Raw genomic sequence first — 60,948 nt, 5'->3', positions numbered from 1 at the left:
CAATTTGAATAAGATATTTTTTCAATTACAACAATGTCACCACATTAACACTACAAATTTTCATAAAGCTAAGTTCATTCCAAACATACATAAAAGTAGCTTATTTTTAGCTAACAAGAGCATGACTTTGTAGTCATATACAGTGAACTTCCAAAGAAAACCTACAACCTCAAGAACTATAAATTCCAAGCATGTATAAGTGAACAATATTAAGACTAGACCCTTTAGATATTAGAATAACTTATTTCATCAGAACCATCAAGCATATGAAGGAATAACACAATACCTGTCTAAAATGTTCTATTTATCTGTTCTCTATTGGGATGACTTATGCAAATATTTTATCACTAGTCTTCTTCTTTTTCTTGTCGCAGTTGGTCACTGCAGTCCAACCAGCATCTCTCATTCTTTTTATTGCAGCCAGCTTCAAGTTACTTCCAGGTGATTTAAGAGCAATGGGGCTCTGAATCTGGCAACAAACAAAAAAATTATAAAACAGACAACAAAATTATGAAATGGCTCAATTCTTTTCTCTCGTCACCTCAACCTTGTCAGGTTGTATGGTATCATAATGTGACACATTATTATGGTCATATTTACCTTTTTGAAAATGTTACGTTTGTGCTGCAGAACAGAATCACTTGGTGCCGGTTCATATGTACAGGTCTACCAGAAAAAATAACAAGAAAATTATCTTTGTAATGTTTCAGAAATTGTAGAATAAATTTTGATAAACAAATAAGGCTTATGACAAATTCCAACAAGCAGCACTCACAAACAAATCAATTTGATCAGAGCTGTCAGACTTTGAGTCAAGTTCAAAAGTGTTCTTTCCCCACTGTCCTGCATTTTCATTAGAAGGGGGTGTTCTTATTCTGTATGACTGTAAAAGAATTCACAGAGTAAATGTCAGGAAAAAAGGCATGCTTGTTTTTGTTCCTTATGGAAAATGTCAAAAAGATAGTGTATTACTTTCATCTTTGATATTCCACCAATCCTATTTTTATTACTTCCTGAAGTCTCAGTATCTTCTTTGAAAACAGTCTACAAAGCAAAGTCAGAGGAAATATGATATATTGAACATTTTTCAGAAAACTGTTTACTGTCTTGATCAAATGATTATGAATTTTCATTAAAATCAGACAACTAAGTAAATAAAAAGCACTGAAATGTTGCCTACCTTTGTCTTTGCTGTTGTTCCATTTGGTGTCCTGGGTGTTTTGGAGGCTGATACCTTAACATTGAAAATTCAACACACATCTTTATACAAATATAACAATAATTTCTGAAAGTACACATGATAACATCAGTATCATTGCCGTTATCTGAAGTTGCTAAATTGAGGTAAAACAATTTTAAAAACTTGGGAACTGAAAAATTTCTATTATTATGTCTCCATTAGTCAAGAATCGCAAATAGTTAATAATTGAATTTCCTACCTAACTTAACAACTAAGACCAGCTAAAAACTGAAAATACAATTATACTTAAATAAATTGTGTTGGAAATTAAAACGTACAGCTTTCCTAAGAACTGCAGGACTCTTGTTGGAGGGGGTTTTCTTGATCTTGCTAAGGTCAAAAATGTATCTCTTTATTGAGCCTTCCACTGGAGTTTGAAGATCTATCTCTTTCTCAGAATCAAGTGTAATTGACTAAAAAGATAAAGATAAAGACAAAGTTATTGGGTAAGTACAAATAATAACAAATCTGCTTACCTGTGCCACACTAGGTGCTGAGATTACCTGCTTGTTGTTTGCTTGTGACAATTGCATGGACTTTGCAGTAGAAGTTTCTTTCTTCAAATCAGTTACTTCTTTTTGTAGAAGTGCCTTAAAATGACACATATTACATGTGTATACTTCATTATATACATTTAAAATCTTTCAGTTTTTCAAACTTTAGTTTTCAAGGCCAGAAAGATATTTTATTTAATTAGGGGTCTACCTTTTCTGTGTCTTTTGTCTTCAACTGTTTCTTTAGTTGGATATTTTCTATTTTCTGTTTTGACAAGTCCAACTCCTTATGTAAGATTTAAAAAGAAAATATTTTTCATTAGTAAGAAATTATAATTCCTTAGATTATTTTTAAAAAATCATACCAGTGATTCTGCACGAGCAACTGCCTCTGTCTCTTTCTTCTTGTTCTTATGAAGCTCCATGTCCTTCTCTTCAACCATGCGGTCATACTGGCTCTAGCAATGACAAATCCAACAACAAATACAGCAACAACAAAATAGACTATTTTAAACTACAAAAGCAACTTAATTATACCATACCTTGTGTTTTTCCATCAGTGCTACCATATCTGCAATCTTATGCTGGCACTTGAGCTCTGCATCTTCTTTGTTCTTAATGGCTTCTGCTGTTGTTAATTTGAGCTTATGTACCTGTAACATAAATTTTTATCTTAATTTTGATATTGTCAGAATAATGTCAGAAAAGAACAATACAATAATCCTGTGACTGACCTCATTTTCAAGCTCTGCTGTTAAAACTGATTTTGATTCAAGATCCTTAAGCATTTTCTGATAATCTTCCTCTTTCATTGTCTTGTAGTCCTTGGACTCCCTTTGAAGCTTGTCAATCTAAAACAAAAACAAACCAAAAAAAAACATCCATCCATCCATCCATTTTCTTCCGCTTTATCTGGGGTTGGGCCGCGGGGGTAGCAGCTTCAGAAGGGAGGCCCAGATTTCCCTCTCCCCAGCCACTTGTTCCAGCTCCTCCGGGGGAATCCCAAGGCGTTCCCAGGCCAGCCGAGAGACATAGTCCCTCCAGCATGTCCTGGGTCTTCCCCAGGGCCTCCTCCCGGTGGGACGTGCCCGGAACACCTCACCAGGGAAGCGTCCAGGAGGCATCCTGACCAGATGACAGCCACCTCAACTGGCTCCTCTCGATGTGAAGAAGCAGCGGCTCTACTCTGAGTGACTCCCGGATGACTGAGCTTCTCACCCTATCTCTAAAGGAGAGCCCAGACACCCTACGGAGAAAACCCATTTCGGCCGCTTGTATCCGCGATCTCGTTCTTTCAGTCATGACCCAAAGCTCATGACCATAGATGAGAGTGGGGACGTAGATCGACCGGTAAATCGAGAGTTTCGCTTTTTGACTCAGCTCTCTCTTCACCACGACAGACCAGGTACAGTGACCGCTTCACAGCAGACGCTGCAGCAATCCGCCTGTCAATCTCCCGCTCCTTTCTTCCCTCATTCGTGAACAAGATCCCGAGATACTTGAACTCCTCCATTTGGGGCAGGACAACCCCCCCCAACCCGGAGTAGGCACTCTACCCTTTTCCGGTTCGAGACCATGGCCTCGGATTTGGAGGCACTGATCCTCATCCCGGCCGCTTCACACTCGGCTGCGAACCACTCCAGCAAGAACTGCAGATCACGACCTGATGAAGTCAATAGGACCACATCATCCGCAAAAAGCAGAGATGCAATCCTAAGGCCACCAAAACAAATCCCCTCAACACCTTGGCTGCGCCTAGAAATTCTGTTCATGAAAGTTATGAACAGAATCGGTGACAAAGGGCAGCCCTGGCGGAGTCCAACTCTCACCGGAAACGAGCCCGGCTTACTGCTGGCAATGCGGACCAGACTCTGACACCGGTCATACAGAGACCTGACAGCCCGTATCAAAGGGCCCGGTACCCCATACTCCCCGAGGGACACGGTTGAACACCTTCTCCAAGTCCACAAAACACATGTAGACTAGTTGGGTGAACTCGCATACACCCTCCAGGACCCTGCTGAGGGTGTAGAGCTGGTCCAGTGTTCCACGACCAGGACAAAAACCACACTGTTCTTCCTGAATCCGAGGTTCGACTATTCGGGGGACCCTCCTCTCCAGGACCCCTGAATAGATCTTGCCAAGGAGACTTAAGAGTGTGACCCCCTTTAATTGGAACACATCCTCTGGTCCCCCTTTGTGAACAGGGGGACCACCACCCCAGTCTGCCAATCCAGGGGATCTGCCTTCGATGTCTATGCAATATTGCAGAGTCACATCAGTCAACACAACCCTGCAGCATCCAGAGCTTTGAGGAACTCCGGGCGAATCTCATCCACTCCCAGGGCACTGCCACCGAGGAGCTTTTTAACCACCTCAGCGACCTTGTCCCCAGAGATTGGAGAGCCCAACCCAAAGTCCCCAGGCTCAGCTTCCTCAATGGAAGGCATGTTGGTGGGATTGAGGAGGTATTCGAAGTATTCTGCCCACCGGCCCACAACGTCCCGAGTTGAGGTCAGCAGCACACCATCAAACTATAAATAGTGTTGGTGCTATACTGCTTCCCCTTCCTGAGATGCCGGATGGTGGACCAGAATCGCCTCGAAGCCGTGCAGAAGTCTTTCTCCATGGCCTCTCCAAACTCCTCCCAAGCCCGAGTTTTTGCCTCAGCAACCACCCGAGCTGCATGCCGCTTCGCCCGCCGGTACCCATCAGCTGCTTCTGGAGTCCCACAGGGACCCCCACCTCCCCCAGAACGTGTTCAAAGTTCTGCCGGAGATGGAAGTTAAAGCTCCGTCTCACAGGGGATTAAACCAGACGTTCCCAGAAGACACTAACAACACGTTTGGGCCTGCCAGGTCTGATTGGCTTCCTCCCCCACCACCGGAGCCAACTCACCACCAGGTAGTGGTCAGTGGACAGCTCCGCACCTCTCTTCACCCGAGTGTCCAAGACATACGGCCGCAGATCCGATGACAAAGTTGATCATCAAACTGCGGCCTAGGGTGTCCTGGTGCCAAGTGCACATATGGACACCCTTATACCTGAACATGGTGTTCGTTATGGACAATCTGTGACGAGCACAGAAGTCCAACAACAGAACACCACTCAAGTTCAGATCGGGGGGGGGGCGTTCCTCCCAACCACGCCCCTCAAGGTCTCACTGTCATTGCCCACGTGAGCGTTGAAGTCCCCCAGCAGAACAAGGGAGTAACCAGGAAGGGCGCTCTCCAGTACCCCCTCTAAGGACTCCAAGAAGGGTGGGTAATCTGAACTGTCGTTCGGCCACTAAGCACAAACAACAGTCAGGACCCGTCCCCCCACCTGTAGGCGGAGGGAGTGCTACCCTCTTGTTCACCGAGGTAAACCCCAACATACAGGCGCCAAGATGGGGAGCAACAAGCATGCCCACCCCTGCCCGACGCCTCTCACCATGGGCAACTCCAGAGTGGAAGTATGTCCAGCCCCTCTCAAGGAGACTGGTTCCAGAACCAGAGCCATGCGTCGAGGTGAGACCGACTATTTCTAGCCAGAACCTCTCAACCTCACACACTAGCTCTGGCTCCTTCCCCACCAGAGATGTGACATTCCACGTCCCGAGAGCCAGCTTCTGGAACCGAGGATCGGACCGCCAGGACCCCCTCCCTCGGCCGCCACCCATCACACACTGCACCAGACCCCTTTGGCCCCTCTCATAGGTGGTGGGCCCATGGGAGGGGGGACCCATGTCTCCTCTTCAGGCTGAGCCCGGCCGGGCTCCGTGGGTAAAAGCCCGGCCACCAGGCGCTCGCCATTGTGCCCCCCTTCCAGGCCTAGCTCTAGAGTGGGACCCCGGTGACCCAAATCCGGGCGAGGGAACACCAAATCCAATGAAAAAGCAATCTTTTTTTTTTTTTTTTTTTTTTTACAAATTGAGGGTGCATTAATTAGTTAAATAAACAATAACACAAATGTTTATTGTTGCTGATGACTAAGTTTTATAGAAACAAAAGCTCAAATCTACCTACCGTCTTTTCTAGTTGAGTAGATTTAGCAGTTTCTTTTGCAATTTGTTTCTTAAGAATTTTATTCTGAAAGTTAACAATGAAGACAAACGTTATAAAAGTGCCTCTTGAATTGGGTATTATGCTAAGTGCCTAGAGTATCAAGGTTGTTACATACTTCGTTCTTGAACTTTTCCTGCACTTTAAATTTCTTTTCAAATGTCTTCCTGAGATTCTGAAGCTAAACAGGAAAGGACTTATTAGTATTACAGAATGAAAAAATGTTTTCAGAATTTGTATTTTCTTTATCACATTTGCTTCCACAGCTTTTATCTGTTTCTCCTTTACTGCAATCTCTTCTTGCAGATGTTCCCACTGTTCAAAACACAACAAAACCAAATTCACAATCACCATACTGAGAAGACATTTCTACTCATTAATGCTTTAGACCAAACACTCACAATTTCCTCAGCATTCTTTTGCATAGTATACGTGTCTTGGCATGTCCCACTGACTCTCTTTTTGATCGTGCTTATTTCATCCCTATTTAAACAAAATATAACAGTCACTTCAAGGCTACAAACTTATGGAGTTGTTTAGACTCTCTACTGGAAACTAACCTTAAACACTTGTTTTCTTCTTCCAGTTTTTGAGCTTTTCTTTTGAGGTTTACTATGTTCTCCTCGCTTACCTGGATAAAGAGTTTTCAGACTGTGTAAATCATTCAGTGATGGAAGTGACATATGGAAATCAGAACTACTTTCGGCAACATCACCTGTTTATATATGACAAAATGTCTTGATATGTATTACCTTCATGTTTTCCTTAGACTCTTTTACTCTGGAAAGTCCATCTTCAAACTCTTGTTGAATGGCCATGTTTTCAGACTGCAGCTTATCAAAACTAGACAGCAGCGCCTCATATTTCACTCTTAAAGATGTGATTAAATTAACAAATTACATGACGATATGAGCAAAAGTACAAAAGCAGATATAATAATGTAACTGCAGAGCTGAACCCACTCATGTTGCAAGATGTCTTCCTTTAGCTGCTCCATCTGAAAGGTGCATTCTTTATTTTTCTTGATCTCAAGAGACAACTGCCCTTCAAGTTCCTTCACTTTGATCTGTGTACAAGATAACAATATTATAAAAACATAAAAATATTTTTCATGTTAAAATTTCACAACTTTTCAGGTTCAACCTGAAAGACAAACGTGAAAAGGGAGCAGAGAACAGATGAAGAAAATGAGAAAAGAAGGACATAAAATATGCATAAAGAACACAAAAAAGAGAATATGGACACAAGGAAAGGCTCAAGGAAAACCACAAGAAAGTAAGGTTTGAGTTAACGATGCAAGAAGGAATGTTTGATAGGAAAAGTCAAAAGAAAGAAATTTAAGAAGGAAGTGTTTTTACAAACCTCTTTAAGATGACTATTTTCATTTAATGCCACCTCTTTTTCATTCTGTCAGCAGAAAGAAAAATGGCATGTCACATGTTTTATGAATGCATGTTAGAATAGTTATTACAAATATCCCTTGTAAGGAAAAAATATTTTTATTGTATTACCCTTAGCATCTGAATTTCCTCTGTTTTCCTTGATAGCTCAGAAATAAGTTCATTCACTCTGGCTTCCAAAGTATCAATCTTGAACTTCAAGCTCTCAGTGGATTTTAATTCTATCCCCTACACAAAACAAACTACATTTGAATCCAGCGTCTTAGATTTACCAAATATTATTTTTTTCTTTTTTTACAACTTACAAGTTCCTTTTCAAGGGCTTTGATCAGATATTCTTTCTTTGTTACTTCTTCCATCGTCTCTCCTGTTGAGTAAATCATTTGTCTCAAAAAACATCAAATAAATTAAACCAAATATGTTGCGTAAATATGCATACTCTTAAACTAATGATCCCAACATAAATCACCAATAAAGCTTACCTAAAAGTTTTTCGTTCCTTTCAAGCTCACTGCTCTTTTTCATTAGTTTATCCTCCAGATCTTTGACCCTTGAGAAAGTGTTAAACATTTAATGACACAAGTTATTATTTATATCATATTTTCAACATGCTGTTAATTTTATAGATTTTAGTCAACCTTTGTATCTCCAGAGCCTGGGAATTTTTTAAATCCTTGATTGTTGTTTCAATCTTCTCCAGTTTTTCTGCTTGTTCAGTTTTTACTCTGTTGAGTTCCTGTATGTTCAGGTCTTTGTCTTGGATGATCTCTTTATACTCATTTTTACTTTTTTCCAGGGCTGCAGCAGTGTTTTCCTCCTTTTTCTATTTATTATTTTGCATTATTATTGTTTCAATCACAGCAAACATAATTCAAGAGCAAAGTTTTTCTATCAGTGACAAATACAAACCTTAAATTCTTCACAGGATTGTTCAGCACTTTTCAGGTTTTGAAGAAGAGATTCCTTTTCAGTTTTCAAGCTTTGGAGAAGTTCAAATTGTTGCTCTGTTAAGGTAGAAAACATGCTGTTTGAAATAGTCTATTAGTGTATGTGCATTACAGTCCAGGCCCAGAAAGGCAGACTGCAATAATGCAATTACAACAAAGAGTTTGGCTATTTGATTTCACACTTCAGATATTGGTTAATGCTGCTATCAAATTTAGGAAATAAAGCAAACACATGACCCCCAGTTAAATCCCGTATTTATTTTTATTTTTTGTCTAAATTGTGTATATGTGTATATTACAAAACAAAATGTTACACTTGTTTCTCTATATTAGGATAATAAAACAATACACCCATAGACATAGTCATGATCTTACTTGTTGAGTCTTGGAGTCGTTTGCAGTATTTCTGAGTTTCATTAAGGTTTAGCAGGGCTTTCTGGAGCTCATTTTCCTTGTTCTCAAGTTTTTTCTGAACCATTTCATTCTGAAGAAAACCATTCAAATCTTTAACTCATTTGATTCAAAGACTAATTTCCTATTTTCCAAAATCACATCAAGCAATTGAAATAAACAATTTTTTTTAACAGACCTCTTTATCTTTCATTATATATTGCTGATGATATTTCTCTTTCAGATCTTCAAACTGCAACAAGTCTTTTTTCACTATAAAGGAGGGACAATAATCAATTGTTTTAAACTGGAAATAACGTCATGATGTTCATTTAGTATTACTATATAAAATGTATTTCATGGTACTGTAGATAAACTGCTCTTTTACCTTTCTGCATCTCTTGTTGGTCGGCTTCTACTCGAATACGAAGGGATTCAAATGCTGAAAGTAGTTTCTACGATTAAACAGAATGAAAGAAATGATTTCTGGGTTCAGACAGGAAAAGTCATCTAAATATGTTGCATCACCAGCTCCAATACATAGTAATAATCTACCTTAATGCTCCCACTATTTTCCATGAAGAGGTGATGTGTTTCTTCCCTTTCAGATTCAACTACAAAAAAGCAGTAATGTTTCAGTATTTTGTAAAGTTTTAATATCAAAGCAAACAGAGAATTTCTAAAAGTTGAATTGAATGTGTTTTTTTTTTTGCTTACATAAATGCATTTTCTCAGAAGATCTTTGAAAAGTTTCCTTAAGTATATTGCACAAGTTCCTTGTTGTATTGTTCCTGTATGTGTAGCAAAGTATTTTAGTGTTAAAAACACAGGCTCAGAAATGACCAACTTTGTATTTATTAATCAAACTTTCCTGTTTGATCAATAAATCAAACACAATTGTATTTGACATGAAACAGTTAATAGAAGTAGGCTACAACCAACTATGAGGGTCTTTGCGAATATAAAAAATTACTTCAAGATCTTTTTAGAATTCTTTTTTTTTTACCTTTAATCTGAAAAGATTTTTATTATTCAACTAAAAAACAAATATGGTGCATAAATGTGCACACTCCTAAATTAATATTTTGTTTCATCACCCCTAGATTTAGTCCCAGTGATTGGTATTTTTAGTACCACACATGCCATCACTGATAAAGAATTAATCTTAGATCCCGGATTACTTGTAAAAACTGATTGAGTGACAACATTCTTTTGTATTTTCCATATTATTTAAACTACGGAGTACGGTTAATAAGACAAGATAATTTCATTCCAAAGAAAATATTTTGACCTGATTAAAATGTACTTAAAAGCTTTGAAGGACTATATTCTGACAAAACAAAACTTGAAGTTTTGCCCACACTTCCAAGTTACGTTTGGCACAAAACAGGGGATCATCAACAAATTCCTATCAGGTACAAACAAAGAAAAAAGAAACACAATCCCAAGCCTTCAGAGCTTAATTGTCTTACTAAACTACACTAATGAGAGACACTAGATTTTATACAATATTTTTTATTATCATTTTTATTCAATAAATACCAGGTAATTTCACCAAAGGATGTTAAATCAATGCCTAATCGTGTCACTGTGCTGGACAGGTCAAACAAACATGATTGGTTTCTAAAACAGCTCTTTGCAATAATATTTTGCATTAATTTATTTTTCACTTTTCTTTCACAGGTCCTTGTGAGATTTACCATAAACATCCACTTTCTGATAAAAGTGTAAGTTGTAAATTAAATAATAAAATCTTTTAAAAGTAGAGTATAACTGCTGTGTCTCATTAACACAGTACATGTCTTAGGTTATTTTTTTACACTGGGTAAGAAAATAAACATAATCAACTACAAAATTCTGGAAGAAGAAAAACAAAAACAAAAGAAACATTAGGAGGAAAAGAGAAGGACTAATCAATCAATACTCAAATATTTTACTATGCTCACTATCCATTTCTGCCCCATTTGGCTATCTATAGGAAGAGATTATTGGAATTAAATAAAAAGGTGTGCACACCAAAAGTGTTGGTGTGCACACATATACATCCACATTGTTGCAGCTTGTATAAATTTATATTATAAATATTTTAAAATCACTTAATATAACCTATTTTTACATCACAAAAATCTGCCATCTAAAGAAGTGTGTGTGGAATTCTGGAAGAAAAACAGACATACTTGCTTCTTAGGTCCTCATTTTCAGAAATTTGTTCCTCTAGCTTTATGCTCAAACTTTCATTGCTAAACTGTAAAGATAAAACACTTAATGTTAACCAGCTCTAAGACAAAACAAATACTAATGGAAACCAAAAACAAACAAATGCTCTATTTCAGAAAAGATAGAAGCAATCGACACAAAGGACTTAAGAACAGCTGTCTCTAAGACACACACACCTGCAGATCCTGAATGGCTTTTCGTTGGGTTTCAATCGTTCTTTTGTTATCCTGCAGTCTTCTCTCTTTCTCTGCAGTGTCATTTTCAACTTTGACCTTCCAGGACTGTATTTTCTCTACTTCATCAAAGAGATTGGAATAAAGCTCACCAGAGCTGGAATTATCCTGGGGAATATTCACAACGGCAGGAAGTGAATTGACACTCTTAAAAATAAACAATTCAGAAGTGAAGTCCATGCTGAGTTTATGTATTAATACTGCACATTTATGTACAATAAAAATAAACATGTAAGCAGCACTCATACATTCTATCAATCATATTGCAATCTATTTTGCACTAAGGATTTTACTAGTATTTTCTTTTCACTTGAAACCTACAATACAATGACTTGTGATGGCAGTAATATTATGGACAAAAATACTCTTTCTCTGAAGATTTGTGCATTATAGTCTTATATCGAGTACTTGGTCTTTGCTTCTCAATGTGAACAAAAGCTTTTCTGTGTATTTTATCAGTGTTGAAGTTTTATCTGGTTATTTTGCAATTAATTTCCAACCAAATATTTCCAGAAAATTTACCTGTTTTAATGAAGAGGCTACCTGCTGCTCTGAATTTAGAAGATGGTTCCCTACTGTTCCTTGAGGTCGGACAGCATTTATATGGCCGTGGCTTACTCTGGGAGGCACCAAAAGTTTGAACCTAAAACCTCGATCTTTGTCCATCCTGAACTGAGAGAAACAGCACCAAATAAGACAAAATACGACAACAACGTTTATATATATATATATATGTTCTTATATAAAAAATATATGTATAAAATTTGAAAATATATACACTTTTGGAAGACAGAGACGACCGAAATACTGCATTAGTTCAGATGTTAGCTTGAATTCGGTTTTCAGGATCGTTATGGATTTCACTTGATATTATTAAGTGTTTGCTAATGGAGGTTAGAGTGGATATATTTCTCACTAAGAAATAGCCAAAATAGTCACCAGAGCAGGTCGTTGTTTCTAAACAGATGTCACGAGAGTTTATAACTGCATAACATTTACAGTTTCACTTACCTGCTCCAACGCTAGCCTCTAACGGTTTCTAACCGCCAGTTCTGCAAGCGCGTGACAGACTTTTGCGTCACGGACGTCATTGGCGCTTGGGAAAGCTGGTAGGAGGCATCCATTATCGGACAACGTCGTATGTTTTGATAAATTAATTAAGCATAGGGTAACAAAAGAATCAAATATATCCTGGCATTGGCTGGCAATAACTGTGGCAGGATATATTTGATCTTATTTCATATTCTACAAGTCCAAAGTAACATTTCAACAAGTTACATAAGTCTTACACTAATATTTAACGCTACTTGACGTTTTTAATGTTTTATCATATTCCAAATAAAGACTGTGATATATTTTATTCTATTTTGTGTAATGAATGCATAATTCTGAAGCAATTTTAAGCAAGAATTCTAATTGTCCTTAAGTGCGAGTCCGCATGTACAGGCTTGTATTATATCCTGTGTGACTTTGTGTTGCCCTGTGATGGAGTGGTGAAATTTCCAGGGTGTACCTTGCCTCTTACTAAATGAATACTGGATATTGGCACCAGCTCCCCCACAACCCTAAGGACTACTACATAAAGAATGACTAGATGGGCATAATAATCTTCTCTCATATGCTCTTTGTATTTGAGGAAATGTGACTTAATGCATCTTTAATGAGCAGATGTATTAATGTATGTGGGTTATGAAACACAATGAATGAAGTGAACAGTTTTGATAAATTGCTTTTTATTTGTTTCTAATGTAACTTCCATATATACAGAAAATACAACAAACTGCAGCTGGTGCCACATATTCCAATTCTGTTAGCAAACAAAGCAGTGCTTCAAGATTGTATTAACTTCCAAAAAATCCTAATTGACTGAACAATTATATTACAAACAACATCTTTACAAGATAAATCAAATGCTGAATGAATATCTTATAGGAATGAACAACGTTTGAGGGGTGGAGAAATGACTTGCTAATCTACAAAAATAGATTGTGTGGTACACTCCAAAAAAAAGAAGAAAACACTTCTTTAAAAATATAATGCTTTGCTGTGATCCTGGTACATATTAAAATACAACAAGCATATATAGTTATGCAAAGAGAAAAACATTAATAAAAGCCCCTGACTAAACATAATTGTCATATTATATATCTTGTAGGACAAGCAAACAGTGAATAATGCATACGAGGTATTTTATGTTGACAGTTTAATACAGCTTAAAGGGTTCTAATAAATGGTCTGTGATATCACCGGCAATGTTCGAAAACAGCATATAATGAAACAGAGGCATGTTGATGTGAAGTTATTCACAGAAAAATAACTTCGAACAACATTAGATTGCGTTATAAAATGCAAGCAGGCAAGTAATAGAGCACTAAACAGTGTCCTCACTGCTCCTAACCTCTCCAACCTCTTTGGCAGAGTTATCCCTGCTGGCATTTGGTTGTCTAACTCCCATCCTGGTCTTTCTCTCCTCTTCTTTTTTCTCCTTGTCCAGCAGTCGATAGTTAATTCCCATGCCTACAAACAGGAAGACACTGGAGATGATGAGAACAATCCCACAGCCTTGGTACGTGTACTTGTAATCATGGTAGACGTCTTTGAACTTTCCTGTGAAGACAAAATAAGTCATAATTTATTATTTTGTCTGAGGCTTTCTATTTGAGAAATTGTATAAAAATGAAAAGTATATATATTTTTGTGAAATCTGTACTCACCAAGTAACGGGGGCCCTAACAAAACCGGCGCACACTCCATAATAGTGACCAGCCCAACAGCACTTGAAAAGCGCTGGGCCCCAACCAAATCCATCAAGGTCTCAAACAGCACTGAGCTCAGCCAGCCGAAAGGCAAATCCAAAAAAGATGGCATAAATTACAAAGCCTTTGTAGTCTACTGATAATGGAGCAAGAACATGACACACGCCATTATACAAGACAGAAATCGCAAAGAAGTACTGTATCCTGGGCCGAATCCACTTAGTGTTGGCTATAATGCCCATTGAGGGCCGTGCAACCATGTCAACAAAAGCCAACACGGAGAGAAGAAATGCTGCCTTCTCTTTAGGGATTTCTTTACTCTTTGCATAATTGGAAAGAAACACCAGTGGAGCAAATAAACCAAACAACATGACAACATTGCCCATAATGTAGAGTAAAAATCCCCGGTGTTTAAATAAAGTGAGGTCCAGGAAGCTGTTAATGGTCTGCAATATACTCTTCCTTTCAGTGGTCTTTTCTGCAAGTTTGGGTTTTTGTCCTATTGGTCGCATGAGGGAGCCAGCCACACAGCAATTAAGAAGAAGGCCGCCCAGGATTAGAAAACTTCCTCTCCAACCGAACTGATCATAGAGCCAGGTGTTAAGAGGAGCCAGCGTAGAGAGAAAGACAGGGCTACCAGCCATGGCAATCCCGTTAGCTACAGGCCGTCTCTTGAAGAAGTATTTTCCAATCATAGTGAGGGCTGGGTTGAGGTTAAAGGACAATCCCAAACCTAAAAAAAATTACCAAAAGAAAAAGTCAAGTATGTGAACACTTGATTTCCACTTGACCAAATATAAAAATAGTAAAAGATAAAAACCACAAACCTCCCATTACACCCACGCAAAAATATAGCGCCTCAACGGAGTTGCAGAAAGAAGCAGCAACGAATCCAGTTCCAGACAGGAATCCTCCAACCATCATGACAGGACGACTCCCATATTTGTTCACCAGGATGCTGCTGATAGGGCCTGGGAATATTATTTTAAAAACACAAAACTAGTTACAGAGTCACAGGATTTTGAAACTCAGACCATATGTACATTTTACATTCATCCACAAGGGGGCTCTAGTGCTACATCAGTGGCTTAGCAAATTGTAACCGTTTCCTCAATCATTTGTGTCAGTGCTGCACTGCAGTAAATGTGTTTTCATGTCATTCGTAATGTGATCCGTCAGAAAAACTGCAAACATTGTATTGAAAAAATGTGTTTGATTCTTAATACAAAATGACACTGTATTCTTTTTTTAACTGACTTGGATTTATTTTAAAATATTAAACTCTTCAGACAAGTTGGCGGTATTAAAGTGTGTGTTCTGGAAATGTGTGTATGAGAATATCAGTGATCACTGATCTGCAAAAGGACGATAAAATATATTCTTTTTTTCTTTTTTGCCCTTTTGGCATTTTTGGCACCTGTCACCCTTATTACTGAAAGACTGGCTGAATAGGAAATGTGTGGATCATCTCATCAAAATGCATACTGAATTCAAGGGAAAAATGTATGACTTTTCTATGACTTGCAGACAAATGACTAAAATGCATGCAGAGTTCAGAAAGCAAAACACCATCTCCATCTAGCACATATAACAATGAGCCTAAATGAGTATGAGGATCCACATGGAAGACACTTCTGCCTCCCTGCCAAATCCCTGCAGTCCCCATTGAAGCTAAATGGAAACTGACAGTTTTTGTTTAGAGGTTGTCCAAACTCATTTGCCAACATGGCGCAAGACAAAGGGTTTTTAAATTGTAATGCAGGCCATCTCCACGCAAACAATGAGTTCCTTCCTTCCACTTTACAGAGAGGGTTGCTTAGGGTATAAAGGTCAGATACAAACCATGGTAGAATATTATGAACGTGATGTATCAAAATTAAAGGAGTACAGAGATACGCAACACTACACCATTATTGAACTACTCCTGTTGATGTGCTGAGATTGTCCAGATGAATATACAGAACTGTAAAACATTTCCTTGTCTTATTTTGAGTTATAATACAATGCAGAGCTTAACTGTACATGTGAATATTTGCATGAATTGTTATTCTTACATCTAATCATTCTCTTTTGACAGGCTAGCGACCTGTCTAGGATACCATTAACATCTCACCTATCGACCTCTGGAAATAGGCACCAGCTCCCTCCAGACTTGCAAAGATTAAGGGGATATGGACTAACACTTGATTATGTACACATTTGAGTAAAATCAAATGAGGCTGTTACCACACCCAATCAAGGCTAAGGAGGAAGGATGTGCAGTATGAAAAGAAGGGATATGCAATAAGGCCGATATTCTTGAATTCTAGGGATATGAGAGAAGCTAATAATCTATCAAGAAAAAGTGGGCTACTCTGAGTTCAGGGGTGACACTCTGCCATTAAACAGAGGGGTTCTAGTGTCTTGATCAAGACTGATTGAAGGATGGAGCTTAGGTCTCATCTGCAGCAATGAGGACAATACCCTAGTCTGTTCTACCTTCAGCTTGATCATAAGATATGACATAGAACTGAAACAACAAGATTTGTGTCAAAGCAGCTGACTGAAAAGTCATATTCTGTCAATGGGGAACATTCCTATCCTGTATAATACAGTTTCTATTGAGGCACAGATGCTTCATAAGTGGGAAAAGGTGATCTTTCAGAACAAGTTGGTATTGATTTGCATTGCGAATGTTCCCTCTGGGGATGAGTGGACCCAAAGCATCCTAGTACTGTAGGAGTAAAAGGTTAAGGTTCCTCCTGTTGTCATTTGTCTAGGGATCTATGGCACAGCAGGTTACAGCAGGTCACATGTAAAGACATGTGAAGAGTTCATTTCACCTAACCACGAAAAAGCTTGAGTCTATTTATTTGTAAGGGTAAACGTCTTGAATACACCCCTGTAAAGGATTAAGGTTAATCAAACAATCTCACATTATAACTCAGTAACTTACGAAGATTATGTTGTGTTGTAATGATTCCTTACACTGAAAGAGGCATTTCAGTTGTTTCTAGTATATAATAAACATGTGACATGATTAATTTTGCTTCCTAAATTAGGTACAATATCAATAGAACAGTTGGGAACCATCACAAACCAAGTTCTTCCAACTTTCAGATACTCAAACGCTCCTTTCTTTTCAGGAAGAAGATGGGTTCTTTGAAAGTGTTTGAGTGCAAAAATGTGTGTAAACCAGAGGACACAGACAAAAGATCTTGTGAAGATTGTCACTGAAGTTGGTAAGAGACTTTCATTATCCACAAGCAAACAACTGCAGTAAAAATATGGGCTGAAAAGCCACTCAGAGAGGAAGCAGCCATTATCCTAAACACAATATAAATTAACTAATTTGAAAATGCTCTTAGGAAGAGAGACCTCCATTTTTGGAAGTATGCCAGTCTGGCATGATGAAACAAAATTTGACGTGTTTGGCCAAAATGTCTAATGTTGCATGTGAAGAAGTAGAGAAAAGAGAAAAGCATCTCCATGATGTATGACTGTGGCAGCATCACTTTGTGTGAATGTTTTGCTGCAGAGGGACTGGTGCTCTTCCCAAAATAGATGACATCATGAGGAAAAAACATTATGTTCAAACATTGATGAAACATCTCAAGACATCAGCCAAGAAGCTACAGCTTAGATTTAAACCAATCTTTAAAATCTTACAAGGGCTCTAATAGTAAAGTCAAATAAGTTACAAAGCATCTGAAGGACAACAACATCAGTATTTTGAAATGATAGTATAAATTTGTGGGCAAAGATGGAAAAGTGTGTTGGAGTAAGACGGCCTACAAACCTTGTGTAGCTACACCACTTCTGCAGTCTATAGCGGTCCATTGTGGATAAACAAAATGTTTCCCCCAAGTCTAACAGATCGAAAGGTAATTCTACCAAATACAAATGGAGCAAATACAAACTTTGAGTTTGAAGAAAGAAAGAAATACATTGTGCTGGAATTTATCACATAGTAATAACTCTGATAATCTTAAAAGTCCTGAAATATGAAAGGTTTGGTCAGATTTATAGTCTAATTGTGAGAAAGAAAGTTTATGTGTCTTTATGCAGTATTTTTAAATATGTGGTTTAATTTGTGAATGGAATCCAACATTATGCAGAAACTATTTTTGATGTGACTTTATGTGTCCCGTTTCTCTAAAATATCAGTTTATTGTTGTACATTTTACAGGGTACACAACAATTTTTACATATTTGTTAAAACATGACAGTATAATAAGAGGCAAACAGTCTCTGAAAAACTCAAGCTCCTCTGCCTCTCTGTCAGAAACATTAAATGAGAGCCAGGAGGAGGGGCTTAGCACTTTCAACCAACCTAATGTACACAAATTGTTCCTCTCTGCTGCACTACATACAGGAGTGTGATTGACAGCATGAAGACACTCCTCCTGGCTCTGATTGGTTGTATCTGCACAGGGGCGGTATACTTCTGAACATGGCAATAGGATCACAGGAAGTAGGCAAAGGAGCTTGACTTTTTTCACATATTATCTGTCTCATGTTATACTGACAAAACTTAGTGATAGTTTTAAGAAATATGTAGAAAATATATATTTTATATAAATATATTTACATATTTTATAAAATAAATTAATGATATATATATATATAGTATACATACTGTATATACTCCACTCTGAGCACATGAAAAGAGTCTTATCACCATCCAACTATCCAGAAGTTTGTGACATCATCCACCATCTCATTCATCCCACCATCAGTACAACAACACAGTCAAACTTCCTGGTGGTCTTCCACTCTCAAAGCACAAGGGAAAAGAACCCATGATTACACAAAGGAAAGTCTATTCGTCTGCTTCTGAGACAGATAGTGTTGCAAAAGCACTTCAATAGCAGAGCTACAGTATTGTTCTGTTTCTCTCCCAGAATGACATACTTATTAATCTGGTCTGCTGTATGAGTGTGAGAATTGGGCGCCTCTTTGTCACTGTATGAGAAACTTTTGTTAAAGGCTATATTTCACTAAAAAAGTTAAAAAATAAAAAAGATTGATTTATAACTAAACACAGCAGGAATAAATCTTTCACACTCAAGCTAAGAGCTAGGAATTGATTCAGTCAAGCTTCCTGATGTGCTAAATGTCAAGTGTTATCAACAGCCTGTGATGTGGGGTGCAGCTCACCTCCACCGTATGTGACCGCTAACATGATGGAGGAGATCCAAGACACCTGGCTGCTGCTCACATTGAATATCACTTCGATTTCCTTGAAGAAGACAGTGATGGACTTGGCAGTTGCATAGGAGAAGCCAATAGAGATAAAGGCCCCAATCACCACCATCCAACCCCAGCCACCCTCAGGTGGTGTGTAGCCCTGAGGCCCTCCGATGGCAACTGGCATTTTTCCTTAATTACAGAAAACTGCCCCGGGGGAGAGAAAAGAGATAAACAAACAAAATGATTTCATGAGTTGACTTTAAAAATTAGTTTTTTAGTATACTTTCTTGAAACAGAGGGCTGTTTGGGCTTGTTAAAAATAACAAATCAGAAAACTTGAATTTACATTAGTTCATCTATGAATTAATCAAAATGAGAAACTGAGTGCATTTTCATGCAATAGTTTCATTGTTTCAGTAATTCTGAGTGAAACCAAACTGTAAGATGTTACATTGGCATCTTTACTGTATTTGAAGCAAAATAAAATTGTGGTCTAGTTCTAACACTATCAGATATTAAAATCCTATATAATATTGAAAGCCTAGTGACATTAATTAATGCAACTTGCAACATAAAAAACACAATTTTAGAGTAATATGAAGTTATTTAGATCAGAAAATAGCAACAGATTTCTCTAATGAAAGTGACAGTGTCTAATAAATGCTATACTACTTAGAATTGATATAAACATTTTCAGTTTAAGATTTAAACTGCAAAAATCAGCTAAAGGTTGGGTCTCCTGACTACCCTTTCACTTCTTTGAGGATTTATTCACTTTTGTGCAAACTCATGGCAACGTGACATCTGTCTACTGCAGGAAAGGAGCAGGAACTTACAATAACTTCACATTTAAGAAATCTTGACAATTTCCTCAACCCAGAAAAAGCTTTTCTCATTGTAGAACTACAGTGAGCTCCTGCCATGTCAACTTCCTTTTTGTATTGCAAAGGTGCTTTCTTGTTGGACTGAAGGAAATCACTACACAGCTAATAATGTTATATTTGATCCTGACCAGGTTCTTTCAGCAGCACTGCTTTGCTGGTGGTTCCTGTGTTAAACAAATCTAAACACAATTTTTGTCTAATTAATTACAACTCTGGGTCAATAAAAGAGTTTAAGATTAAGGATACAGTTCCTGGTCTTTGCTTTGAATTGCTCTCTACATGAGTTCACTGAACTCCCAGCCGCTGATCTCCACACAGTTTCATTTTAGAGGTGATGAATAAAAGTCAAACAGCTTACAGTATTGTTTCCACATGGGGGGGAGCTATGCAGACAGTGCATTGATCAGCCCATGAAAACAGGTTGATTTCACACTGCTACATAGCTCAGGGCTAAGCTCTAAAGTGGGTGATAATATAGCGATTTTCAGGCAAGTAGGACTTGATTAGGTTGACGAATTGGTTTAGTGCTCTGAAAAGTTATTGGGTAAGCCAGTCTTGTGCAGCAAGTAGTGAATATTTAATGTAGAAAATAACTTTTGTTATTGAGCTGGGATTTTAGCTGCAGCTAGTGCGGGTGTAATTGCACCTCCTGTGTTGTTCTACAGATACATTAGTGGAAAAAATAAATAAATAAAAATCATCGTATCTGTCTTAGTCATTCATTATGGGGAGAATCTTGAAATCTTGTAGGGTACACTTGGGTAAATGTTTTGAAATTTGCATATATATTGCTTGAAGCCAACATTATTTAACATTAAGTGGTTGTGTTTGTTTTGAAACTGAATATCACTTGATTTGTGCTCCTTTTTGTTTTGTTTCTATAGAAAAGGAACAATGCCAACAGGAGCTTTAAGGTGAGTAAAATAATGTATTTTCTTTCTGATTTTATGTATATTATGTTGTTTTTAGTTTTAAGATCAGTTATTTGTATTCTGATCTTGGTGGAGTAGTTTCAATACATTTCTCTTGCAAAAAAGGATATCAGTGATGCAAAAATGGATCACTTATTTGTGAACATACTTAAATACTTTCTATTCTTCATTCTAAATAAATACAATGTAATGTATAAATGGATTGTTAATTTTTTTTATGAAATAGAAGATTTTTATGCACTGCAATGTTACAATAGTTTTTAAATAAATAACTATAAAGAGGTAAGCTTTTATCAATAATTCCCTGAACCTTTGGGGAAAGGGTCTTATTTTACTGTACTAACACTCAGTGGTAATTGAAGGCTTGAGTTTATTCTCTTACATAGCTTCTTAGTTGATAAATCACGACTTAAAACTATTTCTGCTTTACCTATAAAAGCCTCTGCATACATTTCCCAAAAATACTAGTTTTTTTAATATAGTGGCATCTCATTAATAATGTCATCAATCAGATTTTAGTGGAAATGACACGCCACAAACAAAGCAAAGGTACTCCCACTCTGTATTCTCACCTTTGATGAATATAGGATGTAGATGGTCTGGATTCTCCACCGTCTACTTTCTTTGAAACCTGGAGAATCACAAAGAATGAAAGGTTCAAATGTTTCCATCCTGAGAAGGCTTAAACCAAAATGTTTGTGGTTGGCTCTAATATTAAAATGTCTAAGCAGACAATGATTTGTGTCTTCTTTACTAAAGATCAACCACCCAGCTTAAAAATCAGGCATCAAAGTGTCAAATAATTCAGTAAGAACTGTAGAGTTAAGTTAGTTAAGTCAGGTGGAAGAATGAAATAACACAAACAGAGGCATGAAGCTCATGTCTTGCTTTAAAGGTCTAAATAAAGCAGGGACAGTGGAAGATGAGTGCTACATGACAACAAACAGACCAGAGGAAAGCCAGGTAAGGTGAATGATATGAAAAAAAGTGGAGTTTTTCTTATTGATAACTTAAACTTTTATCTCCAAATCATACACTTCTTATCTCCTAAATAATTAGCAAATGCTTAATGTATTGGTAAAATTGGTTTAAATGTTCCTAAACAAAATAAACAAAACAGACATTTGACAAATCAGCTTCAATAACATTGAAAATCAATATCCATAAGTTTATTATTTTAATACAATTATTTAATAGTAGAACAGCTGCTTGATACTTGCCACCTCCTTAGGATTCTGATATTAAGCATTCAAAATCATGATCCAGATTCTTAAAGATGAGGAAAGGACATAAAATGGACTGTTTTTATCATGTGGATTGCATAACAATAAAAGCATTCATATAATATTAACGGAAAGCAAAAGATTCTCCATAAATGTCCAGCTGAAAATCAAGTATTTAACCAAGTGATTAAGTTCAGCGTGTGTTTGTTAAAAAAACGAAGGTGCAAAGTGTCTGTGTGGAACATCTTACCTTGGCAGAAGCTGTAGAAAAAGGATAGATTCTCTGCAGAATAACTCTTAAAGGCACTTTAAAAAGTAGACATAACTGAATATGACTGATCAGATTTCGATATGGACGGAAAAAAGAAAAATTAAGATTCTCTACATATGTTTGACAGATTCGCCAGAAGGAATCTGTGGGTCTGTATCTACAATGACAGACCAAAAATTGTCCAAAGGCACCTCACCGTCAACTTCTATCTACTTCTAGTGAGTGAAATGAAAAGTTAAAAACTGAATTCTGTCAGTGACTAGATCAAACACTGAGTTGATCTGGACATTATAGTGCTAAATGAGGGGGTCAGTGGTTCTTATTGGCCATGAGAAACTTAGCGTCATGCCCCTTTACAAAGCTTTCTCCACCCCTCTGTCATGTGCCTAGCTCAAAGACAAGGTCAGAGTAATCCACCACAATAATACTATATGTGAGGTATGTGAAAGAAAACAAGTTTGCTTTAGAGAAGATTAAACTCCTTCTAAGATCCAGACTTTTCTTTTTTCAAACCTATCAATCATATGCAAACGAGCATTAGAATTTGCAGCTAAAATAAATGACGACCTACATTGTTTACTTCAAGCACCCAAAGAAAGACTATTGAACACTTGAGGGGTCAGTTCTGGTTGAACTTTCCTGCCTGGCTCCCTTTGGAACTATTAATAATTCCGTATCAGGGCTTGGGAAAGGAAAAATCATGAGTGGAGGCAAATAGTACAACAGCATGTACTTACAAACAGCTGTTGAACCACTTACATTCCTGAAACAGTCTTTCTCTTTACTATATTGTTTTATGTGATTCATTTTGTCCACAAAACACACTCCCATTTATGGTACAATTGATGTTTTCCAACAAAACCTCCATTATATAATATCTAAGACTGCAGAAAGTCACAAATGACCCCGCTGTAATCGGTCACTTGTTCGCCTGTTGGTAAAAACCCCAAAACAGTTTGGTTTTTCAGAGCCAGAAAGTGTGCTTAGAGGCACTTTATTACATCACTGAAGAGCTGTTTCTAGCACATGTTTGAACATTTTATTTTGTATTCTGAATTTATATAAAGGATCTTACAGAGCAGAAACACAGGGTTCTTTTTACAACTGGTGTGGAGGAATTTTGGTCTATTTTTCTTTTCAGAATTGTTTTTAAATAAGTCACACTAGACGGTTTTTGAGCCTGAATGGCCTGTTCAGGGTCATGCCCCAGCATCTCAATCAGATTACAGAACAGACTTTGATTAGACTGCTCAAAAACCTTAATTTTTTCTATTATTTTAAGCAATTTAATAGTCAGCTTGCTGGTATGGTTTGGTTGTTTGTCCTGCTGCATAACCCAGTGAAGCTTGAGCTTAAGGTCACAAATGATAGTTGGACATTCTCCGTCAGCATTGTCTGGTAAAAAGCTGTATTCAACAATAGCGAGTCATACAAGTCTGAAAGCAGTCCCAAGGCATCACTACCAAGTTTGACTGTCGGTGGTGATGTGTTTTCAAAAATGATAAAATCTAAATGTGAAATTAGCCTTTTTGTTCATCTTGTTCAGCAGGGTTTTTTGGCATTTAAACTTTGTCAGGAATACCATTTTTTCTGTCTCTTTCTTTTTCGAATCATTTACTGTGGCAAGTAAGGCCAGCAATGCTTCCTTCTGGAAACTTCTGTGACCTTTCTTCTTTTGTGACCTTGCAGATTTCTTGTTGCTGTGCTCTAAAAGTAATTTTGGTCGGCACTCCTGGATGAGTTGAATGTTTTCGCCATTTGTGGATAATGGCCCGTACAACTGCTCAAGTTCAAATTAAAAAATTCAGTGTGTAGAAGCCTTCGGAATGACTGTGTCACCCTTTTCAAATTGGGATGTAGCCGGGTGGTAAAGTTTGGTTGAATGAGTGTACTGTTTCAAAGTGTTGGTTTTCTTTTATATTACAGTAGCAACGCTATTGAATTATTTTGGTTCAGTTATGTAATTTTATTTGTTCTTTATATTTAAATATGTGCAGGTAGTTGGTCACGGATACTGCACATTTTGACCACCAGAGAACAGTGTTTCAAGGTGATTGCTGTTTCCCAAGACGGGGCAGGAAATGCATCTTGTTGTCTTCCTGTGTTGCTATGCTAGGTGTTGAACGTGGATGTGAACTCTACGTGTTTTATCTGCGGGAGATAGATTTGGCAGAAAATCGGCAAAAATATATACAGTCACTTGTTGAAATATGTCGGTACATTCTCATTTATGTGATAAGCAGTCAGTATTTTTAATGAGATGGTGTGTTTCTGAAACGGATGGTTCAGGGAACCTGTATGTGCAGTGCAGGGCGGCCATTTGCTGCACGTGACAATAAGATGTCTGATCATGTGCTCCAGTTTTAAGAGTGAACTGAGACTGTAAGTGTTGATAAAATAAGTCATATCACAATTACATGTGCTCTAAATCAGTGTGGTGTAATGCAGCTCTCTGTATTTTGTTTGTGCAGCCAGAGGCCACTGCCGTATTTCTTTTCTTGTGTTTTATATATTGTATTTTCTTTTTTGTGCATTCTCTCCGTTATTTTAGAGATTGACACATTTCAACAGTAGTTACCTAATGTTTGGTACACATAGGTTCTGATTTCTGAACAAAAGTAAAAAACAAGACAGCTTTGTTTAATCTGTCTCAACTGGAAATAAAATATACTGCACATTAAGAACCCCAGTTATTGTGTCCTGTGAGGCTAAGTAATTCCCGGGCTACAGGTAGATAGCATGAACTTTGTTTCTCATCTGTACCACCTCTTCTGTTGATCTGTTAGTCTGCTTCATGTTTTCAGACAGCTTCTATTAAGTATTTTATTGACTCTTCACTTCTGGGAGTAATCAGTGCTGGTTGTAATCTGTGAAGCAGATTTAAAGAGTGTGATTATTCAAAGTTAATGTACGTATTAACAAAGATATGCTACTTCTTCAATATAAAGCCAGATTGGTCTGAATCTGGCCTCATCATGTTAAGAAAGCAATTGTGTGAAAATTGTGTTTTGGTATTTTCCCTGGGTGTCTTTGTCTGATACTAACATTTGCTTGATAATCTAACATCTAAAAAAAAAGCAAAAATAGAAGAAATCTATCCATGTCATAATGGAAATTAATCTCTCTAATTTGCCTTCACATCAGTGCAACTTCAAAAGTTTTTAATTGGTGTCTCTATTTTATTATTGTTTTTTGTTTGTTTTGTTTTACATGAACTGTAACTGTTTTTCAGCTAATTTCCCCTTCTGGATTCTACAAATGCACTTTCTGAGTGATAATTGGTGCAATATCACTGTCATGTCCTGTGTCAAAGTAATAGCACTTTCTGTCATCCACCTGTTCAGCAGGGAAACAGAATCTGCCTGTTTTATCAGAGGAGTCACTCAGGGGAACCCACTCTCATCTGACTCAGGCACAATGACATCATCCTCCTCTTAGCACATCCCAGGATATCTGGTCGTCTGTGTCTACGTGTCAGGCAACCCGTCGTTGCTTGGGGAGTTTAGCCCTCCAATCCTATTGTACATACTGTACAGTAAAGGACCGGAGAATTATTTCAAACTTTAATAGGGAGATGGTTAATCTGGGCCTTATGTTTGACTATAATTAGTCCCACTGATGGCTAACAGACGTCCAACTCCAAGAGAACTCATCAAGTGTTTTATGTCAGTTGGAATTACCAATATTTTTCTATTTGCCAAATGTCACAATAATGAGAGAAAGAATTAGCCAAATTTATTTGTTCATGTTTTCAAAATCAGAAATGCAAACACATGTTATCAGTGTTTGACTGCATTTGAACTGTAAGACTTTGGTCAAATGTTTCAAGTTTCCTTCCACAAGCTTTTCTCAAGAGTTTGCTTCTGACTCATTCCTCCTGACAGAACTGGTGTAACTGAATAAGGTATAGGCTGTGCATGTGGAAGCTTTTGATTTCAACTGCAATTATTTACATATAAACTGTAGCAGCAACCTTTCTTCATAATAGGCATATAAAGCAGAATAAGGCATATTCGCAAAAAAATATTTTTCACTCATTAGTATTTTTAAAGTATAACATATAACATCCCAGCTTTGCAGAAATGCTCTGTGGTTTAGAGCTCCAGCTTTCAGAACCACTACTATAAAAGACCTTATTCATTGTCAAAGGGATTAAAATTGATTAGTTCAGCCGTGTGAAATCCAGCTCCTATACAGTGAAATAAGCTGCAGTAAGACTGCTATATGTTCTCAATCAGGGCTGCCTTAGTCAACATACACTATATTTCTGTGTTAATTACTGTGACAGCTTTTCTAACCAGCAGCCATGTTTTCAGTAATATTCTTACATCATAACTGCTACAGTTTAGCCTTTTTTATATGTATGCTGCATATAAATGTCCTAAATATGTTCCAGAGCAAAGACGGAGGGGATTCTGCAGGATTCATTCCACACTTCTGGTGTACACTTTTCACCTGGGCTGCAGGATGGCTTTGATAAGGCCTTGAAAAAATGCTCAGAACTGGCAACAAATTTTCCAGGGTGCTTCCTATGAGTGAGCAAGCATGCAATCAAGAGTTTCACACAGGACTGCCTCCTGGATAAATGCTTCAACACCAACACCACCCACACACACACATCTCAACCGTATTTCATATTTCATAAACAGCAACTCTGGAAAAAACTCAGACCTAAGTCCATTAATTTATCTAAGTTGTTGCTAGGATTTCTCTTAATGATAGAACAGGGAAGACAACATATATACAGACGCTAGGTCAGTTCACCACTTTACCAATTTATACCTTTCTCCACCTATTATGCACTGAGAGTCAAGCCCACTTCTCTCTCGTCTCACCCCATTTAAAGAGCTCAAACAAAAATTATATTCGTATAGAAAGCAAAATGCTGCATTTGAGTAATAACTGGAACACAGAATATGAGGGTCAAAAGAAATGCAGTTTAATTTGCATAAGACAAAATCTAAAACTACAAATCATCAAACTTTTGTAGTTGTTTTTAAATCTTATCACAATCATTGGAACAAATCTAGCAAATCAAATTAAAGAAAGGTGTAAATTAAAGAAACTCAAAATAAACTGTTCAGGGTAGAAGTTCAGTCATGATTATATTTTTTTGTTCTTTGTTTTCAGGTACAAGATCTTGGAAATTTACAGTCACTGAGTTGACCATTAATCCTTCTGCATGCCAGTGTTGTGTTCTCTGAATCAAATGTTAGATCATCTGGGTGACAGGTAAAACTTAGCCCTGCAAATGACAGTAAACCCAAGCACATAATAAAATAGTCATGTTGGTTAAACCATGATTATTCTTGCAGTTTTATTGCGAATGACCAAACTTCAATAAACTGACACAAACTTGAACTCTGAAAGACAGAGAATCATGTAATTATGTTAAATTTCTTCCTTTTCAAGTTCTTTGTTTACAGCCTAAGCAAGCTAATAATTACTGTCATATTTCATGACTGTTTTTTTCTTTTACATGAAAATGTTATTTCAGAATTGAAAGACAAGATCTAGTACATCTTAATTTTCAAAACAAATAAGTGATCATGTCATCTTTTTAGGATTAAAAAGCTTTTCAAAACGTAATTAAATGAGCCTGATGTCATAATTCAACAATAATGTACATTTAGAGGCGTTCCCTTCTGTGATGACTACAACAGCTATGGTTCTTCATTTTTCAAACACAGCTGCTTTCATGTCATAATGGAAATTAATCTTTCTAATTTGTCCTGTTTTGTATGGATGACTTAAAAATGAATAAATGCTAACGTTCACTTTCAGCAACAGAGCAGCAGATGTGCCTGTAGCTGAAATATTGGATCTTCAGTCATTGTATGTATTCTATTAAGACAAAATCATGTTTTACACAAAATGCACAACAAAACATTCCCCAACAGCAACTGTTAAAATGGGTCAGAGGTTAATGCTTTGTTTCTGGTAAATATCAAAGTCACACATACACTTGTTCTGATCTCGTTTGTTTATTAGCCTTACACACAAAAACTTCAACAATTCCTTTGTGCTGACAGATATCCGGTTTCACAATACCTCCTGGTATAAAGGACTTAAATTTGGGTCACTATAAGTTATACTAAACACAGAGTATGGGCACTAAGGCTTACTGATGCTCTTCTGTTTTTCTTTTGCTCTGGAACAGTCTATTCTCATGGTATATGAATGCACATGTGATTTGAAATCAATCTTAAAAAGGTAACAAAAGACATTTCTTTCTTTTGTTAGGCCTAATGCCATCAGGTCCATGGCTTGTTCAGACAAAAAAATAAAACTGTTAAAGCCTGAGACCTCAAATGAGATCACTTACATTTTTCAGATTTCAGTCATTTCTGAGCATTTGTAGAGCATATAATGCAGGATGTAGAAGACTCTATAAATTGCTGTGACTCCTACTGAAGATTGAATCATACAGGAAAAACAGCAAAACCTCAGATATTTGGCAAAAATTCATTGAATTTGTACAGATAAAAAAAACATTTATTATATTTATTTTCCATTATAACATTTTACTTCCTTTTATCGTACATATGTTTTGTGAAGCAAAAGGCTTAAAGAGAGAATTCGATATGAGGGAAAACATTTTTCATCATGTTTTATTAGTTGTACTCTGGGAGAGTTTCAATCCAATCACTAATGAATAACAACAGAGTGAGAGACTTATCCAACATTTCTAAACTCATGAGATATGGATTTTGACCAAAAGAACAAGATGCATGATATGAGTTGCTAGAAGAAGAACCCAGAGGCAAACCCAGAACTTACTGGAGGCTCTAAATAACCCTTCTAGACTCATATCCATCTTTATTATGTATTTGTGAAATCCTGTTTACTGTTGGGAACTACAATCTTTTCCAGCAGTCAACCACGGAAAAGTGGGAAACACCATAGAAAGTTAATCAATCCATCAAAAATGAGACAATGCTCAAATGCACTAAAACCCAAAGGCAATTTAAAATAGTTAACTAACCAAGCCAAAAATGCATGTTTTAGGTTGTGGAAGGAGACCGGAGAGCTGACAGAATACTCACGCATGCACGGGAAGGTATACAAAGTCCACATATAAAGGCCACATTAGAAATTTGAACCAGCAACCTTTGAAGTCAAGACAGAAAATGTTTAAAATAGAATGACGTTATTCGTTCTGTTCGATGTATGTAAATAAAGGATCATAGTTCCTGTATTCATCTTTTAATACTTAGCATATTTTTGTCACAACTTCTCTTTTGTTTACAACTACAGTCAAACATACAGGACCACAAATAGATTAAGGTTTTTAAACACAACAATATAACTTTATTTTTGAAGGATGCACAACAGGGGATGCATGTTTGAATACTGTCTTGGGTGACAAACTGCTGACTCTAAAGTACTGAAGCTAAAGCATACAAAGTATATGTTTGCTTATTTATCCTTCTATTGTTATATCTTTAATGTTCTCTTTTTATGATTAAGTCTGATCTATGCAGGATTTCCTGGAGCCCCAGTGGCCTACTTCTTTTACAGTCATTAAATTAAGACTGAAATAAATAAAACAAAAAGCATATATTCCTTACCACACAATCCATAAAAAGCACAGGCTTGACTATAGAAAAAAAAAGAAAGTTATCAATAGGAATTTAGACTTAATGTTTTGTTTTTTTCCTCCCCTCCAAGGGGTCTTTTTGTGGGCTCTAGTGTCCCTTATATGAAAGTAGGCTGACAGGAAAGGAGAGGGGGGAAGACATGCGGTAAATGTCGCCGGGTCCAGGAATCGAATCCGCAACGGCCGCATCGAGGACTCAAGGCCTCCAAACGTGGGTCGCACTATCCCCTACGCCACCACAGCACGCCCAATATATGTTTTTTTTCTACGTGCAACCTGTTAGGATTTTTTAAACACATCAAACACCAAGAGTATGTCCCTGTGCAAACAGATAAAGTGCCTATGGCGGGACATTTTCCGCCACTTCGGGGGTCACATTGTTTGTCGACACCACATTTCAGGAAGTGATGCAAAGACCCCTGCAACAGATGGTCCAACATGCAGGTCGAACAAATTAAAGAGGGCAAGAAAAAAACCTTTGAGTTGTTTCCTTTCCTTTCATGCAGCAGCTAAATGAATAGGGTTTGTCTTTGAACAATGACAAGAAAGTGTTCAGGGTCCTTTCATGAATCACCTAGAAGCTATAGCTCATAATCTGAAAAATAATAGCCCATTATCCTTCTAACAATGAAACACTTTAACCATGATTAATAAGATCTTCTTAATTATATTCATTGTAGAATATTTTATGCAAGCAGATTTGGAATACCTTCCATGACCAGTAAAGCTCATTTAAAAAATACACTCCGAAACCTCAATCTACTATTACTCAATATACTACTACTATAACCTGCATCTTAACTCGAGTCAAGCAAATCTCAATCTTGTTGTAATCTGTTGATGACAATGACAAATAAATCTTATCTTATCTTATCTATTGACGCAACAGCAGAAAATGCAAAAACAAAATGAGTTTGGACTTAAATCTGTTTTGAATCTCAAAGGCTTGGACATATAAACGCAGTTTTATCTATTTGTATGCAGCATTTTATTTGAGACAGAAGTCAAAATAACAGCTAAAGGTTTTACACACACCGATATGTTCACACTTAAAATCCTTAAAATCTTAATAATTAAATATGTTTGCTTTCATGTTCTCAGTTTCGACATACAGGAACAACAACATCTGAATTAGAAAAATCCTACATGATCCACCTGCTGCTTCCATTTTAAAACTATAGCCGCTTTTAGCTGCACACTTTCAAAGGATTATGATTCAAGTTTGTGAAAGAAAATGCACTTAGACTATAAATGTATGCTATATTTTGTCACTGTAACAAAATAACATTTCAAACACCTGAGCTATTAACATTTAAAATACATCATACATCATGATCGGATAGCTAGCTGCTTATGTTTCACTACATCTCTTCCACACAGCATACAAGTACAAACCGATTGAAGACAATACTTACATGTATCAAATGCTGATGTTGTAAAGTCCACAAAAAATAATGCTGTCATTGATAGTAGATCAGAATCAAATGTTCCAGTGAAATTCCCTACAAAATAAATGACCCACTTATGGAAGCTTGGGGTTATAATGCAAATTCGTCTTGTAAAATGTATTAGGGATAAGATTAAATTAATAACACATTTTTGAGGGACAGATGGAACATGCTGGAGTTTTTATGGAGTCCAAAGTTTGGACTGTTTGAATGAATGAGAAATGGTTAACACATTTGCGAGAGGAGTCTTGTGCTCTGCTGAGATGGTGATGATGACAACTTGGTGCATATCCCAGGTTCTGTAAACAGCCCAAATCAATCCGGGAAAAGTGTAATTACTGGGATTTCTCTGTGATTAAGTGGACAAAAGTGTTTTACTTAAGTTGTTTTCTTATAGGCTTATGGTATTTCTAAACCCTGTAACACTTTGATTGGAGAAATTTTGTGGGTTTTTTCCCCTGCTGACCCCTGAGGTGCAGCACAAAGGTGTCAGTGATTATTAACTTGCTTGGGATGCCATTGGAGCAGATTTTGAACAGAGTGTGGGGGTTTGAGAGAGGCAGAGTCAGATGTGAGGCAGGCAGTAAAGGGAGTGCTGTTCTGCTACTTTGTCCAACAGCACGGAGAGTTGACCTTGAGGGGAATAGGGAAAATTGACAGGGGGGAGCGCAGTAACAAGAGGTAGCTATATATCAAGGAGGCAATTTGGAATGGTTTATCCGATGAGGGTCAATTCCTGCTCCAGTGCCATAGATCAGAGTTTTCAAGCCTTAGCTTGGAGTTGTGTGGAGCTGTTAAGATAGGCCCATTTTTGAATGACGGCATCACCTGATCAAGCTCCCACAAATCATTTACCCAAAACATACAAGAGTGGAGTAATCAAGAGGATTTGTGATGCAGGAAAACCCACATCAGCAGATTTATCTGCTGCTTTTCATGGCCTTGCAGCTCTGGCTCCAAATCTGCTTTAAGCAGCACTTTCAAAATGTTCGCTTCAATTACTTTACATATCAAGGACATGGAATGGCTGATTATCCACAGGATCTAGGCATTAATGTCATTATTATTACCTGCAATAAAAATAAATATCCTTGTACATGTCCAAAGCATATTCATTCAATATATAGTGACAGCATTAAAGCTTCGCAATAAATCTGTCAATGCACCACGTGCCATGGCATAATGCCAAGACTATAGCAGTGATTTTACACATGCCTTTACTGAGCATCTGACCTCATCTATTATTGCTTCTATTTTGAATCAGTCATCCTGCACTTCTGGGTCTGAGCAGATGGCAGGTCTTCCAAGTGATAAAATTCGAAAGACAAGAGCACTATTACGCCACAAGAATTTTTGGCTGAGGTCCCAGCACCAGTGGAGGCTGGAATGAGCACATAACTTTGATTTGAATTCCCTTCATTACTCTGCTCTCCTTCGTGGCCAACAGCCTCAGCGTAGTTCAGATGTTCTGCATTTATAGCGGAGAGCCACGTTTACTGTAACTTGGATGATAAATTTAAAGGAGCATAATGGACAAATAATTTTAGAATAAATTATACATCGTGCAGGAAGAGAAATAGCTGTATCAGTGTGCTTTCTTAGTATGTGAAAACATAATTTCTAAGTGAATCATTCAGTGTTTTTGTGGTTTAAAATAGAAAACAAGAAAATTATGTGTTTATTCTGTATCATCTTGCAAATGTTTTCTTGATTTTATATAGATAACGAGCACAATTTTCTCTTCTGTATGGTTCTATATTGAATAAGAGTGCAACTCATACAAATTTGCTTTTATTGCTAATGTAAAAATATTAAGATCACCTTTTTAGAGCAAACATAACAAAATCCTGATTTTGAAGTTAAGGAAACAAACTGTGAACATTATGTAGATTATCCAATCGACCAAGAAAGCTGGTAAAATGGACAGACCAACAGATTGACGAACCAATAGATTTTCAAAGAATTATACTGCAGTTGTGAACAAATAACAACCTGCTAATGATGAAAAGCCAAGGGAATAATTAAGTATTTGACCCTGGTTCAATTCAATTCAATTCAAAAATAATTTATTGATCACAAAAGGAAATTAAATTCAATACTAACTAATTAATTGGTGACCTAAATGATGCAGAAGTGTTCAACCCCAACAGCCTCACCATAAAATCCTGCATTCGTTTACTTGTTCTCTTTGTGTATACATTGGTTTTCTATAGGTATTCTGGATTCCCCACTTACTCCAAAAACATTCCTTCTTAGGAAATCCTGTTGTGTTCAGGTGAGTTTTGTCTTGTTTATCTCTGTGTGGGCCCTGTGATGAAATGGTGATCTGTCCAGGATGTATCCCATCTCTCAGTGACTGCTTGGTTAGGCACCAGCTCTATTTCCCCAACCTTCCAACATAAAACCGGATAAAGAAGCAAGTAAGAAATTGACAGATAAGCAGTATACCAAAAAACTTTTTTTCCCCTTACCAGTCATTGTCTAAAAAAATCTGAAAATACACATACTTTCATTTTATTTCCATGAAAATATAGCAAGATGCTAGCTCAAACTTTTGTGCTTACCCAGTGTTTAAATGTCATCACTATGTAACAGTTTGAGTCTATAATTCATTTATTCCAGTCAGGTGCTAGTCTTACCTCAGTACAATAGTCTGTTTGCAGGGCCATAGCTGCTTCACAAGCATTTATTCTGGCTTTAGCAAATCCAATTATCTGTGAATCCATAATTATATAGCTTTGTTAGGGACTATATATTTATATAGCTACTAACTAATGAAAGGACAACAAAGCCTAACAAAACCAGAAATGCTTGGAAAGGATCATTACCATGGGAATTATTGGACAATATTTATGCAAGGTGACTCAAGTTAGAGTTGGTTCCCTGCTGATAGTCTACAGGATTTTCACTATGGCTTTATGTATGCAATCATAAAGCTGATATACCACGCAAACGACAATGAATTTTGCATTTATCTGTGCTCTGCTCATTTTCCGCTTGAGAAAGTTGGGGAAATTGACTTAGAATTGCTCCATGCAAAGTAGCTGAACTTTCCACTCAAGTGGTTAGACAGAGCATCAGATTGCAGTACAGGTATGCAAGAGACCATAAGTGATCATGCTGAAAATAAAAATGCTTTAGTATTCATGCTCTTATTAATGATCAAAGTTCTGGATGTACCGTATTTCTACTGGAGAAAAAAAAAGGAAGCACACATGAATAAAACATTTGATTATTCAGCTGAAGTGTTATTGTGGTTTCATTCCAAAAGGTTTCTTCCAAATTTCATCTCAACTCAGTAAGTGCAATGGTCACTGTTTATGCTATGCAGTAAAGTTAATTCATTAAGTCCAAGTGCAACATTTGCTTCCCCGCAACTAATAAAAAGTGTGGGGATACAACATGGCTACATGCATTATAACATTTTCATATTTATCAGAACAAAGACAAACTAAATATATTTCTTTCAAACACAAAAGGCCTGTAATAACTTCCATTTGCATTTCACGACAAACACATTAAATCCTGTGTTTTTGTTTTGGCAAACTTTTTTTCTAATAGCTTTATTTACTCTGCTTTTAGAACCTGTATCAATAAAGATATGCAGGTCTGAACTGCCTCTGAAGCACCTAATGAATTATTAATTGGTGCCACTGCAGTTAGAATACAATTTACTCCACCAATTTACTGTGATTTTATTAAAGGCTCGTACTGGCTTGCAAGTGAAGTTGGAATCCATGCAATATTCATCAGAGAAAGGATGCATGGGACCCCGGCTCCTTGCCTGAGGATTTATTTGGGAAAAAATACAACAATGACATCAACAAATCTCTTAAAGACCTTGGCATGCTTCACAGCTTTTCAAGACTGTGCACTGTGAATTTGAGCCAACCTTTCTGCAGAAGGCCAAAAGGCTTCAGAAGAGCTTTTCTCATACCTTGTAATGCCATAATGGCTCTGGGGAATAAAGCAGCAGAATGGTTATATAAAACAAGGAGAAAGAGAATGCATGAGTGGTAAACATTGTGTTTTGGCATGATATAATATTGCTCTTTTGGCATCTGAAATCCACCTGCAGATTTCCATGTTCATGCATCCCATATGCAGTGTGGTGCAATAGTTTAAAACTGATACTCAATCCCTCACGTTTTACCCTTAAGGAGTCAGATTTTATGAATTTCTTCAAAGTTTCTAAAAAAAAAATTCTGAAGGTTTTTTCTTTTTTTAAGACTTCTTATCTGTCTTTGGACCTGACAATGAGGGCAAACTGAGTAATGTTTCCTCAAAGTGAATTCCAGAAAGTAAAGAATCCTAATAAATCATGCTTAAAGAATCACCTTGCATGCCATCCTTCAGCTGGTTCAACTACTAAAAACATTTTTCAGCTAATAACTCCTTAGGAGTAACTTTGTGGTTGCTAAAATACCAACTTGTGTTTGTCAAGTTGCGTTATTTATTTTACATACCTAAGGAAATGGAGGGGGAAAAAAAACGTGTTTCGAGTAAGTACCAAACTGTACCTAAAAGACTTTTGTAGGCACAACACTGGGTCATCTCTTTTTTATGTTAATATATTTTAATCACTTCTAAAGCAGGGATTGTCAAACTGATTCAAGTCCAAAAAATTAAAAAGGTAAGTGAATCGGATCAATCAATCAATCAAATTTTATTTGTATAGCACATTTCAGCAGCAAGTCATTTCAAAGTGCTTTACATCATAAACACAAAAACACAACATAGAGACAGCAATCAAAACATTACATAAAGTCAAGTTCCATCAATAAATTTGTAATTGATTACATTTCAAATACAATTCTAAACAGGTGGGTTTTTAGTCGAGATTTAAAGGAAGTCAGTGTTTCAGCTGTTTTAGTTTTCTGGAAGTTTGTTCCAAATTTGTGGTGGGTAGAAGCTGAATGTTGCTTCTCCTTGTTTGGTTCTGGGGATGCAGAGCAGACCAGAACCGGAAGACCTGAGAGGTCTGGAAGGTTGATACAGCAACAGCAGATCTTTAATGTATTGTGGTGCTAAGCCGTTCAGTGATTTATAAACTAACAACAGTATTTTAAAGTTTATTCTTTGAGCTACAGGGAGCCAATGTAGGGACTTTAAAACTGGTGTTATGTGCTCTATCTTCCTGGTTTTAGTGAGAACGTGGATGAAGCAGGTTGCCAAACCAAGAGACAAAATAATAGAACTGATTCGATAAAAGCCCATTTTGAAAGTGATATAGTTCTGTTTACATGGAAGTGAGATTATTTCCATACACAGAAAAAACATGAAGGTAGTTGCCTCACAGTTTTGTTTTTTGTTTTTTTTGGTCAGAGTTAATGCTGAGTCAGTAATAATCCCAAGATGTTTATATGTCTTCAAACAACTGTACTGTTATAACAGTAGTCTGCAGTGGACCATGCATTTTCTTAAAATCAGAGCCATATCCTTGGTTTTTCCTGTGTTGAACTGCCAGGTGGTGACCTTAAATCAATGAACAAAGTAGTCAGCAAAAGGTCTGTGGCTGTCTACATAACCCTCAAGTAGGCTGATGATGGTCACAGAATCATTTACACATTTTAGGATAAAATGATTGATGAAAGTGCTCTAACGTGTTTGGATAAAGGATAAAAACTACGGTGAGAATACACACCATTGTGTTGATTGAGGGGAAGAACACAGTTTGTCAGACAAATCTGTGCTCCGTGAGGCAGAAGCTCCAAGGAGGAATTTTGTGGAAATAAGTGGTGCTTTGTTAGAACAAGCATTTAAGCACCACCAAATGGCTGTCATGGGGGGTTCAAGATTTCCTCAAACATGCATGAAACATGAAACAATAAAAGCAACACTCCATGTATGTTTTTGGGAATAGCATTATAACATAAAATAAAGATCAAAAAGTTGATTTTGCATTATGTACCGACAGAGTAAAAATTCTGACACTTTCGAAGTGGGTGCAGGTGATAGTAAAAGGTTTTGATACAATGACCTCAGATATGGAAAGCTCTTGCGAACAGAGCTTCGATAAGTAGCCATAAATACTGTCTAGCCCAGGACTTTTATTCATTTTATTGCAATAGAAAGCATTTTCAACATTGTTCTGATTCACAGACTCGTTCTCACTCAATTTAAACCTTAACTCTATTACTTCCTGACTAAAATCCAAAGAGTTAAGATGTTCATAAACACACTTAAGATCATTTAAGATAAGAGGTATAGCCGAAGACCAGCAATACTTCTCATGCTGGACTGCTGATAAGTCTGTTACACATAATTTTATTTTTGAAAACAATTGTTATTTTTACCTTTCAAATATTCAGTAAACTTCTTTGCAACTCTCTGCTTTGCTTAAATTTCTCTCCTTGTTGAAACGCTAAGCATTTTTTCCATAATTAAGAATTTAATTGAATTAATAACCCATGGTTTTTTATTTGGATAAATGTTTACCCTTTTTGTGGGTATAAGCACATAGTTCAGAATGCAGCGTATGAACAAACAACAGATAAAAGCTCATCTAAGCCCCTGCAGGACTCTTTGAACATGCCCCAGTCAGTGCAGTCAAAGCAGCACAGCAAGGAGGCCAGCATAATTATTCCAGATGCTAACCTCCCTAGTTTGGACTGTTTAGAACTGCCCTGTGAGTAGGAAGAAGAAGCACACAACTGTGATCAGCACTGCCCAGAGAGAATAAGAGAAGCTAAATAAACACATCTTTAACAGACCCATAGAGCCAAACCTTTACTCCGCCTGTTAGACAGGACTGTGACGGGGTTCTAATATGACTTGGTCAAACATAAATGACTGGCCAAGGCCGGAGATCACTTTAGTGAAATTTATTAAGCATTTCTTCAGGTGAACAAAGGTGGCAGGTGCAAAATATATACAAAGGACATCCAAGGCAGGTTAAAATCAGACAAACAGCAGTACCTTCATTGTCAGAGTCCATCACCTTCAGTGTGATTTCTCAGGAGTCTAGTCACAGACTGCCTCCCTGTGGAGCAGAGCCCTGCTTTTAAAGCCACAGGCTCCGCCCACAGAAAGTCCAAACAAGCAAAAAAAAAACTAAGCAGTTATTTCTAACTCAAATAAACTCTTAAATTATGCAAAATAATAATAATAATGATAATAATATAAATAAATAAACTTGTAAACAAAAATACAATACTCAATTTAACAGAAGACACTCAGTTCTGATGACATCACTAAACCATCATGTGACTCCCTCCCAGCACGCCACAATCCGGAAACAACCCTGCTTGAAAATGGCACCGGGAAAATGTTTGAAGCTGAAAATAACAGGTTAGGATGAATGTTAACTGTAGCAGGAACACCGGGTGTGCATCCACGATGAACCGCATCAGCTTAAGCTGCAACAAAACTTAATTTAGCGATTGTATATGTGTTGGCGTGTATGTGTGTGAGGGTGTGCTGGCATGCTGACACGGACTCTATAATTAAGTCCCGTGACGGCTCCTCCGTCACACGGACACATACTGGTGAAAGTTTTTAAAGGTCTTTTCTAGTGGAAAGTGTCTAAAGTCACCCGGTTTTAAAGTTAGGATTATACAAAGATATGGGTTGTAGTTTTTACACCATATTGTTCAATAAGGCATTTGCCTTAGGTAAATGTAGATTTGGGGGAACTCAGAAAAAAATGACACAGCAACATGGAGAGCAGTTCAGTGTGCTGATTTGCTCTAGGAATAATCAAAGAATCACAGTATTCTGTGTTCACACAAACCCACCTACTTATACCTCTTATGCAGCTCAGCAAATAAGGTAGAAAGAGAACAGTTCAAAATTGTCTGAAAATTTTCAGTTTGTGCATATGTAGCCCTCACTTAAGCAATGATAGTAAATAAGTGAGTTTTGGGTTCTTTGTTTCAGTATACTCTCTTACTATTTAATTTGAATCTCTCTAATGCTTTTGGATCAATCAGACTTGTTGTGCCTACAAAGTAAATTACACTACACACCATGTAACGTAGACCACAGTAACCCTCCTTTAATTAGGCAATAATAATAATAAAATAAGGAAATGGCAGGTTTTTGGGTTTCAGGCATAACAGAAAAAAACAGAGCATTGTTCCAACCGTACAATGAATCTGCATACACCAGTTATATAACCCACTATTGTAAAAACTAAACCTAATGCCGGCAGAAAATACACCCTACGTTGCAGGAGTGTGCAGACGTTCATGAATGCAAGAGTCCCACCGACTCAACAGTCCAGAGCCTCTCCACTCAATGAACAAAATATTACACGACTACAACTCAGTACCTTGTGTAGTTGTGATTTTCAACAGATGAATCCGGGCAACACTTCGTCCTGTGTCCAGAAGGACCTCAAAGCGATCCGAAGAAACAGCAGTTCAGGAAAGATGCAGTTGTGTGGTTTCCATGTGCTCTCCACATGCTCCACTTCTACTGGCCCTCAGTTCCCACGTTGCCAGAGGTACGTGACTATCTGGAGTCCGGCTCTCGTTATCCAGTCCGGTAATGAACTTTTGTAGCCCTTTAAGTTCCACTCTAGCAGCGAAACAGCAGCTTACAGTAGTCCATGTTAGCGAACAGCTACAGCGACAAAGAAAACAAACACAGTCCAGCAGCTTCTCTTTGAAACTCTACTGTGTCCTGCTAACTTTCATACTGTATACTATAACTTCTCCTTACAAGTCTGAGTTTACTCACTTCGAAACCAGCTAACTGCTCCTCCTCTGCTATCACCTCTCACGCTCCACCAAACTCTCTTCTTCTCCTGCTCCTTTTCTTTCCTTCACACCTGTGCTACCTTCACAGAGTACCTTCATGTACTCCTGTATGAAAATACAATTTTCACTGGCAATTCCCCGCAAAGTAAAGATAACTTATTTTAAACAATGCAAATATATTTTTAATAACTTTATATGAACTTTGAAATGTTAATTGAAATAAAAGGGCATAATAAATTAACTTATACTTATTTATTATCTTACACATCTCTCATGTTTTTACTATCTGGGTTACACATATACAGTGACAGAAAAACTAACTCATGCTGCCTCTTTTTCCATCGGTTTTATCTCAGCTTGATCAATACATGTCACTCACCTCCCGTTTCAACTATATAATTAACTTATTAAAATCCTTTCAAATGCCAGTCATTGATCAAGTTTAGCTGATTAAATCTTTGTCTATAATGGGTTATTATTTTACAGGAAAGGATCTTTGCACTTGCAAGCAAATCACACCTGCTGTCTCTGAAAAATACTGCAAGCCACAACTGCTTTAAAGCAATGAACATCTGTATGCAGGCAGGAGAGGATGGGTAGGCAGGGGGGATGAAATATTCATCAATTGCTGTCTTTTGACAATGAAGCTACATGACAATGGTCTCACTTTCAAATGTCTGAGGTGCTTGAATCCAAAGGGGAACTTACCTTACATAATTTCAGCTTGTTTCATTCAGTGCTCAAGAGCCAAAGCAAAGCAGACACTTGTAATTCAACACCACAATTAAATGAGAGGTTAGTGAATCACCACAGAATAGGAGCATTGCCCTTGAAAAAAGGCTTGCCCACAAAGGGAAAATACAACGTATGTAAATATGGGGAAAGCAGCCTGTGAATGTTAAATTTTATGGCAAGCACATAAGATAAAAATAATACCTCCTTCAGGTGAGAAGCTCTATGAAATTGAAGTAAGAGCTATTCTGTGTTATCAGATTTTCCTGGGAGCCATGGCTTTCTTTTGAATTATACCATCTTTTATTTAAATGTCAGGATTTGGCTTTTTGGTGCTGGTGTGAGACGATGGCTCCTGCTTTTCACAGCTTGCTACGATCAGGTGGATAAGATTAACTTGAGAACTGAACTGAGTGAACTTAAAACAGAAGGTCACTGTAAGATAATGCGGATTTTTCCTATTAAGGGATTTTCTTTTTTCTGTAAATTCTCTAGTATGTAAAAGGATTGTTTACTTCCTGGAATGGGACCATAAGTCCATGCAATATCTGATGGTTTTACCAGCAAAAGGAACTAAATCTGGTGGATCTGACAGTCCTTTTCAGATGACCTTATTTTATCCCCTCGTGTTTTTCAAATTGATTTTGTAAATGTTTGTTTAAAAGACTCTGGTTAATGCATTCTGTTGAGGGTTTTCAAGGTATTTTTAATCATTTAAACAGTTTCACTTAAGTAATTTTGTCTTACATTCATGTTGCAATTTTAGGCATGCAATAGGTCTTATTATTGCCGTTTAACTACTTTGACTCACTGTAGGAGGATTTTCTATGTAATTGCTCTGCTTTTAAAAATATATCTCCTTTCATCAACTTGTCTAACTTTCAGCACCTCAGAAGTGCAATAAAAACATTTTCTAATGAGTTTACAGAAACATCTAAGCTGGATTTGTGCACAAGAGACGACAGGGAGAGAAATCCTGGTTGTTGTTGTTGTGGTTGGTTCCTGTCCTGTTTAGTTCATTCCTTGTGATTAGCCTTGTTTTTATGTTTGTGCATTTAGTTTATTTTTTGTTGTGTTTGTGTTAGTTCCCTGTGCATCTCCTGCTCTCGGTTTCCCTGCCCAGTCCTCACTCACGGCTGTTCGTCTGATTACACTCACCTGTTTTCAATGTTACTTATCACTTCAACTCTGTACACAAGTCACCTATAAGTTTCCCATCAGCTCTGCTACAGTAACAAAAGCATAAAGAACGACTGAAGAAAAATAAGGACTGTATTATTCAGTTATACATATATTACCTGTAACTATGTTTAAAACTGATTCAATCTTTAAGTCTACAACCAACTTATGTAAAAAATACTAGAGAAAAGCAGACTGATGAAACAAATTATCTTAATATTTTAAATTATGGCTTTCTAATAAACTATAGGTTTAGTTTGAGTTCTTCTGTGAACAACAAATGCATGTTTTGTTTATGCAACAAATTCCGTCTGAATCTTGTGATGAATTTATCATCAGCTGTGGTCCATCATCTATCCCCTGCTTTAAGGACCAAAGGCATTTCAACTAAAGGTCACATCTGACTGGCCTGAGATGTCTGTGCTGATGCAAAACTTGCATACTACCTTGAAATTGCAGCTCCCATCCAGTCTATGGCAAATAATACAGCAAAAGCTGTCAGGTCTCCTTTGACATGGAACCTCTTTGCAAGACAGAGCTCACATGTTGACAAGACTGCAACAGTTAGGTTAGGGTGGCTCCAAAAGATCCATCAGGTGCTTCTAAAACCCAATATTTACACTTGGCCATTTTTCACAGTTTGACATAAAATCATTCTAAACTGTGCTATTTTTTTGGGATAGGATTACCAAAATGGTTTCCTTTTAGTCACCACTTTCACATTCAAGGTTGCATACAGGAAGATCACTATAACTTAATGCAATTTTTAAAAGTGTGATGATGGCATTATAGCTTTTCTAAGTTCATGATTACTTCTGACATAGACCACTCCAGAACAAATACAAAAGATCTTGTTGAAATGGTGGCTGATCCTGAGAAGATAACGGTATTACCTACATGGTAATTCATCTGACGTGGTCTGACTTCTTCTTCAGAGAAGAAGTCGTTGTTACTTCAATACCAGCACAAAAAAGACAGGGTACGGTTTGCACTTTAATTCTCAGAGATGTGTGATGTAGTCTTTTGAAACTAAAACTGAAGTGTCTGGTCAGGATGACCGTTAGATGCAAAATAGAGAGAAAATTGATAGCCTGAGACCACCAACCCAATGGTGAAATATGGGGATGGTGACATCCTGTTCTCTGTATGTTTTGCTGCATTAGGAACTCATGTGTTTCACAATACTGACTCCATTTTGAGATATAGTCACTATATGATGTCCTAAGACATCAGTCAGAAAGTTAAAGATTGGGGGAAATGGGTTTTCCAAATGGACAATGACTTTTAGAATACTGTGAGAAGGTCAACATGGCTTAAAGACATAGAAGTCAAAGCTATAGAGTCCTGATCCTAATCCCACAGATAATTTGTAGGTAGATCTGAAATGGTGTGTTGGAGTAACAGCAGTTCTGGCAGGAGAAATGGGTTAAGTTCCAGCAAACTGATATGAGTTTGTGGACAGAAACCAGAAACATCTGACCCAAGTCATGTAGTTCTGCTAAATATTCAAGAAATGTATGTAAACTTCTGAATCTAACAAATATAAACAATTATATACAAATATGTATAAGTAGTTTTGATAACCCTATATGACCCAGGAAAACTTCTGTTTTTTAAGAAACGAGAAAACAAAGCATATCTTCTCTTACAGCCTTTGTAAACATCTGGTTTCAGCTGTATTGCTTGCAAACAAATGAGAGATTTCAAAAAGACAAATGAATCAATACATGTTTGCATGGAAATGTCAGGTAGAATTTTATCATAAAATTTGTATTAAAATTTATTCAACGCCATTTCAAGGGTTAGAGTGAACATAATACTTAAATGGCAACATGTCTCCCTCTTGTGGTCATCTGACTTTCAAATATTGTCATTAACTAAGGTAAGTATTATGAATAACTTAAAGATGCGTTGAATTGCTTTATCAGTTTCAAAATGCCCATATTTTCATCTAAACACACAACACTTTGCGACCTTTTTTAACTTTTAAAACTTTGACTCACATGGTAGCTGTCACTAAGCCACCGCCTGTAGGCAGGAATAATCTGAATTGCACCACTCAGTAGGGAGTTATAATAAAACTACAACTACAAAACAATTAAAACACATTTAAAATGTGACAGAATTGGCTCCTTCTGGCAAACAAACACCCCTTGCTGCTGGTGGGAGATAAAATTCACGCTCTGCCTCATTCTGGTCTTGAGGGATAGTGGGTGCAGCCAAAACTTCCCTTGCAAACAGTTTTTGCTTCAGCTGTGATTTTTATTGGACAAAAATAAAATAGACAAGATGCACAGAAATCTGTTGGGAGTTTGCAATTAAATAAATGACTGAATGAAAATGGAAAGGGAGGATGTTTACTGGGTAATTTAAATAGTATGTGCTCACTTCAGACCTTATCAATACATTAGTTATGCAGTATTTTTTATATTTAACAGCAGAAACTTTTTCTTTATTCATTGCATGCATAATGTTTCACATTAAATACACAGGTGCCTGCTGTGGCTCCTGCTATGTCTTAAAATAACATGATATAATCTGCAGTACCTTAAAATGCTCTACCAGACAGATCATTGGCAGCAGAAAAAGAAAAAAAAAAACATTTAAAAAGCCAATAGTTATTTTTTCACTGCAGTATTAAAACCAGCAACAAAGTAATTAATCTAAAACGTAACCATCCGCATTGCTTGAAGCTTTGCTTACTGCATGTGACTGATATTTCACAGGAATGATTTTGATGGTGACAATGAGGGTGAGGACAGTAATGTTGGCACGGGTGGGCGTTGCCGTAGAAACATGTTATTAGACCTGGCAGATGGAGACAAAGCTTGTTGAGGCGCAACAGACTTTAAGGACAAGTGATTCAGTCTGTAAGGTGGTTATTGCAAATGCCAGTGTAGTCTGAATTGGATATTGATCCTGTCGAGGTAACAGTGTGGAGCAGGTAGAAGCTGCTGAGCTGAGCCTACTGTCATTGGGAGCGGGAACCAGGACACATCTGTGAATTCACAGTCGTTTAAGTACCTGAACTGTGCCTGACTGCTGAAATCTCACGATGCTGCGGCACAGCAGAGGACATTCGTCCTGGGGTGGACTCTCAGAGAGTCAGCACAATAAACAATGTAAAGTCAATGCTGAATGATCAATTGCAAAAAAAAAAAAAAAGTAGAGAATACAACTGACAAGAATGAGCTCAAATTTCTCAAACAATAGACCAAAAAAAAGCGGGAAAAGTGCCCACTTATTAATTTCTGTCCCATTCTTGCAAACTTTAAGCACTTTTTAAACATTTATATAGGAAATTAAAAAAAATCTACATTTTATGAACAGAAGTTTCCATGAGAAATTATGTACTTAAGTTCCATCCATTTTCTGTACACCCTTGTCCCTTAGAGGGATCATGAGGGGTGCTGGTGCCTATTTCCAGCTAACGTTCTGGGCGAGAGGCAGGGTCACCATGGACAGGTCGCCAGTCTGTCGCAGATGTACTTAAGTTGAATTCTATAAAAAAAAAAGTACTGTATGTTCTCAAATTGTTACAATCTACAGTAAAATTTACTTTCTCACAAGAACACATAATGAGTTTTTTGGGACTTGTCTGTTCCCAGAGGCAGCTTTATGGTACATACAATATAGGTTCCCAATGTAGAGTTAGGACCACCCTGTACGACGTTGTAATGATTTAACCTTTACTTAACACTCTTAACACGTCATCTCAAAATCCTAACTCCTTCTGAGTGATATTTTGGTGTTTTAATTTTCCTCAGTTTTAGCAACAAATGACATTGTTAACTTGCTTTACTAAACCAACAAGTTCTGCATTTGGTCAAGCTGAAATTAGGACCCCCTCTACTGGATCATTAGAAAAAATGATTTCTTATAGTTTGATGCAACTTCAAAGACAGTTGTTATTCTAAAGATCTTGCAGTTGAGAATTTGAGAGACTGTTTTACACAAATAGATATTTCTAAGAAATAAAGGTTGAACAATCCTATTTCAGGTCAGGTCAGCTGCAAAACTGTCAATCAATCGGTTGTTAACAAAATGTACATATAAATTTCCTGGAGCTGGAAACAACATTTTCTAATTCCAAAGAATATTCAGCATTTCTAAAATCAGAGAAAAACTGCTTTTGTGAAAAATGAAAATGTTGATTACAATCAATCTACTTTGCTTTGGCTTTGATGTAATTTGTTATGGACATTGGGGAAAAAAAAGACTTTTCCTGATAATGTGTTTGCATAATGGGCTTGTGATGTTAAAACACTCTTCTTAGGGAAAGTAAAATGGAGCAATCAGCTGTATCAAAGAAAGTGCTAAGATCAACAGGGATTAAAATGTAGCAGTCACGAACAGTGGCTGCCTGTGGAAGACCATTAGCGAGTTCATGGGGAGCTGCTGGTGCTGTGAAGGGCTATAAAGTCAGACTGATTAAAAACAACGCTGTTATTCTTTAAAGAAAAGACTTATGGAAAACAATGTTTCATTAGTGTCGATAGAAGATTGTGGTTTAAAATCTCAAGGTGACAAAGGCCAAAAAACAAATAAAAATAGGTTTACGTCATGCACAAGCAATAACCTTAACTCTTGATGAATCTAGTCCACAGCTTTGAAAACTCTGGGAAAAATTACAAGATGCACAATTAATTAAAAATATTATACCATTCTATTGTTCATGAATGTAAACGTGAATGTAAAACAGATGCAGTTAAGATAAAAGGGCCAGTATCAATCAAGAGCCAGGAGGAAAACTGACACAAAACAACAGAAAAGTCCATCAAAGCACAAATTCTTATTATTACAGACAAAAGCCATAAACATATCTACCATTATGTTATAGTAATTTTATGACTGTTGGAGATCAAAAAAAGTTTACATTTTTGAGAGTTTGTTAAAAATGATAAAAACAGTAAATATTAAAATACAGATTCAATACTTTGCAGGTTGAAGGGCATGATGCGCTCTGCACTTATACGCTGATTAATGATGTGGATATCTTTTCAGGGGAAGCTTTTTAATTAGGAAACACAATTAACGTTAGTTTCTAATCATCAGTTCCCAACAGCAACAAACTTTAAAGTAATCAGTCCTTGACTTTACTTTGCTGATATATTACTCACAAAGATTTTGTGCTAAAAGTAAGACAGAACATTGCGACTGAGGAAAATGCACCACCATCATTTTCCTTTTTCCATTTGTTCAGGACATTGGTTGGTTGAAAGGTGGTGTTTTTTTCTGCTGTAATGTGCAAACCACAACTCAAAAAAAAATATCTTAGAAATACCAAAAGAAAAAAGAATGTACTTTGTGAAAAAAAAACCCCAACTGAACCTGATGTTAACCTGATTATCCTCTATTTAAACTCTTTGGTATATAGACCCAATAAATAGTCTTATTTTATGAACTTTGCATGAAATTCTACATCAGTCACATCTTATATAAAACCATGGCTTTTCATTGTCTTTTGTCAGATGCCTATGCATGGAAACATACTTTGTTTTTAGAAGTATGGGAGGAGGACGAATTGAGTATAAACACCTTTCTGTTTTAATAATTTCTCCACCAGCTGGCTGACGGAGAGAGCATCAGTGACCTGATGTAAAAACAGGTGCAAATTGTTGAATGCTGCAATACTGGATGAAAATGTTTGTGTCTGCGAGTGTTTGGTGCAATCTACTTTGTGAATCCTCTGCAGAAATCAACCAAATAGCAGCAGCAAAACATTGGCAAAAAATGGATTAAACAGCTTCGTTAATTTCCTCGTTAATCTTCTGAGGTAAAGTTAACATGTTCAGGGATTTATAAACACTGCTAAACAGCTAAATAACTGGCAAAGTTTTGAAAAGCCTTCACAAAAATAAACATTTCTCATGTAGTAATCTTGCATGTCTGTAACAAATAGCAGAAACTACAACATTGATCATTTGAGTTAAACTGTGTAATAACACCTACTCTTTTGTTTGCTGTGGATAAATCGAAAATGCCAAAGGCACAGAAGGTCTGTCAAGGGGGCTTTCTGAAGAGACCTGTGTGGCTGAGATATAACACAATCCAGCCAACGACAACTCTGCGACTGTGGTAAGACATGCCGCCTACAGATACAGAGCAATGATAGCATCTGATGCAATTTACTCCATGTCCAGGGTTGGTGGTTCAAAGTCTGTTGTAAAACCATGAAAGCACAGGTTGCAGAGAAAATCTCCTCTGAATCTTTCAGCGGGAATTGAACTCTGGGCTTAAACAGCAAAGCCTGTAGATTGGATTTCTTGTTTATCAGTAAATGCAGATGGAAAACATTCATAGGATTTGTGCAGTGTGCAAATGACAACTGTCCAGGGTTCTGGACAACTGTCCAGGGTACTTTAAATATTTGTACTGATTGGTTGGAAAACATAATCATGCACAGTATTTTCCTGCTACAAAATATAAATTCATCATGTGTCTGAATTGAGAAACAACTAAGGAAACTGTAACAGTGAGCTTTCTCCATAAAGAACAAGATGATGAAAAAAAACAAACTTGTGTGGGTGAATTTTCATTCAGAGGTTTACATTTCAACAGACGAGCCTTTTCAGGGAAATTGATTTCTTAGATCTAAAAATATCAATGTTGACAAGATTAGGTTGAGGACTTATAGAATAATCTTGTTTGATTAGGTGTCTGAAAAAAATCCTGTTTGTGTGCTGCCAGTCTCTTAGGAATGTTATTGCTTCCTGGAAATAGCTACAGCTATAGACTGCGTTGGTAGTCATAACTTGATGAGTTACATGTGTTGACTTGCAGTCAGACGCACAGGGAAAGATCACTGAAACTTCAAAAGACAAACACACTAAACAGTTACATTTCAGACAGAATATACATCTTTTTATTGCTTGTTTTCAACCCTTTGTCAACAAAGATCATTTTATGCTAGAAACATCTCAAAATCATGGCTGTTATTCTGTAACTGGGAAATAGATCTCTTTGTGCCTTTTAAAGAGTCATCTGAGGTTATCATACTCCTTTTATGTCGACACACTGAATACAGAGCTGCACCCAGCATTTATTACAGTTCCAGGCAGTTTCCATACAACAATCATGGCTTTGAATGCAAAATTTTCTGAGGGTTTCTATTTAAAGCTTTCTTCTTCCAGGGTGGAATGGTTACACAAGCAATATATGGAATGATTTTATTAAATAAACAGATGCACAAGGTAGAATTTAGGGTGGATTTTCTCAAATCAAAGTTGAATGTATATATGCAAATACAACAAGCTGATAAATAAATATCCCAATGGAAATTGCGCTGACCATGCCTTTAAGTGTCAGCAGGGTTCTGGCTTGATATTGGCCACTTTACTTACAAAAATTGGAAGAGGTCAGGCCTTGTTGCAAACCTTGAAAACATTATGACACTTTATTAACTTAAAACCAAAAGTCCCCCACCAGTAACACACGACTTGGTCCCTTCAGATAAATTATATTGTTGAGCTTTCAGAAGCTGTTTTTAAGAGATTTAGGTGGGCAAATGTATGCATTTATATTTTAGAAAATCAACAATAAATTTAAATGTGTGACCTTATTTTTGTTTTTAATTCATTGGAGTCGCAATACTTCTGTATTCAAAAGCAACCCTAAATCTTTTGAGCAATTATGTGGTTGTAAGTGTGTGCATTATGAAATGATACTTAGGCACCTAACTATATGATAAAGAGTGGAAGACCGCCACTTAAATCCTGCTTTATTTAAGGTGCATTAATTTAGTGGCAGTCTCAGTTTCTAAAACTGAGAATAAATTACACTGACCTCCTCCATAAGTGAATTAACATGGGTGATTGTGGCTGTAATTGCTAATTAGCATGACTCAGTGATTCTACAGTCTCACAGGTGGATCATTTTCACCCTCAGTGGGTTTTAAAAGCGAGTAGACCTTATGAACAAAGCCATTAGATTAACAGTAGATTTCACTAAATGTGAAAGCTGCTGTTCTTCTGTCCGAGAGCTGAAATGCATCGCGACAAATAATGTAGTACAATGAAGCAAAATCTAATGTGTCTAAAACTAACAGCCACGGCTGCTGCTCCTCTGGATGTTTAGCCTGCAAAACTGCAGTGAACTCCAAAGGTCGTCACCTGGGGTCAACATTAATACGACTGTGAATAGCTAAGCAAGTAAAACTTAACCTCACAGGTCATGGAGATAAAGTGACACATCTGTTTTATGTTTTGAAGATTACATTTTTATTTCTAGATTTTATGGTTTAATAGTAATAAAAATGAGAATAACCTGAAGCAAAAAGCCGTACAGCATCATTTATTCACAACTCTGAATAACTCCCCCCATGGAGAAAAGCACTGCTCGTAAACAGCGTCTGCTGAAAGTCTTTCCGTTTTTGCAGTCATTCTGTATCGCTGCATTTCGAGCCCATTTTTCTGACAAAGCTGTTTTACGTCTATATTTTTAATTACCAAGTGATTTTAGGTATAGTGAATTATATAATAAAATATTAAACTTTTCCATCAGATTTGGATGTTTAATTGGGATCCTTTCCAACAGATCACTTTCTCTGGCAGTTTCTTTGAAAATTTCTGACTTGTATTTGTACTGCTAGCAGTGAATATAACTCAGTTGAATTTGTTAAGATGTCTGAAATATCTTTACTGAGATCATGAGCAGCCAAAAATCCTTGTAAAAATAGTGCCTGGAAACATCACATTACCTCTGTGACCATCAAATACTTCAGATCATTTTGATCTAAGAAATTTCTCCCTTTAACCTCAGCTACAGGCTGGAGTCTTTTTCCTGTTAACTGTTCCAGGTGTAAAAATTATGGAACACTTTTGTTTACTTAAATAAAAACTAAATGCATTGCTGTTGCAGTCTGTCTCTGGATTTTCATCATTCTTTTCTTCACCACCAGCTAAACAATAGCAGCACTCGACTAGATGCCCCAGACCTTTCATGAAGTTATTAACCTTTTAGGAGGTGAGCTATGATTCAGAGGTGGCCGCACAATCTCTGGAGGTTACATTGCAACACACGCTTGCTGAGTCAGGCAGAAAGAGCCAAGAGGTTAGGTGGGACAAAAAGAGAGCAGGTGTTTCTGACAAATGAAAAACAACAGATGCTGAAAGAAAGTCTTGTTGTTTTGGTGCCTGAATGCCTAATGACTTTAACTTTACTCAGAACCAAATGGAAAACATATGTGCCTGTCTGAATGGATGGCTTTTATCGTGCCAGAATGCAGATGCTGTGCTCAAATGCAACATAACACTGTGAAAAAAGACAGCCATTTCAGATGTAATAATAATCAGTAAAAGATCATGCCTACTCTTTTAGCTTAACCGCTGACAAAAGAGCAGAATTGAGCTTTTCTTTCTCAATAGTCTACAAGCTTACTAGAGATGCTGAAGTAATACTTTGCAATTATTTTGGCTTTCATAAGACTTTTAAATAAAACTCCTAATTAATATGTCATTTGAAATCCCAAGAAAGACACTTCATTTTATCATGACACTAGTGACATACTACATAATAAAACCAGATCATTCTCTACTTTAAGAAGCTGATTTTTCTGCTCTTTACAGTGCCTTTAAAGAATCTTCTTGCCCTGTGAACAAAGTTCTGTTTTTTAATTGGTTTTTTGTGATAACTTAGCACAAGGGAATATATAATTATTATTAAAATAGGAGCAGTGCATATTAAGATTTACATTACATTACAGTAAATGTGTCGGATTTTAGCCTTTGGCAAATTTTTATCTGTTGTGGAAGGAATAAGAAAGATGTTTTTCCCAAGAATTTATCATAAAAATAAATACAGCTTTTCTGTGAAAGCCTCAGAGGTTTGTCAAATAACATTAGTAAACAAACAGCATCATGAAAACCAAGAAACAGAGTAGATAGGTCAGAGAAAAAAATCATGTAGGATGTTAAACCTAAATACATTTCAGAAACAGTTGAAAGAATTTTAGAATTGCTGTTCATAGAATCTAGGATGAGAGCATATGCTGTAAAGATTTTCGGGTTAGCTCCTGCCATTGCTGTTCGCCCCAGCTAATATAGTAAACAGTAGATCACAAGCCAAAGCATTTGTTTGCTATAATAAACAACTGAAAGCGAAGCAGTGTGTAATAACACACTGCTAACACATTGAATGAAAAATAAATTCATCACCAGATTATCCAAAACCAACTCGCATAATGTTTGCTTTGTGTTTTGTTTACAGACTTGACTTCACCATAACGTTTGCATGTCATCATTCCAGCTGAAAAAATGGTGACCTCCATAGGTTGATATAAAATTTTTGAAGTAAATATAAGTTTTTACATGCCACTAACAACTTTTAGATTAATAGGAAAATTGCAACATATTTAGAACAACATGTTCAACTAATAATTAATGCTTTTAAGCCACATTGGACAAATATATTATTGTGTATCCAGACAGCAGGTCCAGATAAACAGATCTACAGTTCTTTCTCAAGTCACTGTGAGCCTGCAATGGTTAATGGACCTACAACAAAAGACTAATTCTAATCCTATAACCTTCACGGATGGTTTCATGCTGATATGAAAAAAGAACGTGACTGTTTTCTTTTGACTTTATGTCGGTTGTATGTGATTACCTGCTCTTGTGAAGCTTCAGGGCGCAACAAAGGAGAATTCCACATTAAATAAAAAATGAGTAAAGTGAGGGAAGTTTCATTATTCATCTCACACTGGCATACCCAACTCCCCAGCTTCCCAAAGGGAACACTATGAAATTTCAATTGGCATCATTCTATGTGTCGGGTTTTAATGTCAATATCGCAGACAGTCTTCAACAGCCTTGCAGCCTCCCTTCTGACTCCAACAAGAAACTTCAAAGGAGCACTTCTCTGAATTCCTCAGTCTTGCATTAAAAATGTTAACCTTGGAGACGTGCTAACTACCAGATCGCGTATGTTGCCGAATTCCAATGAAGATTCTGATCAGTCAGGACAAGAGAGAAGAAAGGACTTAACCATGCCCTCTGCCTGTCAGTCTGTCCATCTGTCCATCACTCTGCTTCTTTCCTTAACTTGCCAACTTTCTGTCCCCTGTGTTCAAGACAAAACCCAGGCTGTCTCTTTTTTTTCTTGAAAATAACAAACACTGCATACATTCACTGTAGGAAATCAGGAGAGATGTACACTAAGCACTTTGCTTTGCATTATTCATAGTAATACACTGTGACTCATAAGCAAATGGCACAGAATAATAATAAAAAAATACCCATTTATTTGATGCAATGTTAATACAAAATAAAAAATGAGACAATCACATAGAAAAGCTGAACGGTTCTTGTGGGACTTTAGCGGCTGCTGCTCATTTAGCCTCAGGTGTGGGACTCTAATGTTTTGCAGCCAAGACTCCACACGAGAGCCAATGTGCTCATAATGATGCCAGAGCTTTAGAAGTAGGTACACTTGCAGAAATATATATTCAGGTGCTGCAGTTACGCTTTGCTAAGCTATATCAGTGAATGACGTGCTGTCCTCAAGCAACATGTGACAAGACGTGACATCCCTCAGGATTAAGATAAAACTTTGTAATAAATAGAGCCAGGATGTTCCCCGCCACAGCCTCATTCCGCACACAGGGGCTCCCTGCTAACATTAACGATAAGCCAAAGAGGGAATAGTCATGTCTTACCTGTGATTAGAAGCTGCCTTCACAATGCCTGAGTGGAGTATAATCAGTGAAGACAGCTACCTTGGATCTAATTATCAGTGTGGTGCCCTAAGGGTTTTGAAATTTCTAATACGTTAACTAGAGCAGGCTGTGTGGTCATTATTTAGATAATTCATTAATTAAGAGAGAGAACATTTTTCTAGCAAAGGAAAAAAAATTGAGTGTAACCACTGAAGCCACAGTAATAGTGTTTAAAAAAAAGTATTACTGTTTGGCTGAGCTGCAATAACCCTATCATATTAGAAATACTGATATTGCAGAAGATATTTCAGCTTAAAAAGGGAGGGAATGTATCTCCAGAGACCTTTGTGGATCAGACAGATTTTACCCCATCTGCTACAACTGATCATAGGCAAAGTAGTTTTAAATAAAAATCTGCCTGGATGTCAGTCTGCCCTCATTTCATTTAAATTAAAGTCCTTCCAAAGACTGAAAAAAATCCTCTTTCCCCTCTTGCCCTCACTTAATATATGGAGAGGTTCAAATAATCCTTATAAAGTTCATCTTATGCAGCTGGGAATCTCAAGAAAAGCATTTATACATAATGCGAGCTGTCCGTCTGATAGACCTGTAAGGAATAGATTATCATCATCCGCGCACATTTGGTACGCCCACACAGTCTCTCAATCGTCACATTCAGAGGGGGCATGAATGGGAAGGAAAATGTCATTAGTGAGAAAGGTAATCTGTTTCTTGAGAGGAATCAGAGATCATAATTGGATTTTCTTCAAGACTGCTCAAAGCTTTTCAGAGTCTCAGACCGCTATCATATTAATGATTGTAAGCCGACTGAGGTTGAGAGTGGGCTTAGTAAAAAATGGCCTCCTCCACAGGTGCCTGAATGTAACTTTAGATAGCAGTGACTTTGCTGTTAAAAAATAAATCCTGCCCCAAACGGTTACAAACAATACATTCAGAAGTGAAAAATAATGTTATGGAAAAAAAAAACAAGAAAAGGCTACACTAGTAAAAAAATGCTTAAAAGCTTATTTTTAAGTGCAAGAAAAGAATAATAAACGTAGGTTTGACATCATCTGAGGTTTCGGAATATGAACTTCAGTTCAGCAGTTTTTCTTTTTTTTTGTTTTTGCAGTTTGCCTTGGAAACATTTATCTTATCCTTTGATGTTTTCCCACATTTTATGGCACTTGCAAATAAAAAATCTGAAGAGAGGCACAAATATGTAAGGCAATAGTTGTTGCTGCAATCCCAACTGAAAGATTTTTGTTTCAATCAGCTTTTGTACAAGACAGCTCAAATTCAGCTCAGTTAGACTGAATGGAGTGTGTTAGTGAACATACATTTTCAAGAAATTGAGTCTTGAACTTACCTACTTCTGTTCTGGAGACTAAGTTATAGACAACTGCAAAATTTTAATTTGAGGTTAACAATGAAGAACAAAAGTATTTACTTGAAAGTGCACTGAAAAACTCTACGGGCAGGAAAAGTTTCTAAATGGTGCAAGTCTCACCAATTGCCCCGCTGTGTGAAGAAAGACAAGGTAATAAGATTATTGTAATAGCTCGCCTCTAAAAACTGTATGTACGTGGAGTTCTGACGCTTCAAATCTCACTTCTTTAGTTTGATGCAACATTTATCTAACAACTTACTAAAAACAGAAAGTTTCCTTTCTTTGAGTGACATAAAGCAAAAGAAACAAACAGAAGGAAAGAAAGAAAAACACTTGCTTCAATTAATTTCAGCACATATGGACTCAACTCAACTGCCAAATCTGCAGAAGATGCGTCACATCACTGATGTCTTGGTAGATGAAAGAAGTGCTGTAATAGACAAAGATCTGAGGAATGCCAGATCACTGGTTGTTCAAAAATTGCTCTAATGGTCGTAAAGTTCTCCAAAAATTGCCGTAATGGCTGACAACTTGTAATGACTTACAACTTTTATTTTTCTTTATGTAGTTTTTTTTTCAAATAATTTAAGATCAGTATCACTTAAATGTTTGTCCATTTTATTATTGTCATCCTTTCTGCAGTTCATTGGGGAGTGAAAAACAGACACAAAACAACAAAAAATGCAAAGTTCTTTGAAAGCGAAGTTTACGCTTATTTGTGTTCTTACCACATTAGTCACTATAGAAATTGTGTAAAAGTAAACAGTCTAACCTTACAAGTCATGTGAACAATCCTACACCGTAAAGGCAAGAAGCAAGACAAAACTAACACCTTCAGTTAACTGGAATGAACTAAACTTTCCTTTTACATATACTCAGTCTATGGTTATAAAATGGAACATTTGTCTTTCTGGTTTTGTTGTTGCCAGTCACAATTAGTTTGGTGTACCCCAAAAATTCAATATTTATTTAAATGCTTGGGGTTTCTTTGTATTTCATTTGTCTTCTTGCATGTTTTCAGTGGATGGATTTCATTTTGGAGCTGTTCTTCATGAGGCAGCACTTTATTTACAAATTTATTCTAATTTAGATGTGGGTTTGGACTAAACTAGGGTTTACAGCCTCCTGATTCCTCACTTTACATTAAACTAAACTCCTGAACTTTTTTCTCAACAGTTAATACATTTTGCTCATTTATTAATAAAAAGAATGTTTTACACAGTTGTTGGAAAAGACATCTTCTTCAGTCAATGAAATCTTTTTGTATGTATGTTTTTGTGGACAAACAGAAATGTCTGTGTATTTCAGGCTCATGAGGCACAATCACCGTGTGTGAAATCGCCACAGGGAGAACCAGACAGCTTTAAATCCTCTAAGGAGTTCCTGCATTGGGTTGCATTTTCATTGCATCAGTTTTCTCTTGCTTCTCTAGTGAGAGGCTGCTTTTGCTGACCTATCCTTGCTGCTAGTCTCAATGAAAAAAATTGTCATTAACCATTTCAGTAACTCTGCAGTGACATTTGAACACTAACTTTCTCACTGGCGCTCTTGTGTTTGTTATCATCAAGTGAAACATGTTTACACCTGAGGGCAGCGAAGCTGGTTGCAAATTCAGGAGATGACTTTCAGCCGGTCCTCTGAAAATCCGTATGATCAAAGTTTCTTCCATTTCTTTATCAAGACTCCAGTTCGTTTTCTATTTATGTATCATACAGAGTTATAAATTATTCTATTTACACTTCAAACCTCTTATGCTTTAAAAAAGCAAAAACTGATTGCTTGCCTTCCTACCACATATTCAAACATAAAGTTCTCAGATAAAGAAAAAATAGATGAAACTGACAGATTCATTTTGCCAGCTTGTTCAAATTGAAGTGTTTGTATAAAAATGCATTTTCTGTATATATGTTGAGAAAGCAGCCCACTCAGGTGAAATACTGTAAGAGTTATCCTCTATGATATGAAACATGGTCAATGCTACATGACTTCAAAGGATGAACTAGAGTTTTTGGGAGATTTACTACTTGATATGTCTTCAAGTTTTGCTCACCTACGCACCCTTATGCCCTTATCACAATATTGTGTATCTGTTTTTGCTTCAACAGCATATAACAAAATAATGCTTTGGCTTTGCCTTCCTAATTCAAACTGCATGATATGTACTTCCAGCTAACAATCATGCAGTTTTTGGATGTGTCAAAAGATTTTGGGGCATGAGCATTGCAACTATGATATATAGCGTTCTACTACAATTACATTTATGTATCTGCAGTGTAAATGTTGTTGCAATATGGCAATGCCAACTTTAGTTAATCTCATGTATGCAGACATTTTGTTTGTTCTGATGAAGGTTTACTTATCCCCACTTAAAATAACATAATCCCTTAATAGTTCTACAACTGAGAAATGTACATTGTAATGTTAGAAAGTGGTCAGTACAAAATAAGAGCAGCAGAAATGAGAATATGAAAAAAGTACTGTGTAGCTGTAATTCAGCATGTTTGTGTGAACTGATAAGAGTCTGAAATAAATAATTGTTTGATAACCTGGGGACACACGGAGCATAAAATTTTAATCTCTACAGATTAAGTGATCCTTAAGCATTGAAGCAAAGAAATGAAAGACAACGGTTTCACAGTCAAATTAAGATACAATTTCCTGACCAACCACTACACATTCGTTTAATACAATACACACACACACACACACAAAAACATTCTAAAAGGACAGGACTGGATTTAATGTTTCACAAAGCACATTTCATTTCCTCGTGGTTAGATCTATTTAACAAATGTTTTTCAATTTGCCAACACGTATGCTACGATAAGAAACAGTCGAACAGTAGGTTAAGACTTCCTGAGAAAACACGAAGCTTTGCAAAGACAGCAGAAAAATCTGATCTAGATAAGCCTTTAAGTTAACATGTAAAACACTGAGGAAACCTCCCTGGTTTCACCTTTCTTCGCATATCTTTTAAACTCTCAGAGTATTGTTACTGGGAGCCGTGCACAGGGGTGGATTTGCTAAGGCCATTTATATTCAAGGTTGATTACTTGTTGGATGTCATTTGCATTATCAGAGACTTAGCACTAATGAGACTCCTGGTTTTAGGCCTTAATTGGATTGCTTCGCCACAGTCCCTTATTGATATTTGCATGCCACAGTTCATCACGATAAGTAATGAGAAGATTATCCACTGGAGGTATCCAATTGCAAACTCCATCTGTGAAGCAGAGGAAGCCCTGTCCGCGCTGGGTGTTCCCAGGAGAGGCTGACAAGGGACAATGGCAAGCAATGACAAGCATAAATGCTCACAAACACAGTACAGTAGAGATTGTGTGCTCTGTTAGACTTGCATGACTCCACGTATACTCCATGTCAGCTCCTGTTTACCATTTCAAGAAGCAGTTGTTGTTTACCTACTCCCTGCTATTATGGTTTCCAAAATAAATAAATTACTACACCGCAAGCCAACCAAGGCAAACATCTGCTAGGGAGTAAGGTAAGGGGATTAAAAAGACTGTGGCTAACTATGAAAAACATCACCTGAAAAGAAGCATTTGCAAAATTAAAAATTTGGGATTGGAGAAGACTTGAGAACCTTGATAACTAATTTTTTTTAACATACGGACTTATGCGCCATAACTAAATGATGGAAAACACGCACCAAGCCATCAATCATGCTTACAGATGCCTTGCAGCAATATTAAAATTTATATTTTGCCCTGAGCTACAAAAAAAAAAAAAAAAAAAGAACCACAAGCCTACCAGAAACTTATACACTCCCTTGGAAAAGTATTCACACCACTGGAACTTTTTCACATTACAAATTTCTATGGGAACTTTATGCAATGGACCAAAACAAGTAGTGGACCATTGTGAAGTACAGTAGATGTATATGTATATTCAATATGATCTCAAAATTAAATCAGGGACATTGACGAGTTTTTGAGCAAAAACTTTCTGTTTAAGATCATACCACATTTAGCAGATTTACACTATAAACTTTGACTAGGTGAATTAAAACCCTTCATTTTGTTTTTGTTTTTTTGACTCATTCAGAGGCAAAGTAGTGAACTTTGGAACATTGTCCTGTTTGATTGAACACAGAAAAAGAAAATGAACTTGTTCCATGACAATTCTCATTTATAGTAATAGAAAGTAGCAAAATATTTATGAGATTATGTACAGATGGTGCTTGTGCTATGGGCATTAGGGCTTGAAAGCCCTTTGGCTGTAATTCAAAGATTTAACTTTTTGTCCCTATTGCTTGCTGATTTGCTTTGAGATTAGCCAGCATCCTGTGTAATAAACATTTCTTGCCACTATTGTCAACAAATGACATTTTTAAACATGGTGTAATTCTTTCCATCAAGATTTTTACTTAACATTTCCAATATTGCTGTAAATGTTTCATTAAAGGTTGGAATAAGAATGAAAATACAGAAAACATACAATTCAGCATACAAATGAAAATTGAATGGTACACATGTGCAACTATGTGAACATTTTCTCTTTTTTCTCTATTTAACTACAAAATATAAATATGGATTCAGATACAGTATAGGACTTATACACCAAAAACCTCATTGCTTTGTTATCCGTAATTGCATTTGCTTCTCCTGCACACTGATTCTTTGCAATTTTGTTCTATTCCAAATCCCTGCTGTTTGTCAAATCTGTCATTTTCTCAATCCAGTCTTCACCGCAGACTTTGTTCTGTCAAGGTTTTACTCTCCCAATTCATTGTTGTTGTTTTTGTTCATATAAATCAATTTTGGTTTCCACAACTTGTCTGATTCATGCTTGCCAGTAGACGTGCTCCTTGACCGTGGATTGTGACAGTAACTACTGTATTCTCCAAATTGTCCAAACCTGGACTGTTCTAAGTGTCATAACCTCTCGATATGCAGTGGAATGCTCATGAAAACAATTACTTCCTGTTTAGAGACAGCTTTAAATCATATTTTGCAAGATTACCATATTGTTTTCATATTTTTCCAAAATCCATTTCAGCAGTGAGGGGTTGATTCATTGGATAGATTGTCAGCATACCTCAGAATCCCATTCAAATGCAAATCTGTCTTTTTAAACGAGAGGCCAGTTTCATTTTCTTACATTTTGGAAAGTCATTCAATTTTCACTGAAAAAATGTCAAGATGTCTTGCTGCAATGTTCTCAAACCTCCCTGCCATGTCAGACATTATATGGCTACATTTGAAACTGTCAGAACATTGGTCTCATCTGACCTGAACGGGGAGATGGGAAGGAGCCCAGAGGAGCATTTGACACCTCAGTGAATTTCATTACTATAAAGTGGTGTAAAGAAAAGTCACACTTACACAGCATGAAATATATAACGGTGTCTCTAAGGCAGCTGTTGTCGCTGCTCCCACCCAAGGCATGACAGTTGCCTCAAACGAGTCGAAATGTTTTGTTTTAGAAAACTAATTGGTGGGGAAAATATTTTCAGTATTCTTCACAGACATTTTGTGGTGTTTACCTCTCTTTAAGCGGTTGAGAAATGATAAAAAAGTGACGGCCTTCTGCTGTGCTTCCTGATTTGATGTTGATCTTAGAGAGGTCAATGGAGGAGAAACCTGCCAGTCGGTCCCAATGCTTGGTCTCTCTGCTTTATCTAATCAGTCAGAGATGGCTGGGCCTCAAACATCCTGCCCTAAATCTACACCGGCTCTGGGCAAGGTTGAAGCAAAGGGTACATCAGCTAAAAGCATATCCACAGTCATATCCTCCAGATTATCTACAGCAACATCGAGTCAGAGTTTTGGGCATTTCTTTCTTCATGATTCTGCTTTCATCTCACCAGGTCCGTTTTATATTCAAGTGAAATGCAAATTTTATTGCACAGTAAACTCTTAGCCTATGAAAGATGAGCAGTTTTAGGGGTAAAGCTTGTAGTAAAGATCTTGTTATTCTCCTCGTGATTAATTCCAACTTGTTCTTTTCATAACCTTGTTCATAAAATCACAAATTAACCTTTACAAAACCCCAAAACACAGATTGTGCATAGGGAATTAGAAA

At 36.9% G+C, this 60,948-nt stretch overlaps 2 protein-coding genes across 2 annotated transcripts; both read right to left on the bottom strand.

The window, feature by feature from the left end:
- Positions 1 to 277: 277 nt before the first annotated feature.
- Positions 278 to 12,307, bottom strand: sycp1 (synaptonemal complex protein 1). Its single transcript, XM_032549983.1, has 33 exons — positions 11,976 to 12,307; positions 11,487 to 11,636; positions 10,908 to 11,072; positions 10,692 to 10,759; positions 9,232 to 9,305; positions 9,070 to 9,128; positions 8,903 to 8,969; positions 8,714 to 8,787; positions 8,500 to 8,608; positions 8,087 to 8,181; positions 7,816 to 8,000; positions 7,660 to 7,727; positions 7,483 to 7,544; positions 7,289 to 7,405; positions 7,140 to 7,184; positions 6,740 to 6,843; positions 6,530 to 6,647; positions 6,338 to 6,408; positions 6,179 to 6,260; positions 6,030 to 6,092; positions 5,896 to 5,958; positions 5,742 to 5,804; positions 2,469 to 2,585; positions 2,277 to 2,387; positions 2,100 to 2,192; positions 1,946 to 2,020; positions 1,744 to 1,830; positions 1,519 to 1,653; positions 1,181 to 1,234; positions 973 to 1,044; positions 776 to 883; positions 601 to 666; positions 278 to 469 (listed from the first exon to the last, which is right to left on the bottom strand). The coding sequence occupies exons 2-33, from the start codon at positions 11,628 to 11,630 to the stop codon at positions 329 to 331; spliced, it is 2,955 nt and encodes a 984-aa protein (XP_032405874.1). The 5' UTR covers positions 11,631 to 11,636; positions 11,976 to 12,307; the 3' UTR covers positions 278 to 328.
- Positions 12,308 to 12,680: 373 nt separating this feature from the next.
- On the bottom strand, positions 12,681 to 23,301 carry LOC116710761 (monocarboxylate transporter 1-like). Its single transcript, XM_032549987.1, is given in 7 exon segments — positions 12,681 to 13,571; positions 13,679 to 13,808; positions 13,810 to 14,453; positions 14,548 to 14,691; positions 18,860 to 19,096; positions 21,281 to 21,339; positions 22,182 to 23,301. Coding segments are annotated over 5 exon segments (1,371 nt in total). The 5' UTR covers positions 19,077 to 19,096; positions 21,281 to 21,339; positions 22,182 to 23,301; the 3' UTR covers positions 12,681 to 13,335.
- Between the last annotated feature and the right edge of the window lie 37,647 nt (positions 23,302 to 60,948).

Source organism: Xiphophorus hellerii, chromosome 20, assembly GCF_003331165.1.
Source record: "Xiphophorus hellerii strain 12219 chromosome 20, Xiphophorus_hellerii-4.1, whole genome shotgun sequence".
Taxonomy (NCBI): Eukaryota; Metazoa; Chordata; class Actinopteri; order Cyprinodontiformes; family Poeciliidae; genus Xiphophorus; species Xiphophorus hellerii.
This window is presented reverse-complemented; position numbering and strand designations above follow the sequence as displayed.

Excerpts from the sequence above, each read along its gene's own strand:
- sycp1 (XM_032549983.1), bottom strand. The coding sequence starts at position 11,630 with ATGGACAAAGATCGAGGTTTTAGGTTCAAACTTTTGGTGCCTCCCAGA. Across the intron at positions 11,073-11,486 it reads TAGCCTCTTCATTAAAACAG|GATAATTCCAGCTCTGGTGA; the intron begins GTAAATTTTCTG and ends AATATTCCCCAG. Across the intron at positions 884-972 it reads GTGGAATATCAAAGATGAAA|TCATACAGAATAAGAACACC; the intron begins GTAATACACTAT and ends ATTCTTTTACAG.